General features: G+C 40.1%; 1 protein-coding gene and 2 pseudogenes across 1 annotated transcript; 2 read left to right on the top strand and 1 right to left on the bottom strand.

Moving 5' to 3' along the window:
* The first annotated feature begins 14,275 nt into the window (after positions 1 to 14,275).
* On the top strand, positions 14,276 to 60,138 carry LOC142449062 (large ribosomal subunit protein eL28 pseudogene; annotated as a pseudogene).
* A 346-nt stretch (positions 60,139 to 60,484) lies between these two features.
* On the top strand, positions 60,485 to 64,814 carry LOC142449061 (large ribosomal subunit protein uL23-like). Its single transcript, XM_075550819.1, has 3 exons — positions 60,485 to 60,493; positions 64,161 to 64,439; positions 64,611 to 64,814. Exons 1-3 carry the CDS (start codon positions 60,485 to 60,487, stop codon positions 64,812 to 64,814), a joined length of 492 nt encoding a protein of 163 aa, XP_075406934.1.
* Positions 64,815 to 65,650: 836 nt separating this feature from the next.
* Positions 65,651 to 66,162, bottom strand: LOC142449060 (large ribosomal subunit protein uL23-like; annotated as a pseudogene).
* Positions 66,163 to 72,089: the final 5,927 nt, after the last annotated feature.

Here is a 72,089-nt window from a genome sequence, read left to right as displayed (position 1 = left end):
AGCTGCTCTTGCTGGGTTATAATTTCCTATCCTTCACTGACAGGCAGTTTGAAGCAGGAGACAGGAGTCAGAGCAACAAACTCATTTGACATTTATCATATAGAAATATAAGAAATTATAAACACTTCAATAAAAGAGGGAAAATAAACAAAACTTGGCAATTGAATTAGAAGGGATTGCAGAGATTCATTTGATAGCTAGCACTTCTATTTTTCGTTTGTAAAATAGTGATTGGAAATTCAACTTTGACATAACGCCGGAGAGACATTAAAAATATTTTCTTCAAGCTTATGGTGCCTGCTTAGTAAAAGAAACAACATCGGGGACCTTAAAGACTTGAAGCTAAACAAGTGGCTATCTAACAGGGAAGCAGGAAAGCCCACATGGAAGAAGCACACCAGCCAGTGTACGTTCAGGTATCAGGCATCAAAAGACCCCAAACAAACAAACATATTGATGCAAATGATGGGGGTCAGAGTCGAGACCCAAAGCCCATCTGTAGACAATTGGTCATTCCCTCAGCAGAAGGGTCGCAAGGAAAGAAAGAGACAGCCAGGGTGTAGCACAGCACCGTCAGAACACAACATTCCTCTAGTTCTTGAATGCTTCCTCCCCTCACCACTATCATGACCCCAGTTCTACCTTACAAATCCGGCTAAATCGGAGCGTGCACACAGGTACAGATAAAAGCTCCAGACACACAGAATCCAGGACAGATAAACCCCTCAGAAACAGCAATGCAGTAGCGATAAGATGAGAGTAGGGGGAAGGTGGGGGGCGGGCAGAAAGGGGAGAAATGGGGAAACAACTATAATGATTGAGGTATAATACCCTTCCCCCAGGGGGAAGAACAACAGAAACGTGGGCAAAGGGAGCCAGCGGATGGTGTAAGATACAAAAAAAACAATAATTCATAATTGATCAGGGGTCCTTGAGGGTGGGGGAGGGAGGGGGAAAAAGAGGAGCGGAAACCAAGGACTCCAGCAGAAAGAAAATGTCCTGAAAATGATGGTGTCAGCATATGTACCAATGTGCTGATACAACAGATGTATGGATTGTTGCAAGAGCTGTAAGATCCCCCCGTAAAATGATTTATTAATAAACAAAACTATTTTCTTTCCAAGTGTGCTCCCCATCTTTTGAAATCTCACACTATTATGTTTCATTTTCATGAGATATTTACATATTCGAATTAGCTTAATGAGTCCTGGTGGTACAGAGGCAAAACACTTAGCTACTAACCAAAAGACCAGTGCTTCAAACGCACCAGCTGCTTGTGTCGGAAAATATGGCAGTCTGCTTCTGTAGAAACGAAGAGCATTGGAAACCTGACGGGGTTATGCTGTTCTATAGACTCACTCCAGCACAGAAAAGTGAGGCTTCCTACTCCCATAAAGGGTTAAAGGCTCAGAAACCCACAGGGTCGCTTTACCTTGTGCTGTAGGAGCCCTCTTGGTGTAGTGGTTACGTATTAGGCTGTCATTAAAAAGGTCAGCAGTTACAGGCTCAGAAATGCATGGGGACAGTTCCCCCCTGTCCTACAGGTCCCCTCCCTATGAGTCCACAACGACTCGATGGCAGTGGGGGAGTACAGGGTCCCTGTAGGGTTGCTATGAGATGCAATGGGCTCGATGGCAATAGGGTTTGTGTTTGTGTTTGATGAACTAGTTTAATGCCCTTTTGAGATTTCTTTCATATTTTGTTTCCAGGAACACAGCACATGTGAAGGCTTTCCTCGTGTAGCTTATACATGGTTGAAACTGATTTTTGAACATGGACATAAAAAAGTCTTCTAAAAATAAAGAACTGAAATTTGTAAGAAAGCTGCTTAAATTTGGCAACCCATATTTTTACAGTCATAGAAAAAGATCACCCTTGTATTTCCCCTTCTAATAATGTTGACTGAGCAGGGCCCAACAGTAAGATATACCAAAGAATGTATGCCTCCAATTTTTGAAGTTAAAAGACTCTCAATTCTTCAGGAGCAGACCCACCTGACAAGAACATCAAATATTGGTGGTCTTGAAGGTATCAGACTCATAAAGGCACATTGCTACCTCATTATTCAGCCGTGAAGCTGCCTCCTTTGTTCTCCATTCAAGAAATATGTTACTCTGCAGCAGATGCCGGAAGTGAATGTTCTGATCGCCCCATTTGTCTCCAAACATCTATTGTGCCAATAAAGAAAAAAGCAAGATATAGAGAGTATTCAGTAACAAATATTCTTATTCAGGGCTTCCATGTTTTCTCCCAGCCTATCCATTTCATTCCAAATAAGCTTCCCCATTCTTTGAAAGAGCACAGAACAATAGGGTCGCTCTGAGTTGAAATTGACTTGATGGCAGTGAACGGATCACGTTGAGGGCATTTTTCACATTCTAACTAGGTCGCTTCTTTGCATCTCTCATTAGTACACTGCAGAGGGCTCTAGCACCATTGTCTAACTATTGCTGTCTATTAAGGCAGAGACAGCTTTATTTGGAAAAGTGGTCCAAAGCTGCTTCCTGGGATCTGTATAGACGTCTTTAAGTGCCAGATGGTTTCATTTCTACATTGTTGTTGATTTTCCTGTGACACTTGCCAAGAGAAAGTTTGGGACACCTCTTCACATGTTTCTTAAAGTAGCCTCTTGATACCAAGGAAGCATCTCCAGATGTAACTCAGTAAAGATAATAGCTTGCAAACCATAAATAAAATGGCCCTAAGTTCAAATCAGGTGTCCGTCAGGTTGTAGGAAGAATTCTCTCCACCCCCAGCCCCCACCCAAAGAAGTAAGACAGCAGAGACTGGAATAGGTGTAGTACGTCCTTTGCCTACATATAAAAATGATCTCAGATGAACGAAAAATGAATTTCAAATAAAAAGTATTCCAGACATGGCCATATTTTCAAAAAGCTAGTTTAATGAGTCTCGTTCAGACAAGTTGTGAGTCAGTGATAAGGCCTTACGAGCGGAAGGATCATACCTCCTCTTTAAACTGAAAAAATGACACATGATTATTGTTTTCAAAAAGATGGTTATAGAGAAGAAGAATGAGGAGGAAAGTCCATATATCATTCCAATATCTAGAGATAAAAATTATTCAAACCTTGGTATACTTTCTTTCAGATCCCGCACCTTTCACGACTACAGGAAAACACGTGTATCTGCAAACCCTGGTTAGTTTCCTGTACTTTTTCACTTTATATATCATAAAATATTTAGGATCATAATTCCACTGAGAAAATAGTTGATCATCCATTTTTTAAAAAATTGGTCAATATCTCAGTCCAAGAAGTGGAATGACATCACCAGAATGACCCAATCAATCATCAGGAAAATATCAAACTCACTTATTAAAAGGCCAGCTTTCTTTCCTCTCGTCCGCATGTCCCTTTCTGCCTCCTTTTAATCTTTTTTCCCTACAAATAAAGCATATTTATAATTTTTTAAAAGATTGAATATGCGGTGATTGGAAACCTTATAAACTGTTGGTGGGCGTAGAAGAATTGCAGGGCCCTCGTCAGACTTCCCGCAGGTCCTGAGATTATTTGCCACAAGGCAGTGGTCAGACGCCTCCACACTCCTACCATCCTTCTAATTAACTCTCTGCTGCTCAGCTGGGGTGTCTATTTCATCGAATGGCTACTCAGAGTTCACAAACAATACTCCTAATAATAGTGTTTCTAAGGATTTGTAAAGGCTTCCAATATGGGTGAGAAATGCTCAGGATAGAGTTGCTCAGTCAGGACAGTTTCTTCTTTGCCTTACCTACAGGCAGGCCTCTCTCTAGCCATTAGCCACTTGGTCTGGTCTCTGCCCTGCAGAGGCAATACTACAAAGCTACTTTGGCTACCAATAAACACCGTGAGGGCAAACTACTCTGCTATAAATCTCGGCCTGAAGACACCCAGCTCTAGGGGCCAGCAAACTCAGCTCCATCAGTTTAATGCCCATAGGCCTCCTGCCACAAAAAGCACTAACCTTTACTTGTTCTGTGAACTTGGAAGTCAACCCTGTCTCATGCTCTGGCTCCTGTTTCTACTGTTGCTGCTCCTCTGCCGCTTCTCTGGTGTCGAAGCAGTCTCCTGGATCAAGAATATTAAATGCATAGGGATCTCAGGGTGTAAAGGCTCTCTGTTGTTGGTAGTGAACCCCCTTCCTGCTTCTGAGATGCTTATTTTATACCAGCAGGATGGAAATTGTTTATAGACTGGGGATCATAGTTAACCCTATTTAGAATCATTCATAGATCAATTACATAATCCAATAAACATCTTCCTCCTGCCTCGACATTTTAATCCAGACTCATCATTTGATGAGAGTAACAAAGACTACGTCAGAAGAAAAAAAAAATCCCAAACCAAACTCACCATCAAATCATAGTCAATGTCAATTCATAGCCACTATATAGGACAGGGTAGAACTGACTGTGAGTTTTCACAGGAATAGAAAGTCCCATCTTTCTCCTGAGCAGAGGCTAGTGGATCTTAACTGCTGACCTTGTGAATCTCAGCTCAACATATAACCACTATTCCAAAACGGTTCCTTGAATGGCCAGAAGAGCCATTACTAATAAGGTATATTCACATTTATATGACATACCCAGAAGAGAGAAGTTTATAAACCAGTGGTTTCTTAGGATTGGGTTGGAAAGAGAAGTTTGCATTGAGTGCACGGTCCTATGACATGACAGAACTAAAAGTACTGACTTGTATGGTTGGTGAATTTCAATAGGGCTCTTTTTAAAATATCGAAACTGAGATTCCTTATTTCACATCTTAAATACAAATGTTATTCATTCATTCCTTCAAATGATGCCTATTAGCTACTTTTCCTTTCCCTCCTTCTCTATTCTAAGAACGGATACTTGTAAGTATGAGATTTCAAGGAGCTCTGGTGGCATACTTGGGCTGCTAACTGCAAGGTCAGCAGTTTGAAACCACTGGGAAAAAGATGAGGCTTTCTACTCCTTAAAAAAGTTACAGTTTTGGAAACCCACAGGGGCAGCTCTACTCTTGCCTATAGGGTTTCTATCAGCCAGAGTTGACTCAATGGCAGTGCTTTTGGTATAAAGTCATACAATTACAAATATCAATGCCGCTGTAACTTATAACTTCAAATCCATTGCAAACATTGGATTTAGGTAAAGTCTTTGCCTGTCACTAAAAGGTACTCACTTCTAATATTCCTTTGATATTAATACAAATCAAAGAACTTGAACTCATGGAACACCTCCCTCAGTTAGCTAAATTCCTTGCTTGCTCCCTCTATTATCTGCGAAATTCACACAGTAAAAACAAACTCAATGGTATTATGGGGAGAAAAAAAGTTCTCATTGAAAAATTCCATTTTCATAATTTACCACTAAAAACTAAGGAAAAGTTGCTGTTGTGTCCATTCTGACTCATGTCAACCCCATATATGCAGGGTCAAGCTCATGGCAACCCCATGTATGTAGAGTCATACATCCTGAGATGTTGGAAAATTCAAAACAATTATATTCTCAAAGTCGTCATTTGGCTTTCTTGAACTTGTTCTAATTTTCTTCAACTTCAACCTGAACTTACATGGGAGCAATTGATGTCACTTTGTCATGCTGTGTGTGCGGCGGTGAGGCTGGAAACGATATCACTGTTACCTCAAATACCGGCAGGGTCGCCTGAAGTGAACAGGTTTCAGCAGAGTCCCAGATTAAGAACAGACTGCGAAGAAGGACTCAGTTGTCCATCCACTTTGGAGGAATGAACCACTGTAAACCACATACACGACATCCAAACACTCCCAGAAGAATAATGTCAGAGAGAGTGCCAGGTTTCTATGAGTGATACAGTAAACACCTTTTCTCACAGAAGTGATCACTGAAACTATTTCATTGTCTCATATAAATGGTATCCACCAACCAAAGTGAACCCCAGCCGTAATGCTAGAGCAAGGGCCTAGCAGCCTTGCAGGAGGCAGGCACGAATCCGTTGGTTGCTGTGTCATAGAGAGGCCCACTGGAGAGGGCTAGGGAGCGGGCATCATTGACTTACAAACTCTAGGAACTCAGTGCCAGAGCCATGTATCGCTTTATAGAAAAGCATTTCTCCGTGCTAACCACCTCTGTGGTTATAGCTTAGCCTACGGGCTGGATACAATTACAAATCCTGCTTGTAGAATGCATATACCGTTGAACATTATGTATGTGTATCTGTTACTTAAATTGCTACTGTGCCTTTTCTGGATGAAAGAAAATGTATATTTTGTGTTTAGACAAATGTTGCCAAATAGCTCTTCCCAAAAAGTGAACTAATTTAGTGTCTGTGAACAATATATTGTTCACCTTTGTTTATGTGGATGCATGGAAATATTAATACATAGTATTATCAAAGCTTCTGTTTTGCTTATTATATGTTTTATAGAAAATGATTTTGTTCTCTTATTTTTCAATTTAAAAAATTATGAGTGAGGTCGAGTATTTTCTCATAGAATTACATGATTTGTTTTTCTGTTCTGGAGTCAGCCACTTTGAGAATTTTGCCTATGCGGCCACTGGATTTTCATTGCTTTTGTGATTTTTAAGAGTTAATATATTTATGTACATGTATATGTCATATACATATACATATATATACCATTTGCTCTTTGTCTATTCTTGTATCCATTTTTCCCAATTTGTATTTTTTGGCTTTCAAGTTGTTTTCAAATGTGCAGAAAACTTTAATTTCTATAAAGTCAAAATTATCAATCCTTTCCTTTTAAATTCTGGGTCTTGTGTCACTTTCAAAGGCCTTCTTATTTCTTGATCAGTAGAAACATTCACCTAGGCTTTCTTGTGAATGACTTTTATGGTTTCATTTTAATTTTTGATCCATCTGGAGTTTATTTCAGTATAAAGAACGAGGCAGGAATCCAGCTTATTTTCCAAATGACTAGCCAGTTGCTCCACCGCTGTCCATCCGCCACAGACTATACTAACCTCTCCCATGTCCGTTTTTAGATTTCCTGATGTATTTATCTTTACTGTTGTTCCAGTGTCACACTGGTTTAATGACTATAACCTTATATTTCTCTTAATATTTATCAGGACTATCACTTTATAGCTCTTTCATATGTTCCTCAATATTATATACTTCATGGGCCACATAAAAGTTTAGATTATTTTTCCATGTTTTATACAAAATATTTTTCTAATTAGGACCAGAGTGAATTGCTAGATTATATTACAGGTAGTTGATCTCAATAATATTGAATCTTTTAAAGGAAAAAAAAACACTTCTTACATGATCATATCTTTAGTAAAATTTTAATATTTAATTTTTAATTTCACTTTGAGTTTTAAGAAAGGTGTTTCCCCAGGTGTTTTTTTTACTACTTATTTCTGTGGTGAATTGAATCCTTCATTAATATGTAATTTCCAAAATATCTGGTGCATTTTTAACAAATATTGGGGGTTAAAACCCACCAATGTCTCCATGAGACAAAAATGAAACATCTGCTCCTGGAAAGATTTAAGCCTTGGAAGAACCAGCGCTATCCTGTCCTATGGAGGAGCTGCGGTACACTGGGATCAGCTCAAGAGCAGGGACTTTGTTTTGGTTGATAGCAAACTGCTTTGTTTCATTTGTAAACTCGTGGGCTTACTGCCCCCTACTTGTTTCCCATTGTTTTATGGACTTCTCTTGGGCCTTCTAGATGAACAATTACCTCAGCTCCAAATATTGCGTCCTCTATTGCAGTTTTTCTATCTATAGTCATTCTTTTGTCTAACTGCACTTTCCACTATATGAGAAACTTCAAAGTAATGAGAGAGAAATAGAGGCTTTCTCCAGAAACAATAGCTTATCAAGGGAATTGGCTGAAATAAAGTGATAAAAAATTAACACTCTGTGCCCAAGGAAGACGTTATGGTCTTCATTTTCTCTGTGTTAATCATTTTGATCCAATTTTCAATTCGAGAATTGCTCTACTACTTTCAAAACAAAAGCACTGATAGCTGTGGACAGCTCAAAATAAGCGAAATGGAAAGCATTCACACCAAGCTTTCAAAAGACACTTGTTTAACTTTATTTCGCCAATAATGGAAGCCACGTGGAGAGGACAAATTATTTTGCACAAACACATTCTACAAGAGGCATGTACAGTAAATGATAGAATTTGACAAGTTTTCACCACTTGATTTCTTTTCAGAGATGGAGAAGCCAGTTATTATAATCAGTACAAAGTGAAAAAACATGTACCTTTCCAATCCAAGGAGTTCTTTTGTGAATTTTTTTCTGCCCTGAGTTAAATTGTGTTTATACAACAGAGCTTGGTAGGCATGTTGCCACGTATCCACGCCTGTTCCCTTCATCCTTGTTCCTGGAGCTGAAGGTCAGTGACACAATTGTGCCCCCAAAACACCACTTGATGGTGAGACAGATAACTTACAGGAAAGTGAAGTTGAAGCTAATCAACAATGTCAGGAAGTTTGACTTCTTCATAGATCAACTTGAGAAGCTGATGTCTGAGCTTCAGGTACCTGAAAGCACCTACTCAGAGAGTTCAGCTGGGATGATACAGAGATAGAACCCAAATAGGAATAACGCACAGAAAAATAACGCTAGTCTTTGAACCGCTTCTTCAGTGAGGTGAGTTGAAATGAAAATGACCAAAAGAAATTGAAATTTGAACTGTGAAGCCTCATTTACAAGAAATAAACAGAAATCCCTCCACTCTGGTGTCTTTTTATGAAGCCCCTTTCCTGTGCATTGACACCTGGCCTGGAGTATGAGCTCAGAAAGGCAACAGGGCAACAAAGTCATAGGTTTAAGGTTAAATGAAGGCGTGGTTGTAAGAGCTCCTCTCATGGTCAGTTGGGCCCTATGGTGCTCACGACAGTTAACAGAAAGTTGGTAGTTCAAACTCATGAGCAGCTCTGGGGGAGAAAGGTGAGGCAGCCCGGGGGTCCTACGGAGCAGTTCTTCTCTGTACTGTGGGCTGACAGCGGGATAGAATCGACAAAGGGACAGTTTTTACATTTTATTTCTGTTAGGTGGCATCTAGTTGGTTGTGGCTCTTGGCGACAGTCAATCATAAAGAGAATGCTTTTCTGTAGGATCAGCACCATAAGAGAAAGGAGACATGAAAAGGGGAGTGGAAAAGTAAAGATAAAGTGGTTGAGCAACGATGTAAGCTGTGATGGTAGTCATGTATGATGTGGAGATTGAGCTACCAGTGTGGAGTGTCAAGCTCTAAAATCGTGAAAACAGAAAGAGCCTTTAAGACCTTGACTTTTAATTTTTTTCTATTTACCAAACAATGACCCAGTACCCCCAAAACAGTTAAGCATTTATGCCACTAGGAACAATTTATTATTAGGAAGTAGGACTGTATAATCAGTTGGAGGGTTTTTGAACTTCAGAGTATTGGTGCTTACAAGTTATTCTAAAATAACGTTTTAGTATAACAAGTATTACTGTCACAAATTGAGGTACCCAATCTAATAAGATAAATGAACTTTACTAACTTATACTTCTGAAGTAATAATTTTTGTCAACTTATTTTCTGGTCAGGTTATTTGGACATGAAGATAAATAAAAGCAGGAATAAATTTAAAGAAGAACTAACCAAATTTAAAATGTGAAAAATTCCATGCACTAAATGACTAATCATTCATTAGATTTGGTATAAGAAAAGAGATAAGATTTTCATATGATTTTCATGTTCTTTAGATAGGACCAATAATTATTCTTCATATTTAGAGTAAACTTCTTTTCTAGGAGGAAAATATTGAGGTATAAATAAAATGCCTCTATAGTATTTAGGAAACTTAAAAAATTTTAATGCTAATTATATTGATAAAAGTTATCCCCATGCTTTTAGCCAGAAAAAATATCTACTGAATATCAGTGAATTCATCAGGACCTTACAGTAGCAAGATGCATACACCCAATTCAAAAGATTTGGAGAAAATAATATAATGACACATGGTACCCATCGCTAGGAAAGATGGTAAGGTTATTCATAATATAAAGGAAGAACTGAACTAGAGTTGAAACTTGCTGTCCCCAGGGCTCTGTTCTCTCTGCCTTATTGTCTGTGCTAAACCATATTTTTTGTTTTTGTTCTCTACAAAGAGAGGGTTCATTTTTCCATTTGTTTTGTATCAAAACAAATAGGCTATGCGAAACAAGGGGTCTGGGCTTCTGCAGCTCCAAGAGCTTGAACATTGATGAGCCCAGAGTCCTTCAAAGTTTTCAACCAGATTATCTTTTTATTCTTGAAAACTTAATTCATTTCAAAATCTTTTATCATAGACACAAAAGAACACATAGACTCTGTTCTTTTATCAGGGGTTGACCTCAAGCCTCTGCAGTGGCTCCCCCTTCCTCAGCCAGGGCAGACTGCACCTCTTCCCCTACAGAAGCCTGGAGGCCAAGGCCAGATTGGGGATCTGGGGGGAGTTCTCCCAGTGATTTTGGTAAATGGCACCACCGAGTAAGGGTATAATCTCTAGTCATCTTCTAATTTCCATGAATATTATCTGAGAAGTTGAAGAAACATCCCGTCAGTAATAAAAGACCCCTGATAATTTGCTTTGCAATATCTACATAGAACGGGCTGATTAAATATCACATTTAATTTACTTTCACCCTCAAATCCCACAAAGTAGATCAAATAAGCATTTTTTACAATCAAAATATTTTTCCTTTACAAAAAAAAATTGGACCTGCTTTAAGTATTTCACATCATCTCCTCAGAAACACCCCAACACAAAAATAACATGCGGATTCTTTACAACTGTACAGTCTTTGGGGGGAAAAAGACAGAAAATTATGTAGGTAATGAAAGAAGAGTCAGAGCTCAAGTCTGAACTTCGCCCATAAAGGCAGATGATCAGAAGAGTCGTTTTTATTTGGAAGTCAGGAACAGTCCACAAGTCTTGTTCTGTAAGAAGTGACAGTCCAGCTAGCAGTTTCAAGCCACCAACCAAAGCAACTTCAGCTCCAGTGAGTCCAAACTTGCCCTGATCTCTGCTCCATAATGGTCTTCTTGAACTTGTCGCAAACAAAGTACATCTGCATCAAAATGTTTAATTTCTCTCAGAATCTTGGGAAACCTAAAACTCTAGTGTAATAATGGCTGTCGGCAGTGTCTGGAGAGGTAGGAATTGTTTTCCAATAAGCCTTGTGACAGTATATTACAGGAGATCACTAAAAAGTCAAACTTGGGCACCATTTGTGTCTCCTAGGATCTTTGTGTTTTCTTTATTATGAATGGATATATATATATATATATTCCCAGTGCTGTTCGATTGTGCCTTGGTGTTTTCTTCATTTGGATGACAGCTCATCTCCCTCAGAAGTCATGGATCACAGAAGTCTGGCTCAGGTGGTCAGGTCACCAGTGTAAGTACTGAAACTGAGTTCTAGACGCAAACAAACAAGCTGGTCTCCAATTGAGCGAGAAATGCCCACTGCTGAAGTATGGCTAAGGAGTGCGAGAAAACTGTCCAGGCCACCTCATACCACTGGAAATAGATCTGTTCCAGCAACACCTCTGCAGATTCACCCACAGTGTCGTCCAGCCTCCTCGGGGGATGGGGTAACATGGGGTAGCCTTTAAAAAGTCCACAGTTCCCCTGGGGGATGGATCAAACATCAAACTGGTATTCACAGCCGCTTTCTAGCCCTGGCCTCGTCCCACCACACAGCGGCTGTAGCCCCTCCTCACACAGTGCCACACTTCCACCTTCCACTCCGCTGGCTGCTTCCAATGCTCAAGCCCCAGGCTCACCTTCCATCTCTAGCTCAGACTCGGCATCTGAAAGCACCAGAGAGCTTTCATTACTTCACATCAGACTCTCGGCCAAGCTGCCCAAATAAGCATTTTTAAAATCAAAGAATGAGCCCATAAAAACAAGGAAAGCAGAAACAAAAAGTAACACAAATTTTGGGAGCTGGACAGCATATGGAAAAAACTGGTGCTGATTTAGCTAACCCAAGAAGGCTAAGTCTCGAACCTGCAGTAGGAACAGTAAGGGACAGATTGTATTTACTCTGTAAAATCCCCATAAATCTTAGGGACTGGAAATAGGGATAGAGGGAGCAACTAAAATAAAGTGGAGTGGCTGAAAGATGCTTGAAAAGCATTTTGATCTCTGTATCTACCTCCCTCTGTAACTGGCCCACTGCCTGTTTGCACTCCAATCAGACTGAGGTTGATGGCTTGCACAGGAGGGTTCTACACTGCCAGACACCAGGCACTGTTAGAATGAGGAGAATTTTGCAGAAAACAGAATGTCTGGGATATCTATCTTTTCTGTCCACTTGGTTCCCAGGAAACTAGAGGCCTGACCTATATCCTCTTAAGAATGACTCTGGGGGTGGGGGTGGGGGAACCAGACTTCAACCCAGTGCTCCAAGATGTGAATGCAACAAACTAGCATGAAGCAGAGAACCAGTAGAGAGGTCTTCAGGGACAGCCCCAATCCCAACTACGTGAACAGCCCCCCTTCCCCCAGAAGAATTTACTTCAGAGGACAGCACTGAAGTTACAGCTCAGGGAGAGGGACATGTGTGATCAGGGCACACATGAGCAAATGAAGGGGGAGGAACAGAGAGTGGAGCACATCCTGGCCCATCAAGCCTTGAGGACAATATCCCTATTCGGAGCAGCATATGGCCGGCCCCACTATGAGACATGACATCCCTAACTGACCCAAGGCCCTGCAGGGGATAACAATGGACACACAGTGTGGGAATGGCGCCTGATCTGACCCCATAACATGAAGGAAAGACACAAAGGGCGTGCAAAAAAACAGCAAGGGGAGCAGAGCAAGGAAGTCCTGAGGGACTACCAAAAATAGTCTTTGGGGCCAGGACATGGTACCCTATCAGTCCTGACTAGAACACATTCCTGAAGTCAACAGACTTTGAACTATTTACAGGCTTTTCTTTTTATTGTCATTGGCTTTTGTTGTTGTTTTGCTTTCTTTTGTTGCTTTGTTTTTCTGTCTTGTTTTTGTGTATATTATTATCTCTGCAGGTCTATCTAATTAAGATAGGTGGGATAAACAATCTGGAGGAGAAAACAATAGGACTGACTGTTCCAGAGGGGGCATGACAGAGGGTGAAGTGGGGGGGGGGAAGGAAGTGGGTGTTAATAAGCCAAGGGACAAGGGAACAACAAGTGATCCAAAATCGATGGTGAGGAGGGTATAGGAGGCTTGGTAGGGTTTGATCAAGGGCAATGTAACCTAGAGGAATTACTGAAACCCAAATAAAGGCTAATCATGATAGTGGGACAAGAGGAAAGTATAAGGAAATAGAGGGAAGAACTAGGAAGCAAAGGACATTTATAGAGGTCTAAATACAGACATGTACATATGAAAATATAGTTATATATGATGATGGCAAAATAGATTTATATGCATATATTTATAGGTTTAATATTAAGGAAGCAGATGGACATTGAGCCTCTACTCGAGGACTCCCTCAATGCAAGAACACTTTGTTCTATGAAACTGGCATGCCATGATGCTCACCTTCCCGACACAATCACTGAAAACAAAGCGGGTGCATAAGCAAATGTGGTGAAGAAAGCTGATAGTGCCCGGCTATCAAAAGATATAGTGTCTGGTGTCTTAAATGCTTGAAGATAAACAAGCGGCCATCTAGCTCAGAAGCAACAAAGCCCACATGGAAGAAGCATGGGATCAGGTATCAGCATCAAAGAACAAAAAATCATATCATTGTGAATGGGGGGAGTGTGGAGTGGGGATCCAAAGCCCATCTGTAGGCAACTGGCCATCCTCTGGGAGAGGAGATGAGCCAGTCAGGGTGCAGTGTAGCAATGATGAAACATACAATTTTCCTCTAGTTCTTTAATGTTTCCTCCCTGCCACTATCATGATCCCAATTCTACCTTACACATCCGGCTAGACCAGAGGATGTACACTGGAACAGACAGGAACTGGAAACACGGGGAATCCAGGACAGAGACCCCTTCAGGACCAGTGGTGTGAGTGGTGATACCAGGAGAATAGAGGGAAAGTGAGGTAGAAAGGGGGAATCAATTATAAGGATCTACATAGTACCTCCTCCCTGGGGGTGGACAACAGAAAAGTGGGTGAAAGTAGACGTCGGAAGACATGACAAAGTAATAATAAATTTTAAATTATCAAGGGTTCATGAAGGAGGGAGGGGCTGGGGGAAGGTAATAAAATAAGGTGCTGATACCAAGGGCTCAAGTAGAAAAAAAATGTTTTGAGAACATTTGATGATGGCTCTTTCTGTCTTCGGTCGTGGTAGGGAGAGGAGTCACGGCTGCCATGTCTGTGCATCTGCAATGGATGGTGTTCGGAACTGCTCCAGGTTTCTGATCTAGAGGAACAAGCAGACGCACAGCATGGAGCCCAATAACCTGAAAGCCCGCAACTCCTTCCGCTGCAACGTGCTGATTCACTGCAAGACGTGGATGTGAAGCCTGCTGCCAAAGGCAAGGGGGACGAGGTGGTCCTGAAGCGGAGGTCAGGCTAGCGGAAGCCGGCCACCTCCTACGTGGGACCACATGAACAAGAACACCCGGGCCACGCTCAGCAGCATCCAACACATGATCTGCAAGAACAAGCACTGCCCGACTTCCCCGTGGCTGCCAATCTGCAGAGCCAGCGCTGTCCTACACAGCCAGAAGCCTGTGATGGTGAAGAGGAAGCGGACTCGCCCCACCAAGAGCCTGGAAGTACCCCTCGCCCAGAGCAACAAAGAGAACTGCCCTCCCCATCCCCCCAAAGAGAGAATGATGATGGCAACAAATGTACAAATGTGCTTGACACAATGGATGGATGTAAGGGTGTGATAAGAGTTGTACGAGCCCCCCAAAAAGGATTAAAAAATAATAATTAAAAAAAGGAAATAATTAAGTAAGTAAGTAAATAAATAAAAAGAATGATTCTGGGAAATTTCTTCAAGAAAATGGCTCTCTCCAAAGGAAATATGTACATGTGCTGAAGTTGGAACCTCATCAATAAAATATCCCAGCCAATCATTCCCTTTTGGTTTGAAATGAACTTGTATGTCACTGAAGACTCTAAGTCCACTTGAGTTTTACTTTTCTTCCTATTTAAACCATTCAGACCAATAGTGAGATCTGAGGGTAAGAAATCTGGAGGTTTTTTGAGCATTTTTAAATTAATTAATTAAGTTTTGGGTTTGTCTTTTTACTTTTAAAACCTCCATTTTTTTGTTTCTTCTAATTTTCCCTTCCCCCATTTATTCCAAATTATTCTACCTTGAAGCCCACAGTGGGTAATTACCCATCATGCTCATTTCTTCCAAATCAATATTACGGTTCTTTATCCTTAAAAATGTGTAGACAAACTGATTCCAGGAACCCAAGTGGAAAGCGAACTTTGAGAATGATGAGGGCAACGAATGTATAAGTGTTATTTACACAATTGATGTATGTGTGGAATGTGATAAGAGTTTATGAGCCCCAATAAAATGATTTTAAAAAAAGGATGGGGGAAAAAATAAAATAAAATAAAATGTGTAGACAAATAAGATTACTGGGCATTTGAGGAAATACTTTGACCTTCAATATAAAGAGCAACTAAATATCATCATAAAAAAACAGAAACTGTGCAATGAGGGGGGAAGATAATCAATATTTTCAGAGGGTGAGAAGATATTACAAAAATGAATCAACAAATGTAATTTGGAATTAAAGCATAAAAAACAGATTTTGAATAATAATAAGTTGAAAGGTCCACATTTGAAAGCATCCCAGAAAGTGGGGAAAAGTCACAATGAGTTGGCTGGTGGGAGAAGAAAAGTATAAAAATTAGATGACAGTTCCAGGTGATCAAAGTTCAACAGATTAAAAAATAATAATATAACCTTTATGATTTAATAAGAAGCCCTGGCGGCAAAGTGGGTTACTCACTGGACTGCAAACTACAAGGTCAGCAATTCAAACCTACCAGTTACTCCACAAGAGAAAAATGAGACCATATACATCCGTAAAAATATACAGACTCAGCGATGAACACATGAAGCACATTGTGCCGCATGGGAAGAACTGGAGGAAATCATGCTAAGTGAAGTAAGCCAAGCACTAAAGGACAAGTACAACATGAGTCCACTGAGGTAAGCTTAAAAAATGGGGCACAGGGGAAAAGCTACTATGTACATACATTCCTGGGGTGAGGTCCAGGTAAAATGGCAGGGGCCAAACCCAATCCAGGGATACATATGACAGTCACCTAAATAGGAGGGGGAAAGACAGAGAATAACAATAATAAAGAAAACATGGGTAGGGGGTAGCAGGGCATCAGTCCACCCAAGGGGAGGGTATTTTTATATCTCCACAGGAGAGGGAGAGAGAGAGACCAGGCTTCAACCCAGCGCACCAAGACATAAATACAACATCCTGGCCTGTGCCAGGGAACTAATAGGTCTATGGTGCTGGCCCCAATCCCAACTAGGTGCACATCAGAAGACAACACTGAAATTACAGCTTGGAGAAAGGGGCATGTCTGATGAGAGCACACAGGAGAAACGAAGAGGGATGGAGAGTGAGGGGAACACATCCTGGCCCACCAAGTCTTGTGGATGATATTCCTGCTCAGAGCAGACAATGCAGAGAGGACCATAGGGCTGATCCCACCACAAAACATGACGCCTCTCACTGAACCATAGTGCTACGGGGGACAACACTGGAGACAGTGTGGAGATTGTGCCTGATCTGACCTCATCACACTGGGGTGAAACAATAAGGATGTGCAACAGAGCAGCAAGGAGAGCAAAGAGATGAAGTCCCCAGGGAATACCAAAAATAGACTTTGGAGATAGAGTGTGGCATGCCACCAGACTTGACTGGAAAACACTCCTAAAGGTCCAAAACCAGACTTGGAACTATTTATTGGCTTTTCCTTTTTTCTCATTGGCTTCCTTTTTGTTGTTATTTTGGTTTTTTGTTGTTATTTTGTTGATTTTGTCTTCTTTTGTTGTTTTGTTTGGCTTTGCCTAGTTTTTGCACTTATTAATGTCTCTGAATGTCTACCTAGATAAGCTAGGTGGGATAAACAATTTGGAAACTAAATCAATGGGGCTGATGGTTCCGAGGAGACACAGGAGAAGGGGAAGTGGGAGAACGGGGAAGAGGGTGGTGGTCAACCATCGCAAGGACAAGGGAACAGGTGAACTAAAATCAATGGAGAGAAGGGCCTAGGATGCCTAGTGGGGCTTAATCAAGGGCAAGGTAACAGGAATTACTAAACCTGAATGAAGACCGAAAATGATAACGAGACAGGAAGAAAGTCAAAGGAAATAGAGGAAAGAACTAGGAGGTAAAGGGCAGTTATAGAGGTCTAAATACAGGTGTGTACATATGTAAATATATTTATATATAGCGATAGTGAAACAGATCTATGTACTTACATCTATATGTTAAGAATTAAGGTAGCAGATGGACATTGGGCCTCGACTTAAGTACTCTTTCAATACAAGAGGACATTCTTTGTTGTTTTAATAATCCAGCATTCTGTGATGCTCACCTTCCCGACACAATCACTGAACACAAAGCGGTGCATAAAGAAGCTGATGGTGCCCAGCTATCAAAAGCTATAGCATCTGAGATCTTAAAGGCTTCAAGACAAACAAGAGGCCATCTAGCTGAGAAGCAACAAAGCCCACATGGAAGAAACACACCAGTCTGTGTGATCATGAGGTGTCTATGGGATCAGGTATCAGGCATCTAAGACCCAGAAAAAAATCATACCAATGTGAATCGGTTGGGGTTGGAGGGTCATGGAGTGGAGACTCAAAAGCCCATCTGTAGACAATTGGACAACCTCATCGAAAGGTTACAAGGAAGAGATGAGCCAGTCAGGGTGCGGTATAGCACTAATGAAACATACAACTTTCCTCTAGTTCAGTGGTTCTCAACCTTCCTGATGCAGCGACCCTTTAATACAGCTCCTCATGTTGTGGTGACCCCACAACCATAAAATTATCTTCATTGCTACTTCATAACTGTAATTTTGCTACTGTTATGAATTAGGTGACCCCTGTGAAAGGGTCATTTAACCCCCAAACAGGTCGCAAGCCACAGGTTGAGAAGTGCTGCTCTAGTTCTTGAATGCTTCACACACCCCAACCCGCTATCATGACCTCACTTCTACCTTGCAAATCGGAGTACGCCAGAACATGGACACTGCTACAGATAAGAGCCAGCAACACAGGGACTCCAGGATAGATAAACCCCTCAGAACCAACAATGAGAACTGAGATACCAAGAGGATAAGGTGAATGTGGTGGGGGGGAACAGGGGAATCAATCACAAGGATCAACATATAACTCCCTCCCAAGGGGACGAACAACAAGAAAGTGGGTGAAGGGTGACAGAGGATGATGCAACATGAAAATAATAATCTATAGTTTATCAAGGGTTCATCAAGGAGGGAGGGTGAGAGAGGGAGGGGGAAATGAGGAGCTGATATCAATGACTCAAGTAGAAAGAAAATGCTTTGAAAATGATAATGGCAACATATGTACAAATATGCTTGATACAATGGATGAATATATGGATTGTGATTAAAGTATATTTTTTTAAAAAGACAGACTCAGAAATCCAATATGGAGTCACTATAGTCAGATGACTAGACCTCATCTCATACTTTGGACACGTTTTGGGGAGAGACTAATCTCTGAAAAAGGACATCCTGCTTGAAAGTAGAGGGGCAGCCAAAAAGGGGAAGACCCTTGACAAGATGGATTGGCATGGTGGCTTCAACAATGAGCTCAAACTTAAAGAACAATTGTAAGGATGGCAGTGTTTCCTTCCGTTGTGCATAGGGTCACTGAGTTGGGACTGACGATGTCTAAGAAAAACAACGACGAGTCCGAATCAGATGTTTAGATGGCTTTTCCTATATGACAGCCAGACGTTACACCTTTGAAATCATTCAAGACTATGGCTTTGTTGCAGTAAATGGCATGGCAGGGGGTCATATATGACCCCCCCCTCCGGCTTCTATACGGCCATGAGGGAGGCATCAGACATACCTTCACACTTCATCCTTTGCTATCTACGTGGACAACAACCATTTCTCCCACAATGCTTTACTTCTATGTCGGGTTCAATTATTCATTGCAATGGCCGCAGAGAACTCACAGACAAAACTCACACTTTGGGGGGCTTATTAGAAAAGTGGGCATGTTTCCACAAGTCAGGATCAGTAAATAGCAAGGATACAATCACTGGTTCGCAACAATACATCTCTTCAAGCAGCAGTAAAGTATCTCTCTGGTCCTCAGTCTCTCAGCCCCGTGGTCCCTTGGCCCCTGCCTCTGTGCACCCGGAAGCCTGCCCGTCTCTCGGCTGCTAGTTCCCTAGTCTCCGCGCTGCTCCTCTTACTGTGTTGCATCGTTTCCTCCCCGCAGTTCGTTTGCCTCTGGTCTCAGACGGTCAGTTCAGACAGAGATCTTGAACATGCTCTTCTCATGGTCCCAGACTTTCTCTCTGTGTCCAAAGTGGCTCTTAAGCACAGACGAGTGTTTCGGTGGAGGGGTGGTTTTTCTTGTTTAACAGGCCACAGCTCCCAAGGAAACAAAAGATGTGCCTTTTTCACAAACTCTACTAAGGTCAGGGCTTCATCCCACCCGTTTTAATCCTCCCAAATGGGATTAGAGTCACCGGCATAGAAGCCACAACTATATCACATAAAGAATTATGACTAGAAGGGCCATCTTAATTGATTACAACTCATAGTACCTTTGTGACTTCTGTCCATGTGGTGGGAAAATGAAAACATAAAAATTTAAGTCATTAAACTTTTAAGTAGAAAATCTAGGATTTAAACTCCAGGCATCTGACTCCAGAACTTGAAGATTTGATTGCTTCCTCTCTTCAGAGGTAAAGGAAGAGAGACAAGGGAAAACAGAGCGAGCCTAAAACAGTCTCTTCATCTTGCTGTTCTCATTCGGTGCCATGAAGTCAGTTGGTTCTGACCCATAGCAGCCCTGTAGACAGCAGACAAAATCCTGCCAGGTATGCGCTGTCCTCACAATTCTTATCTTGGAGCCTGTTGCTGCACCTACTGTGTCCGTCTGCTTTACGAGGTCTTTCTCATCACTGACCCTCCACTTTCTCAAGCATGGTAGGCTTTCCCAGGCACTGGTCTCTCCAGATAACATGTCCAGAGGATGTGAGATGCAGTGTCACCAGTCTCATTTCTAAGGAGTCTTCAGGCTGTACATTTTTCAAGACAGGTTTGTTTGTCCATCTGGTCATAGATCATACTTTCAATATTCTTTGACAACACCATAATTCAAAGACATCCATTCGTTTCCATCTTCCTTATTCCTTGCATCACTTTCACAAGCGCCTGAGGTACTTATAAAGCCTTCTTAACATTAAATGGAAATTGACCCTCTCCCAAGCCCAGCTCGGTGAAATTTTAGAAAATTAAAAGCAAAGGAAAGATCTAATAACCTTTGAGAGACGAAAGAACAAGTGATGAACAAAAGACCACAAATCAGAAGGCGTGAGACTTCTCGGTGGGCCGCACAGCGGTTACAACAATGGTTCAGACATAAGCACCAGCACGAGGTGGGGCCGGATTGGGCAGGGTTTCCTTCGGTTGCACACAGGGCTGCTTTGAGGGAGAATCAACTCCTCACATAAAACAACACTTGGAGGAAATATCATTGGAACACATGCTATGGTGCGTGTATTTAAGTGTGGGGTATTTCTATAATCACCTCTTACTTAATTTATTCTCTATCCTTATTAGCTAAATGGTACCCCCCAATTAAAATACATTTTCAGAGAATGAGAGAATTTTTAAAAATTTCCCCAAATCCCTTAGGATTTCTGAGAGGGTAAAAAGATCAACACATAATATTCCCATTCCCCTACCATTATCCCACCAAATCATGATGAAAACAGTAGCTCAGCCTGAGATTATTTGAGCATGCACACAGATAAAAGGAGGTGGCAATGTTGGCACGATGATAAACTAATTTTGCATATTTGACAAGGACCGAGGACTAGTGAAATCCTGTTAGGGATTAAAGTACAAACACAATTTTCCCTCAAAACTGGCCATTGGAATTGGATAAACATGCGTGGGAATAAGTGTAAGTAGCAGCGTGAGGGCTGAAATCAGAGATATCATCGAAGGGTAAATATGGTAGCTACAAAGACAAAAAACAAGGGAAAAAAACCTTTGTTCACAATTATTTTCCACCAAAAGGACTGATTATTTTTGGACTGGATTGAATAGAATCTTAGTTCACCTATTTACATTGTAATAGTATGTCTAATTTTTGTTTCTCAAACTATGTTCAGTCACTTAACTTTTTAATCTGTATAATCAAATGTTCCATGTATTTTAAGACATTAATCTTTCCCATCTATATAATTATTTTCTTTTTAGGTAACATTTTAAATGTCATGCCATTGACTACATTACTGATACTATTATTAGAAATATCAAAAATCCCTAAGCCCATGCAGTAGATCTATATTTTTCTCAAGGAGTTGATAATGCTGCCTCTAAAGTAGACCACAAACAAACAAACACACACACAAACCCAATGCCATCATAGTGAGCTCCGTGAGTTTCTGAGACTGTAATTGTTTGTGGGAATAGAAAGCCCAGTCCTTCTTCCATGAAGCTGCTGGTGGTTCCCACCTGCCTACCATGCTGAAACCACAATCTGAAACATCACCACTGCACCACCAGGGAACCTAACGTGGACCATGAGAGGTATAGTAACCTTAGACATATGAGTGGATTCTGAGCTCTCAATCACAAACCCTAAGTTAAGACCATTTAGTTCTTATGATTAAGCTCTGCTCAGTACGTTCCCTCAAGAAGTGATCAAAAGTTAAGCGACTCAACATAGCTTAAGAAAACAAAGAGGGTTAGACACGGGCAAAATTTTTTGTAACTGAAGTCTTGTTTTATAGAGAGAGAAACTTTAAGCCAAAAATGAAGTAAAAGCCAGTTTGTAAACATGTCATCTTATTATCAAACTGCTGATTAAAGGATGGCATCTACACACGGAGTCAGCAGTTAAATCACTGCAATTTAAAAGCAAGCAATTTGGGGGAGGCAACAAACATGGGACTTAGGAAGTGCACCGCGACGGAGAAGAGACGTTGAAGTCTGTAAGCTTTGTGTTCATGAGCAATAATGAAGAAGAACAAAGTAGGGGGCCTCACACTCCCTGCTCAAAAGCAACAGTACAAGTCCAGCCACATTATCCAAACAGCCGGTACTAGTTCAGTGGCAGGCACAGAAAAAAATGGAGAACCCGAAGTTAATGCATCCATATAGGGGGCAGCTGATCTTTGCCACAAATTTGAAGCCCACTCAATAGAGAAGAAATAGTCTCCTCAAGGAATGGTACTCACAAACTGGTTTCCCATTTACAGAAAAATGAGATAGAATCATAGCACATAAGACACATAAATTAGTGGAAAATGGATTCAAGATCTAAATTCTTGGGGAGCAACATTGAAGCAAAACCCAAATTCACTGCCATTGAATTGACGTTGACTCATAGAAATAACATGAGCCAGGCTAGAGCTGCCCCTGTTGGTTTCTGAGTGTAACTTTTAATCAGAGCAGAAAGCCTTTCTCCTGTGGAGTTGCTGCTGGTTTCCAACTGCTGACCTGAAGGTTAGCGAGCAGCTCCATTTGTAATCACTCCGCCACCAGCTCAGCAGAGGGAAACCACCAGCCACTAGGGTGGCTATGGATCTGAACCTACTCAAGGACAATAAGTTCAGGTTGAGGAACAAAACTAAAACACCTGATTTTTGGCAAAAATACATGATTCACACATTAGATAACTAGGATCTCTTAAAAATGAACCATTTTATACTCATCAAAACATTTTTCACAAAGAGTAAAAAGAGAACCTGCATCATGGAGGGTGGGGGGAGTGTTAATCTTTGGCTGTGACAGATATCACAAAAGGTAGAATCTTAAAATATATAGAAAACTAATGAAATATTAGACCTACTTTATGAACATGTCATTCGTTGCCAAAGAAATTCAGGCAGCGAGCAATACATGAAAAGATGCTCATGTGCCTTACCCATTAGAAAGGTGGAAATCTAAACTCTAATAAGATAACATCTCACCCTACAAACAATGGCACAATTCAAACCACCAGAAAACAACAAAGGATAGTGAGGTTGTGGCAAGATTGGAATTCTTATACACTACAAGTAGGATTGTGAACTGGTGTATCCGTAAAAGAAAATGGGATGGCATTTGCTAATAAACTAGAATGAAAACACCTGATGATCCAGAAAATCCACTCCTAGGTATATATTTAAGCAATATAATCAAACTCCAAAATGATATGAGGGGACTTATGAAGCCCACTCATAAAATAGAAATGGCACAAATAATTATGCACACCTATGTTCATTGCAGCATCACTCACAACAGCAAAAAGAAGGAAACAAATCAAGTGTCCATCAACAGAAGAACAGATAAGCAATAGTACATATACAATAGGGTCCTTGCAACTATAAATATTAATGAGAAGTCGACAAAAATTCTTACAACTGGATTAATCTGTAGGGCATTATGCTGACTAAAATAAGCTAATAACGCATGGGCAAATATTGCATGGTTATACTATTATAAAATGTCAGGAATACATAGACACACCAAAAGAAAACTTCTTTGAATGGTAACAGAGTGTGTTGGGTGTGGGAGGAAGGCGGGTTACCTTCTAGATAGTAGACACTTGTTATTTTTGCTGCTGGGACAGCAACACCAAAGATGGGTGAAGTCTGAACAGTTTGATCCAGGTAGATGAAGACATGAAGATGCAAACAAGAAAAAGGGATAACTTTTGTATATTCAGTGACCTAAAAAAATTGCAACACTAGTGATAACAACCAAAAATTGTGTATAGTTACACAGGAAGCTATTTATGCATATGCATAAGAAGGCAAAAGTTGGTCGATGCCTAAAGAGTGGTCTAATGACACTGTAGGCATGTATACATAATGTGTTTGTGTATACTGGTCTTGGATGTCCATGTAAACTGTAAAGCATATAAAAGGCACAGTTATGCAAACTTCCTAGACATATCCAAATGACTTGTGGGATTTGTTGACTTGGTTAGAAGGCTTAGACTCAGTATCATGGGACAACTTAGTCAATTGGCATAAAATATTTCATAAAGATAATGTTCTAGTTTGGTATTATATGGGGTTGTATGTTTTTGAGTGCCCATGTAAGATACCAGTAAAAAGTCCCTACTTATTTGGAGCATAAGAAAATGAAGTAACTCAACATCTCTAAGAAACTAGTCAACAGAACAAATAATCTGAAACCAGATAGATAGATGGTGCTCAACTATCACTTCCATCTGTTCTAACCAGGGGCACAAATGAAAGGTCCCAGGATAAAATCGGAGAAAAATATAGAACAGTATAAAAACAACCAGACCTACTGGATGATAGAGACCTGAGAGACTCTCAAGACTATTGATCTAAGATAGGCTTTGAACTTAGCCCTGAAGCTACTAGAAGGTCATCATTCAGCCAAGTAACAGACTGGCTTATAAAATATTCAAGGTCACCCACAAATAATGTGCTCCCTTACACAATCAACTTCATGAGGCCTGATGGTTAACATTTATTCAAAAGCAAAGACAAGAAGGCAAGGAAGGGTTGAAGCTAGATCACTGGAAACAGAACAAACGAAATGGAAATAATGAGAATGTTGACACATTGTGGAAATGGTAACCAATGTCACACAAAGATTTGTATAAAAATTGTAAATGGAAACCTAATTTTTCTTTACTTTTGACACAATACATCATGCACATATATTTAAAATTTATGCACGAATGAGTGTCTAAAATGTTGCTTTGTGCCGTGTCTTTAAAAGTTTGTTTTCTTACAATGACTCATTGGGAAATCCGGTTTGATACTAAATGCCTATTTCACAATGAGGCAATCTTTTCTTTTATAGGGTTAATAGTCACTGTTTTATGCTTGCTGCTGAAAAGCTGACATGTCTTTGCTTCTTTATATCCACTTCTACTCAGACAAAAATGATAATCTGCTGATGGGGTTCTGGTCTGGTTGCCTGTTTGGTCCACCTCATTAAATTATACCTGAGATCATTTAGTATTATATTAAATTCATAGCTAACTTGCTTACATGTTAGATGGGGGAAAGAGTTCCCATAATTTTGTTTATTAAAATACAGTGCTATTGTATACAAAATGAATCATACAAAAAAATTATAAAACAATACAGCCACAGACCTGCACAGCAATGATGCAGAACAAAATCAGTTTGGATACAGGAGAATGCACTACACTTCTTCCAATGAAAGTCCATTCAATGTCATTACTGAGGAAATACTTCTTGGACATTTTTATCTGTGGCCATTTCATTTATTTCAGTTCCAATAAGAATGGTTTTTTTTTGAGGTTATAGATGCAAAAACTTCAACCTGTGGCTTCCTGAACTAAAGAGCTACTGGATGGTGGTAAAGTACCAAGCTCTACTATATAGGTACTAACTATGGTAACTATATATACTACTATATAGGTACTAACTATGGTAACTATATATACTACTATATAGGTACTAACTATGGAATAACTCAAGATCCATGTTGATGACGGAGGACAAGGACAGTCTCTGTCTAATGCACAGGATTGTTGGGAGGCCTATGTGAGAATGCGGGTGCTTCAAAATAGGGCCGGTGCACTCATCGCTTGTTGTTTGATTTCTTTTTTATTCAAATATGAAACTATTTACAGAGTAAAATTAGTCGGATTTGTCCTAAGATTTTATGTTTATTTTTACCCCCACAAGGCAGGATTTCAGCATCTGAATCAACAGCAACTAATACGCAACAACAGCCTTTTATTTATTCTCCCCTGACCCTCCCCCTCCATTGCCCGCCTCATGGCTTTGGGTATAATGCACACCAGAAGTCTCTCAAGTATCCCTTTATAGCAATTGTTTCTAAGATACCATAGCAGCTGGCCGTTACATAAATATACATGAGAACACCATATTCATTAGTTTGTTTTAGCCCTTTAAAGCTATTGAAACCCCCTGTTGCTAATAGTACAAGTCTTTAAAAATATATTACATGGATCTGGTCTAAAGATCAGAATACTATGGCAGAGAATTTAAAAAGACTTGATCATACAGTAATGGAATCAAGTACCTTTAGGAGGGATTACTTTTCTGGTGTGAAAGCGTGTAAATAAACTGAGGCACGATCTAGAGATCTAGTCCCATAGAATGATTTCCATCACCAAAGTTATTTTTAAAATACCTTTGTGCAGGTTTAAATTTTTTTTTTCTTTTAAAAGTAGTTTTATTGATATAAAAGTCACATGTCATATATTTCCATAGTTAATTCGCTTTTTACCAAGAGTTGTATTTACATCATTGCCATTAGCTCTAGTGACCCCTCCCAGGGCTGTAATCTTTATGGATGCAGTCTACCACATCTTTCTCTAGAGGAGTAACTGGGGGGCTTGAAATGCCAACTTTTGATTTTTAGCTGAACACTTGCCCACTGCATCTCCTGGGCTCCTTAATCTATGGGATACAAAGATAGACTTACTGTCATAAAGCTGATTTGACTCATATCAACTCTGTAGGATTTTCGAGGCTATAAATCTTGAGGGGAGCAGTCAGCTTCATCTTCCATTTGAGGAGTGGCTTGTGTGTTTGAACCACCAACTCTGGGGAACCACCAACTCTGGGGTACATAGTCCAGTGCCTAACCCACTGAGCCAACAGGACCCTACATACTACACTTTTTTGTCACTTCCTATTTCTTTTTTTTACATTTTATTAGGGACTCATACAACTCTTATCACAATCCATACATATACATACATCAATTGTATAAAGCACATCCATACATTCCCCACCCCAATCGTTCTCAAAGCATTCGCTCTCCACTTAAGCCCTTTGCATCAGGTCCTCTTTTTTATCCCCTCCCTCCCCGCTCCCCCCTCCCAATGTGCCCTTGGTAATTTATACATCATTATTTTGTCATATCTTGCCCTATCCAGAGCCTCCCTTCTCTGCCGTCCCTATCCCAGTGAGGAGGTCACTCGTGGACCCCTGTAATCAGTTCCCCCATTCCAACCCACTAGCCCTCCACTCTCCCAGCATCACCCCTCACACCCCTGGTCCTGAAGGTATCATCCACCCTGGATTCCCTGTGCCTCCAGCCCCCATATGCACCAGTGTACATCCTCTACCCTATGCAGCCCTGCAAGGTAGAATTCGGATCATGGTAGTTGGGGGGAGGAAGCATCCAGGACTCGGGGGAAAGCTGTGTTCTTCATCAGTACTACCTCGCACCCTCATTGACCCATCTCCTCTCCTGAACCCCTCTGTGAGGGGATCTCCGTTGGCCGACACTTGGGCCTTGTGTCTCCACTCTGCACTTCCCCCTTCATTCAATATGGTATATATATATATATACACACACACACACACACACACACACACACACACACATATATACATATACACACATATATCTTTTTTTGCATGATGCCTTTATAGCAGGTTTTAATTTTTATAAACCCTGTCCTATAAATATATTGACTCAATTCTTCAATGGCCTGCATAACCTATAGGAAGGAGTGATATAAAGAAGTCACTTCCATTAGATTGCATTGATTAGAAAAACTTGGCATTTACATGATGTTTTCTTTAAAGGAGATGTTTAATTTGGTTCCAAAGAACCTCTGTGAAAAATTAAGACAAAACTCATGAATAAATAACCTTCAATCCAAGGCTTGATAAGGAGAGACTAGAGGGTAACACGCATGCACACACGCACACACGCACATGCACACTCAGGGAACAAACGCGGTCATCAACTCAGAGTGATGACTATACTAAGAGACCTGAGGCTTCCTAGCTTTAATTGGCCTTCTGGGATACGGAGAGCACTGTGTGTTTGTCACACTTTTAGAGATCTTGGTACCAACACTTTTCCAGCTGTTGGGAGTTAGCACACAACAGAAAGGGCCTGCTGGGTCGGGCCTTTGCTGACACAGCCTTGGAGTCAATGGAAAGGTCTGGCTTCTCTTTTGAGAGCTTTTCAGTGAAGGGTTGCAGACAGTAAAGTACACAAGAAGCTAAGAGTCATCCTCAACACAGTCAAGCTTCTTCTCTGAGGGGACTCCAGGGAATCTAGTTACTACACTTTTTTTTCCTGCTGAGCCCTGGAATATATTGACCTACCCTACCTGGACAACATATTCCACAATAAAATATTTCACTGTGCTTTGTCGAGATTTGACATCCAAAGGAATGCTACAGAGAGGTGGCAAACTAGCCATCCCGTAGCCTTTTTTTCCCACATCCTCATACTGTTTCATTTTGTTGATTTGAATTAGTTGCCAGCTTTTAAAACTCAGAGCATTTCACATTTTAATTTTTTTTAAAAAGAAAAGAAAATCCAGATTATTGGTTCCTCTGGAAAATCAGATCTGGCAACATTCAGCCTGAGTTCCTTTTTTGGCATCAACTAGCTTGGTCTGGGGTGCAGCTGCCTGCCCTCTGTGGAGGGGAGAGGGGGCTTCAAGCGTACAGAGCCCCACTTGAAAGCGTTCTGCATTTACATCCCCTGCCTGGCTCTCATGGACATTCGTATTCACAATCGCTATAAATAGAACATGGTTTTACTTGGGCGCTATCAAAGTCATCTGCATTAGTATGCACATATTACTAAATCAGCAGGTCCACCTAGACAAGATAGGCTGGACAAATAATGAGAGAAGAAAATAACAGGACCAACGGTCCTGGAGGGACAGGAGAGCGTGGGAGGTAGGGGAAGGGAGGAGGTGTCGCCCAACACAGGGACAAGGGAACAGCGAGTGGTTCAAAACCAGAGGAGGGAGGGGTGGGGAGGACTGGTAGGGAGTGACCAAGAGCAAGGTAACTGAGAGGAATTACTGAAACCAGAATGAAAGCTAAACATGGTAATGGGACGGGAGGAAAGCGAAAGGAAATAGAGGAAAGGAGTAGGAGACAAAGTGCATATAGAGAAGCCTAAATACAGACATGTACATATGTAAATATATTTATGATTATGGGGGCAATAGTCTTATGTGCATATATTTATAGGTTCAGTAGTAGAGTAGCAGATGGACATTGGGCCTCCTCATGCATAATCCCCCAATACAATAGCACCTCGCCCTGCTAAACGGTCATTGCAGGATACCCACCTTCCCGACATGATCACTGAAGACAGACGTGTGCGTAAGCAAACGTGGTGAGGAAAGTTGATGGTGCCCGGCTATCAAAAAGATATAGCATCTGGGGACTTAAAGCCTTGAAGGCAAATAAGCGGCCATCTAGCTCAGAAGCAACAAAGCCCACAGAGAAGAAGCACATGGCCTAAGCGATTACAAGGTGTTGAATAGACCATGTAGCAGACACCAAGGAACAAAAACAATCATTGTGTGATCACCTTCCTCACATAATCGCTGAAGACGAAAGTGTGCATAAGCAAGTGTGGTGAAGAAGGCTGATGGTGCCCGGCTACTGAGAGATATAGCATCTGGGGACTTAAAGGCTTGAAAGCAAACAAGCGGCCATCTAGCCCAGAAGCAACCAAGCCCACACGGAAGCAGCACACCAACATAGGTGATCGTGAAGGTCAGAGGAGACCAGGTCTCAAACAACAAAGGTGGGGTGGTGGTGAGAATCACATCACCGTGAAAGAGGGGGAGTACATGATGGGGACCCAATGCCCATCTGTAGACAGCTGGACATCCCTTCCAGAGGGGTAGTGGGGAGGAGATGAGTCACTCAGGGTTCAGTGTAGCAACAATGAAACTAAAAATCTTCCTCTAGTTCCTGAATGCTTCCTCCCCTCCCAATTATCATGACCCCAATTCTACCTTGCAGGCCTGGTTATACGAGAGGATGTACAGCGGTGCAGTAGGGATCTGGAAACACAGGGAATCGAGGACAGACAAACCCCTCAACACCAGCGGTGGGAGTGGCGACACCAGGAGGGAAGGGGGTGTAGAAAGGGAGAACCAATCTCGGAGATCTATGTGTATGTAACCTCCTCTCTGGGAGATGGGCAATGGGGAGGTGGGTGAAGGGAGATGCCGGGGGAGTGTAAGATAAGATATAATAATTACTTATAAACTATCAAGGAACCAGGGGTGGGATCGGGGAGGGAGGGGGACGGGGGAAAAAATGGGAAACCGAGCTGATTCCAGGAACCCAAGTGGAAGGTGGATTATGAGAATGAGTGCAACGAATGTTTAAGGGTGCTTTGCTCAATTGATGTATGTACAGATTGTGATAAGAGCCATATGAGCCCCAATAAAAATTTTTTTTAAAAAATGTGAAAAACAAACAAAAAATAGAACATGGCTTTAAAATACAGATCTAAAATAAAGAAAATCAAAGAAAAAGTAGTACATGAAACATCTTCTCTTAGTGTGCTTAAATGTCAGCATTCTCTTCTATATACCTTGTACTTTTTTTTTCTTTTTTTAAAATCATTTTATTGTGGGCTCACACAACTCTTATCACAATCCATCCATCCATCAATTGTGTCAAGCACACTTGTATATTTGTTACCCTCATCATTCTCAAAACATTTGCTCTCCACATAATTTTTTAAAGAAGTCAAGCATTATATCTGAATTCAAGCTCCCTGGTTATCCTTCCCAAATTGTATTTCACTTTTGTCCATGAATAGAGATAACCACGACTCTGACTTTGATTCTTATCTTCTCCAGGCAGGCTTTCATACTTTTGATACATAACTATTAATCTATTTACCCCTCGGCAAATTAAATATATGTCCACAATGTTTGACTTTATATTTCAGTGTATATCATCACGATAGAAAAGAACAGAAGATTAAGGATTTCATTTTACTTGGTTCCTCATCAACACTCAAGGAAGCAGCAACCAAGAAATAAAATAATCGATTGCATTGGGTAAATCTGCTGTACAGGATTTTTCAACGTGTTAAACAGCAAGTCATGTTGAGGACTGGGACATGCCTGACTCAAACCATGGTATTTTCTTCTTTTTTTTAAAATCATTTTATTGGTGGCTCATACAACTCTTATAACAATCCATCCATCCATCCATGTGTCAAGCACATTTGTACATATGTTGTCATCATCATTTTCAAAGCATTTTCTTTCTACGTCAGCCCTTAGTATGAGCTCCTAATTTCCCCCCTCCCTTCCTGTCCCTCCTGAACTCTTGATAATTTATAAATTATTATTATTTTTTCAATTCTTGCACTGTCTGATGTCTCCCTTTACCTCCTTGTCTGTTATCCATCCCCCTGGGAGGGGGTTATAGATAAGTCATTGTGATCGGTTTCCCCTTTTCCCCCCATCTTCCCTTTTGATGCCTGGTACCCGATCCAACAACACCTCATGATCACACAGGCGGTGTGCTGCTTCCATGTGGGCTTTGTTAGTTCTCAGCTAAATGGCCACGTGTTTACCTTCAAGCCTTTAAGACCCTAGATGCTATATCTCTTGATAGCCGGGCACTATCAACTTTCTTCACTACATTTGCTTACGCACACATTTTGTCTTTAGCGATCGTGTCAGGAAAGTGAGCATCATGGAATGCCAATTTAATAAAACATGTTCTTGCATTGAGGGAGTACTTGAGTGGAGGCTCAATGTCCATCTGCTTCCTTAATATTAAACCTATAAATATATGCACATAGATCTATTTCCCCATTTTTACATATATATACATTACATATGTATATGCCTTTATTTAGACCTCTATAAATACCCTTTGCCTCCTAGTTTCTTCCTCTATTTCCTTTTACTTTCTTCTTTTCCCACTATCATGTTAAAGCCTTTATTTAATTCCTCTCAGTTACACTGCCCTTGATCAAGCACAATCAGACCTCCTACACCCTCCTTGCCATCGATCTTTAGTCACTTGTTGTTCCCTTGTCTCTAGGTTTATTAACACCCTCTTCCTTTCCTCCACCTCCCCCTCTCCCATGTCCCCCTGGAACTGCCGTCTCTTTGTTCTCTCTTCCAGCTTGTTTATACCACCTATCCCATCCAGATAGACATGCAGAGACAATAATATGCATAGACAAAAGCCAGAGCAAAACAAAGCAACAATAGAGAATAAAACAATAGCTACAACAACAACAACAACACACACACACAAAGAAAAGCCTTTAAAGAGTTCAAGATTAATCATAGTTCAAGATATATTTGTTGTCCTTTATGAGTGATTTCCAGTCAAGTCTGATGGGAAGGCATGCCATGGCCCCACAGTCTAATTTTGGTGTCCCCTGAGGACTTCATTGCTCTGCTCCCCTTGCTGCTCTCTTGCATGCCCTCAGCATATCTTGCCTCGGTGTGGTGGGTTCAGGGTGGGCACAATTCCTTCCATGTGTCTCCAGTGTTGTCCCTTGTGGTGCTATGGGTCAGTGAGGAATGTCGAGTCTTATGGTGGGGCTGGTCCTGTGGTCCTCTCTGTGTATTGGCTTCTCTGAGCAGGAATATTGTCCGCAGGGTTTGGTGGGCCAGGATGTCAAGCCATGGTATTTTCAGTTGCCTCAGATGCACATGACAGCTGGGCAATGAATGCAGAAGACCAGAGAAGAACTAATGTATTTGAATTATGATTAGTTTGAATAATATTGTAAGTATCATGGACTACCAGAAAAACCACTTGTCTTGAAAGAAATACAGCCAAAATGTTCCTTACTTGCAAGGAGGGCATATTGCTTGGGCATATTATCAGTGGAGACCAGACCATGGAAAGGTTATCATTCTTGGTAGATGGGCATAAAAAAAATAGGAAGACCCTCAATGAGATGGCTTAATATAGTGACTACGATGGCAGAGTCGAAGATAACAATTGTGAGGAGGGGGCAGTATCGGTCAAAGTTAACAATTGTGAGGAGGGGACAGTATCGGCAGCAGTTCTTTCTGTTGTACCTAGCGTCCTATGACTCGAAACTGATTTGATGGCACCATATATGAATATATATCAATACAGTCTATATATGTGCATATATACACATATATGTGCATATATACACATATATAGACTGTATTGATATATATTCATTACAGGTTGCCTTATTCACTCAAATTGATACTGATCCCAGCTAACGCATACAGTTAATATAAGCCCTAGTTAATATAAGCCCTAGTTAATATATTTAAACTGATCTATAATATTATTTTTTTGTGTGATAACTACTCCAGCCATTCTCTTACTGATGAAAATTTAGGCTCTTGGCAATTTTTTACTACCTCATTAAAAGTTGCATTAAAAGTCTTCACCTGAATAAGTGACACTGGGGTCTCTGCGAACCTAGCTGGCATGCTTGGAAAAGAAGTCAAGATGTGGGGCATGGGGAAAACCAACTCAGCAGCAAATTCTGAAAGATTCAGTCTGGAGATTAGATTTAGTTCATCGTGGTCCCAGAAGCCATTCTTTCCTATGTTGTTGTTAGTTTCTCTGACTCCTGGCAACCCTATGTTTAACAGAATGAAACTTTGTCCAGTACCGTGTCCTATGTTCCTAACCTAAATCCACACACACATATGTAAATGGGAGGGGGTGATCCAGAGAAGAATCAGTAAAGTCAAGAAAATGTTCATGCTAGAGATGGTGATTTTATTATTGTGTGAGTCAAGTCAATTCTAACTCATAGTGACCCTCTCTGACAGAGTAGAACTGCCCCATAGGGTTGGCTACTCTGAATATTTTCATAGGAGCGTGTGACCAGGTGTCTGCCACGGTGAAGCAGCAGGTGGGTTCTAATGGCCATCATTCTACTGTAGCCAATCAATCATTCCTCCCTATGGTGTCTTTATAGTCACGTTCTCCTTCACTGCCATCAAGTCAGTGCTGATTCACAGCGACCCCCTGTGGGATTCTGAGACTGGATGCAACTCTTTAGCAGAGTAGAAAGCCCAGTCTTTCTCCTGCAGAGCTGCAGGTGATTTCAAGCAGCTTAGGGCGGCTCACAGCCCTATGCGGAACCACTACACTAGCAGAGCTCCACGTCATGTAGAGAATAGTTCAGCAAAGTATTGAGTGACAAAGTAAACAGTTGAAGCATCATCATCTACCCCTCAATTCCCCCCAGTTTAATAAGCAAAACTCAATCCTTTTTTCTCAATCCCTCAACGTCTCATTCAATCAGTCAGTAAGCTGAGTCTTTTATTTCAGTTTTCAAGAAGTCTAGAAGCAAGGGGTTCCCAGGTGAGACAGTCACCCTTAAAGAACCCAAGGGTTTTCTTTCTTTCCTCTCTATCTTCTGCAATATGGTGGAGGTCGCAGCTCTAAGCAGCACCTCCTCTCTAAACCACACTGAGCAGCAGCAAAGAGAGAAATCCCTGCCTGCACTCCACTTTGACATTGAGAAGAAGTCACAGGTGGCTGCCAACTAGCATTCTATTCCATCTTATTGGTCAAGGGTTCATCACGTGTTCATGTTTGCAACATGACACAGAATAATCATGACTGTTCTCTACTGATCACTAGTCATGTCTGGGGCTGGAGAGAAATCGTTGGTTATTCGATCTTCAAATACCCGTGAAACTCAGAATCCTATTAACACGGACTGAAAGTGATGAGACTAGTTGTTGACTAGACAACTCTAGGGAACACTGTAGGTGTCTACTCTGAGAACTTCTATGATTTCATCACATTCCCAAGATGTGCTGCCTTTCTCGCCCTGAGAGTACTACTCTGTGCCTATGCATGCTTGTCCTTTCACAGGTAACAACCCTCAGCCAATGAGGAACGGGCATTCGTGGGTCAATGCCCGCGGCACCTCCCCCATGCGTTAGAACTGACTTGAAAGCAGCAGAGTTTGAGTTTTACTTTTCCCCTTGGGGAAGAATTCTTGACGCACAGTCTACACAGTCTCACACAGGCTCACCAGCAGGTGGAACCCCAGTGTCCCACCGTCGTCACCAGCTCATTGTTCATTCTTCATCGACTTGCCTCCCTTCTCTGTCTCACTTTTCCATTCCTTTTAAGTTCTTCCTGGGATAAACCATCCTCATCTTTATCTTGCAGTCTGCTTTCAGGAGAACGGAACTATTAATAATCAACAGGGATGTCTAATGTGGGGGAAGGGAGGCAACGGACAGTGTAAGACATGAAATAAGAACAATAATATGTAATTGATCAAGGATCCATGAGGGTGGGAAGGTGAGGGAGGGAGGGGAAAAGAGGGGAGCTGATATCAAGGGCTCAAATAGAAAGAAAATGTTTTGGAAATGTGGATGGAAACATATGTACAAGTGGTCTTAATACAATGGAATGATTGATTGTCATAAGATTTGTAAGAATCCCCCCAAAAATTATTTTAAAAAAGAAGAACCAACAGTGTGCCACTTACAGCTCACATGCCCACCCCCTGCCCCAATTAGGTATCCCTGCTCCCTACTCACAAGTTACTCACCCCTTTGTGTGACAACTATATTTAGAATAAACCCCTATTATAGCACAATTGAGTTTTAGTGTGCTTCTGTTCTAAAGATGTAAGTTTCTTAAGGTCAAGCCCCTTACAGTATAGGGCATACCCCATTCATTGCTGCCTTCCCATTCTTCAGTAGAGTGCCTAGTGTGTAGTAGGTACTGACTCAATGTTGAGTTCATCAACAGAGACCATTGTGTGGCTTCTTACCCCAGACCCCTTAAAAGAAAAATTATTGTAATTTCTTGAGCACCCCAGCCCTTCTCCTCTCTGCTCCCTTTTGTTGCCATCACTCCCATTGCCTCAACTGCTGACTCAAAAGTTAAGAATCTTAGTTTCTCTCGCCAAGCATGGTATTCATATGGAATAAAAATGCTGTCTATAAAGTGAGTGTTCCACATGACATTTATTTTCCATACTCATTAGCATTTCCAAACTCTGAGGCCGATCTTTTAACCTAAACATTGTCTTACAGTTGACAGGTCGTCTCCAGACCCGCTGAAGCCCAGTTCACAGGGAAAGCTCATAATAATTCACTGGTCTAAAATATGGGCAGTGGGGCAGAGGGCTGCCCTTCTGCTAGGGCAAGAAATTTTTATTTGAAAAACTCTAATTCTTAGTGACATCTTTAGTATATTTTTCTTTTTCATATCTTTATAGCCTCATCCATAAAATTACGACTGTTGAACTTGAGTAGCCAGGGAGCAGAAGTCAAAAGGGCTCTACATTTGTCTTACCCTCATTCCTTAACAAGTCAAGTCCCAGAATAAATAAGGTGGAAAAAAATAAACAGACAGAAATAGTTACTGTTGTCAATAAAATAGATGCTAATTCCTGATGTCAACTGACAGGTAAAGGAGAAAAAGAAGCAAACCTGGGCAACATTTTGGGAAGCAAAGAGAATGAGATTTTCAGACTAATGTGCTGTCAGCGCAACGCCAGAATAACCGGTGACATCATTGGATTAGTAACCATGTATTAACAGCTGTTGTGCTGAGGCTGGCTTCTCATACTGTTATCTCACTGGTATTGAGTTGAACACAGTAAACAGGAAAGACAGAAGTGGTGGGGATGTATCTAAGGTCACAAAGTGTATCTGTGAGATGAATATGACTCAGATGTCAAACGGTCACCTTAAGTGCAATAAGCAACATGTTGCTATAGAGATTTCACTCTAGTTGATGGAGGAAGATGTCTTTGGAACCAAGAAAGGCTTAGGCTTCTTTAGGCTCTCTGCACTTGTACAGGCCCTTCTAAGAAGCAGAACCCAACTATCACCATGATATTTTGCACCCAAGGGATTCTAAGATTATATAAGCTTGAGTTAAAACCCAGCCAGGTAAGTGTCACCTTAAAGAGGCTCATTTTTATATCCTCTGCTCAAGAGGTTTAAAATGATGTCCATTTTCTTGAAGACATTACAGTATAATTGAAGAATCAGGTTATAGACAATAAAATAAATGTTGAATTAAAATTAAAAAAATAAGCCATTCACCTAATAAATATGTATTAATTTTGAACTTGGTGCCAGTCACTGTGATAGACAGGGGCCAATCAATAGTTAATAAAATAGATATGATCAGCCTTTATGGAGTCCATAGCCCAGTAGAAGAGAAATCAAAACAAATAAATAAGTTAGTAAATAGGGTAATTGTAATAAAATAAGTCGATGATAGGTGGTTAAGAAAGAGGATTAAGAAAGAACTCCTTTGGACTGGGTAGTCAGTGATTTGCTTGAGAAGGTGATGCACCTAGAAGGAGAGTTAGCCATGAGAGAGATGGAAGGAAATAAGTTCTTGGCAGACACGTAAACGCCCAAAGTGGGAAGCAGCTTGGTCCTTTGGAACAACAGAAAGAAAGTCAATGTAGGTCAAATACCACTGTGGGGAAAGAGACATGAGATGACATAAAAGACACTTGCTATATTCTGCTTGAAGACTGAGGCTTTGGGGCAGCTTCCCCTTAACTTGGGAGGTGATAAGATTTTAAAAACTGGCTTGGATCTTAGAAATGTGTGATTAGGAGCAGACATTCCTGGCAAGTAGTATGCCACGAGAAAAGGCTTTGCAGTAGGCTTAGATCAGAGAAGATAGATAATATGCTCACTGTATTATGGTATGTGATAGTTGGGCTTTGTGGTGTAGCAATTGAGAACTAGACATCCCTACGATGTGACCTAACCTAATGTAAACAATTCCATGTTGAGGTCTGCTGAGAGTAGTCAAATAGTTTTAAGATTTAGGTGGAGTAATGTAACTCCCTTACTCAGGTCACAGTCCTAATGCAGTGGAAAGTGAGCTTCCTTGGAGCTGTGTTCTATTTCCTATATAAGTGGATGCTGTGGAAAAACTTGCTTATTTTTGCTAGGTCTGGATCCTGCATCTGGCTAATTGACCTCTGGTTCTTTGACTTGAACCAATGACCTGCCATATTGCTTGCTGATCTCTGGAACCATCAGTAAGTTCATGATAACCTCTGGCCTGCCAACCTTGATTCATTTCCTTTTCCAATTACAAGCCTGACCTGCTGGCCTCAGATTCATCCACCTCTGTAGTTCATGGTGTTCCTGCCAATCCTGGGTTCATCAACTCCTGAAGCTACTCCCGTCAGGTGCAGCCTCCACCTTAAGATCTGCGTCACTGGTTTTGCCTCTCTAGCAAACTCAGACTGATCCAATGATCATTAACTGTGTGCATCAGAAGGAATATTCAAGTAATAAAGTACTCTAATTTTTTTTATACAGGACATAGTAGAAAAGCTCCAGCAACAATGGTTTGTTGAATATGTGAAAGAACAAAAACTGTTAAAAGTAGTAGCAATTGTACAATACTGCTTGAAGTGACTGAATTATGGAATATTATGATATCTGTAAGAGCTCCCAATAAAATGATTAAAAATAAAAGGTGTAAAAGGAAGTATGTAAACTAGTAAAAAATATGAGCAATTGTGATCATAAAGACTGATGTGAACTATACATTTTCATTTTCATATCCAGTTAAAATCCAAGAGATCTTGTCAATGTGTCTATAATCTTTGAATAGCAGGCCAAGGAGAAATGAACAAAACTCAGAATGAATGTCTCTCGGGTCGTTGAACTGTTCCCAAAGAACGGTAACCAGAATCAACATCAAATAGAATATGGTAAGCTGATGAACCTCAGTCTAATTCGAGCTGGTATTCAATGAATCTAATATGAAAGATAAGGTAGGGTGACTAGTGCCATGTAAATGCATTTATATAATCATTAATTAGCACTGTCAGAGCGGGTATAAGGGGTGAGGATGAAGGGAGGCAGGAGGATGAAGGTATTCAGATCGAAACAGGACCGCTGTCAATAGCATACAGGTGGGCTAGGAGGAGATTTTCCAAGAAGAATTTGGCTGGTTAGGTTGTTCTTTAAATTTCCTGACAGACATAAAGGAGTTTAACACTTTCGGTCATAATATAAATATCTAAGGTTGTCCGTTAAGTGGCCAGCTTCACATAGGCAACACTAACTCAAGACCACATCCACTGGGGAAATTGAGCCCCTACTACATTTTAATCCTTGGTTCTGACTACTGAACATAGGGAGGAAATGACGTTCTGAGTAGCACATTGTAAGCTCTCAGAGTATTAATTTCTTTATGTGTATGGTTAATAAAACGTGAATGACGTAGATGTTTTGATGATGTTGGTACAAATATACATGGCATGTATTTGTTTTCTTCTGAATGAGGTCAGCAGCAAAAAACAACCAGAAACCGATATCAATTACTTCCTTGAGGGTGAATTCTACAAGTTAAAATGCCTACTCATTCCCTTATTCCTCTGAGCTACAGAAATCACAAAACAAAAACAGACAGACAAGCGAAATGGCGAGGAATGATGAGAACTAAACGAGGAGGGACACAGGCATAACGCTGCAGAAGTGAGAGCCCGTCCTTGGTCAGCCTGATCTCTATGTGCGTCTCTTAAAATGTCTCACGGCACTTTTGAAGAGGCTGCTCAGGATCTACTGAGGAGCTAACACAAGCATCAGCTCCAGGACGAAGATATTTGACGAGCGACAGAGCAGCTGGTGCAGAAGAACAGTGTTTCCCAGTCATGAATCTGTGCGCAGAAAAGCCAAATAGCCTCATGGAAAAAGAGCCATTAAAAGACTGATAGGCAGAGAAGGGGGGCAAGGGAGACTCCGGATAGGGAAAGATATGACAAAATAACAATCTATAAATTATCAAGGGCACATGAGGGAAGGAGGAGCGGGGAGGGAGGGGAAAAAAAGAGGACCTGATGCAAAGGGCTTAAGTGGAGAGCAAATGCTTTGAAAATGATTAGGACAAAAAATGTATGGATGTGCTTTATACAATTGATGTATGTATATGTATGGATTGTGATAAGAGTTGTATGAGCCCCTAATAAAATGTAAAAAAAGACTGATAGGCTTTTGAGCATGATGAAAAAAGCACTTGAGCATCATCAAGAAAAGACTATGCTCCAAAGCCAACTGACTACAAAAAAGAAATGCTAAGTACAGAACAAGCGATGTTACAGAGTTACTGAAAGTGACCAAAGGATAAAGTAGAATTACAAGAGAGAATTTGCTCCCATAAAGAGAAGAGACTGTCTAGGAGACAAGATCTCAAGGTAGTACCCTAGAAAGATGTGCTACCTCCATTTTAGCACTTAGCCCTCTAAAATATGATTGTCTCTTTGTCCGGTCCCCCCCCCCCACTCCATGAGATTTAAGACTCCATGACAAATAGGAGGCTACGTCAAAAAGCATTACTACTGGAGTGTCCATTCATACATGCACTGATTTATTTATTCCAAACAAAACATATTTAAATATGTCTCTGTGGTCAAAGGTGACTACGCTGATAAGTTAGTTCTGCAATACACTTCTCTTAGTTTCATTCAGGTGCCTTCAGAAAAGAAAAAGGGTCCATCCAAAGGTCCAGTCAAAAGCAAACATTGGCTTCGGAGGGAATCTGTTGGGCCCGTTACATTCAAAGTAGAGAGGTCAAGCTATTGTGTTTTAGGCTTCCCACTGTGAAGCCTTGATATGTAGATATATTTCTGCAAGGAAACTCGGCCATCACAGAAGCTTATTATGAAGATGTTTCTTAAAAATGGAAAGCTGCATTGGTGGGGAAAAGGCCAGGAAAGGTGCCTGGAGGGAATTCTTTCCCATCACAACATCGCACCTTCCCTATGGAGGGGTCCAAGGCCTGTTTGGGGAATTTCAATAGGAACCCTTCCTCCATCCGCCCTCCAGGTCTGACCTGGCCCTTCCTGGCTTCCTTTCATGCACAAAACTCAAAGAGCATCTCCAGGAAGCCCAATTGGAGTCCCCGGAGGATGCCAATAGTCGTGTTTTGATGTGATTTAAATTAAAGACCACAAAATTCTTTAAAGAACTGTTAGAGAAACCACCATTTGAGGTATATAGTACTAGATGTACTATATAGTAAACTGTATAGTATAGTACTATGGTATATAGTACTATATAGAAGTATATAGTACTATACTGAGAAACAATCGTTTCAGATTTTGATATTTTTGTTAAATAAATATTTCTGTGATTTTGTAGTAATTCTTTTTCACCGATTCTCATAAGTCTAACTTGTTTTATAATTCTACTCTCGGGTGCTAACGTAGTGCTTGGCACATAGTGGGTCCTCAACAAACACGTGGTTAGTAGTGAACTGGTAAGTTAGCCTTCTGAGGAATACTGCATCCACCTCTGAGGAAGAGAAGGTAAGCACAGGGCTTTAAGTCGGAAGGAAAGGACTTACTGTGGGAATGTGGCGCATATGCGGAGATGTTACTTAAATGCCCTAATGTTTCCAACATGAAACTGTGGCCCAAATGATTGGAACCAGATGCATTTGTGATGGTAATAGCTGTTATTTTATCTTATCTTAGTTTATGACTTTAAAAGACAAATGCCATCATGTGCTTTATACTTAGGATCAAGTTTCGGCAACTTCTATAATAAAGAGGTGAAAGACTCTTTGAATATAAAATTAAAATACAGTCAGGAAGAGCAAATGATATGGTTGCTAATTAGATAAGAAAGAAGACAACTCTATGTCCAAAAAGCCCACACACTATTTTGACAAATGTAGCCCATGGGAGAGGAAGGGTGAAAGAATTAGACATTCATATCAATTGCTACATGCTATACCTGGCTGATTTAAAGGGACCCCAATGCTAAGAAATATCAGAGGGAATAAGAAACTCCCCTGACAGTCACGTATACATGTGTAAAATAACAGAGAATTTGAGTGAAAATATCTGTACGTCATCGCTCCATCTGAAATACTAGCCAACCTATTCAAAGCCAGAGAAACGTGCAACTGTAGCAAAAATAAAAAACAAAACCCACCCAAACAGTTCCTCTTTTGAAACAAACTATTCCTATTACCATCGATGCACCCACTTTTCTTCATTTCAGATGTTCTTAATAGAATTCTGATGTTGCATCTAATCAATGCATGTTAAAGGGCCAGCAACAGGACTTGACATTTCTCCTGGAAAATTACACGTGTTAGCACGAAATCTGAGCATTTGCTATGGAGTAATTTTGTATTAAATGAAAACTGCTGCTTCAGATGGAAAAAAATTCGCCTGAAGAAAAATTGGGAACTTTCTTATCCAGCTTAACGTGATATAATTTTTTTAATGACAGGATAAATATATTGCTTTATCTAAGCTGGTATTTATCCACCAAAAGGAAACTACTTTTGATATTTGTGCTCTGGTGTTTTCTATGATACAGTTTATCCCATGGTAGGCCTCACTCTAAAATAATAAACATTCTGAAAGAGGAGTAAAATTTAGTCTGGAGAGAACATTTGTTCATTCAGGTTTGGTGGACTGGGAATAAGTGGACAAGCAAATGTGGTATCTTTCTGCAAAAGTGATTACCCTCTGGGTAGTTTACTTATTCTCCTGCCTAATAAGATGTTTTTATGCAATACCAAGAATAATTGCAACTCTTATTCACTTCTACTTGATATAGTTGATGCATTTAATAAAAAATCATGCTTCTAAAGATATAAGGCATTGTGTGTTTCAGGGGACTGAGCTTCTTTTAAGGATGGAAAGTTGGGGAACAGTTCATGGTGATTGTTAAATAGCATGAGAAACATATTGTACATGTGGATATTTTTTTAATGGAACACATTTTGTTGTCTATATCTTTACCACAAAATTTTAAAAGTTATTGGTCTGTACCTTTTCAATAATCACACTCCTTATTCTATAAATGGTCACTGAATTGCAAAGATGGCTTGATCTTGACTACTTACCAAAAGGAGGTGCTGAGGGAGAAAGGCCTGCTGATCTACTTCTGTAAGGATTACTGCCAAGAAAATCCTATGGAGCAATTCTAATGCACACACACATACACACACACATGCCTAAAGTTGATCACTAATACTATTAATTTAATCCAATCTGTATTTGTTAAGTATTTTTTTGCTATAAAGCAGATTATAAAATCTAAACTAAGATCTCATATTGGCAGTGTCACATTTAATGATAGGAGATTAGATAATCATGAAAACTCAAAAGCCAGAGGCGTTGGCATTTCTTGCTTCATGATGACTAAGTCTTAAAATGGCCAGATCATACACACTAACCTCAGTCTACCACACAACCAACAACCCCTTTCTACCCAAGTTATTAACTTTGGATAAACCAAAATACCTAGGCTGTGGAGTGACTGACCACTTTTATAAGGTCCACAGTGACCTTGTAAAACAGAGTAAAACTACCCCTAAAGTTCCCCAAACTGGTTTTTTTATGGCTCTAGTCTTGGTTCTTCATCAGTGTGTGCTTAAGTCTTCTTCGCTTTCAGCAAGCCAGGTTGTGTCATCTGCCCATCGCGGGTTGTCAATGAAGATCCAAGTACGGCTGACACCTCTCCACAAGGAAAACAAAAATCCTCGTGAGTAGACCAATAAGCAACATCCTACTAAATGGAGAGGATACTGAATTTGTCAAGGGTTTCATTATGCACAACCAATGCCCATGGAAGCAGCAGTCAAGAATTAAAGATGGATTGCATTGTGTACATCTGCAGCAAAGAAACACCTTCTGAAAGAGTGAAAATCAGAGCTGTCACTTTGAAGATTAAAGCCGGCATGACACAAATCATGATATTTTCAGTCACCCCCAGATCATGCAAAGACTGGATAAAGAAGGACAAAAACGATCGAAGCCTGTGAATTATGGTGTTGGAGAAGAATATTGAAATTGCCAGCAAAACAGAACACACATCTGTCTTGGAGGAAGTGTAAGCAAGGATGCTCCTTAAAAGCAACAGTGGCAAAACCTTATCTCACAAACCTTTGAAAGAACTATCAGGAGGGACCATTCCGGGTGAAGTAGAGGGTGAATGAAAAAGAGGAAGGGGGATTCACCCAGTCGCTGAAACAATGGGCTCAGACATAGGCACGAGTGTGAGAATGGAGCAGGACTGGGCAGAATTGGGGACAAGGCCCCAAGAATGCAACATTTTCTGGTTTTCAGTACTATCACATGGCAATCTCCCATTCAAGTATGGTTAGGCCTCACTTTCTTTTTGAAGACTTTGAATGTGATTTTGTACCCCACCAAATCAAAAGTATTCACATATCTGTTCTGTCTGTTTACTTGAATTACTCAATAGCATGAAGAAATTTACCATGGATTCAAAACTGATAAAGGACACAAGAATAGGTACATCTTTCTCAACTATAATTTGTTTTAAAGAAATAAATTTTTCTGTAATGACAGTTTCTACAGCAAGGTAGTTAAGTCAAACCGAAGCTATAGAATTTTACTTCCAGGTCAATCCCCCCCGCCAAGAGGAACTTTATCAGGCACACTGCTATTTTTTTTAAAAAGCTCAAGAAAATTTATTTAACACACACCAATGCTAAACTTTTACAAAAGAAAACATTCTTTAAATGAATTTGTGAATGGGAAGCCCAGTTTGCCTTTTATACACTGTGAGTCCAAGGTTAACAAGCGCATTTTCATATTTATGGCATCATTAGTAAAAGAATACAAGTTCATATTCCAATTATTTTCAATTTCTTGCTGTCAAGCCATTTTTCCTTGGAAAGATTTATTTAATAGTGCACCAAATTCAATGGAGGGAAGTTCTGAAAATCGTACTAATTAACCACACCTGGGGATATTAGCATTCTCTGGCTGCCTCACAGGCTATCCTTAGATAATAGATTAGTGCAAATGCAGCAAGAACGATCAAATAAACCATAAGGCAAATCAATGATAGGTTTTACATGGGTGACTTGAAAACTAAGGCATAGCTTTTACCTTACATGACTGCTATGAATCACTATTGTATAGAAACTTTTAAAAAACACATGTTGGGCCAACAGCTGCTATTTCTGGAATCCTTTATCATTTGTTTCTAATAAATTGCATTGATATATAGCATCGAAAGATGATTCTGGAGACTAAATGTCTAGTCATCCATGATAGTATTTCAAGTGTGGTGCAAATCCAACCAATAGTTCTATTTTGGTAAAGTGATTCCAAAAATTCCATCTTTGTTCCAAGGAGTTAACAAACCAACAATCTACATTGTTTCATTCATAGAGTAGGATCCTCATTTTCCTTTCCTTATGAAAACTTCTTTCTCCTATCTTTTTTCAGAGATTGTCCAAATACATATTATTTTTCCTTGTGACAATGTTTCAATTCCAAGTGACCTGAGCATACATGCCCATATGTCATCCTTAAAAATCCTCCCTCTTTCTACCTGCCAGATATATATTCCTTCCAGGTTCAAAGTTATTACAAATTTCATCTGCTACATGGAATTTCTCAAACTGAATGTGATCAAAATTAAAATGGCTTAATCCTTCCCACCTTCATTGCACAAAGTGGAACAAGTTAAAGTGAACATATTCTTCTTATTTTTTAAATCCAGTCCTCTCTTCTCCCGTCACCCCTGCCCTATTATAGAGCCCTGCCTTTTAATGACCCTGAGCCCAGATTTTCTCATCAAACTTTACCTGGTATTCCATTCCCAAAGGACTTTCGGGCAATGATTAGAGCCTCTGAGGATGTAATCTGAGTCACGTGGTGTATGGAAGTAGCACACACTGACTCTGAGAATGTGTGAACTCACAGGCGCCAATGATGACCTGTCACCAGCTGAAGAAACTGGAACCCACTCAGCAGCTTCTACCACAACCAGTAAAAGGCCGGCTTTCTAGTTTGTTTGACTTTTAGCTTAACATATATTTTCAAGTGATTGGTGCTGCATTTCAAGAAAACAAATTTAGTGGTCTCGTGAAGACTTTAGGGAATACACCATGTAAAAGTGCCACGGAATAAACAGGTGTTGTTGGAACTAAATTTTGAGGAATTAAGTAGCCATTGTGTCCTGATTAAATGTTATTTCTCTTGAGCATGCTCCGACTCACCAAATCCCGGGCCAAGTGACTTCATTTTTCCCAGAATGGCAATTTCTCAGCATAACACACCCTGGAATGTATTCTTGTGGTTTAAAATATGGACTAACTGGTAGCAAATTTGTCATAATCAAGATGTTTTCCACTAAATAAAGTGCTTAGTAAAGTATTAAGTGAAAGTTATCCTAATTATCACCATTGATGTATGTGGCAATTCATGGATATAAATAAATAAATATATAATTTAATATACTCTTAGATTTATAGCTACATAATTACCTACAAATTTTATGTGTCTTTGCATAAATATATGCAACTCATATAGGTTTATCTCATATAATTGTATGTCGTGTGCTGTTTGACTCTAACTCATAGTAACCCTGGCTTATGAGACGCAGATGGTCATAGATGGTCATATATTTCTCTCCCAGAGCACCTGGTGGGTTCCAACTGCTGATCTTCAGTTATCAGCCAAGAACTTAAACCGCTGTACCACCGGGATTCTCATATCATATATGGATAAATATATGTACAAAAAAGTTATATTCAACCTAAAATTACACACATGCACACACGAGAGGGTACAACCCCCCTCCCCCAAATAAACCGGAAGAAAGCTTTGCTGGGTGGACCTTTCTTAGTACGCATTTTTCCTGCTAAGCAAGCATCTGGCAACTCACTCTGAGTTAGCGCACTCAGTGGCATCACCTGGGAAGGGTCTCTTTGGTCACAGGTAATTTTTTTATGAAAGCAGTTTCACTTGAAACTCATTTTATGTGATGGCCAATTGAAGTAAACATCACGTGGCTATGGAATTTTATATCCTGCTATGGGAAAATGCCACAAAAACTGCTGTGATGTTGGACACAGCTTACAAGGACAGGGCTGCGGGGGGAAACTCAAGAGTATGCGTGGTTTCCTTGTTTTAAAAAAAGGGTGAAATGTTGATTGATGACAAACTCATTCTGGACTTCTGTCAACTTCTTGAATAGATTAAATGTCTACTTGTAGTGCATGCGGAGTTTGTTCCACCAGGTCAGACTGTTACTCAAGCTTTCTATTTAGAGGTCTGAAAAGATGGCATAACAGTGAGCAACAGTAAAGGCCTTATATGTGGCAGGCAGAGAACTGGTGTTGCCACCATGGCAGTGCACCTGCTCACACAGCCATCTCAGTGCACCAGTTTTTGGCAAAAAACAACATGCCTCTCTTGCCCCATGCACCTGACTCATAAGACCTTGCTCCGTGAAACTTCTTTGTGTTCCCATGAATAAAGAAGGGCATAAAAGACAGTGATTTAATGACACAGAAGAGGTGAAGAAAAAAACAAGGGAGGTGCTGTCACCATCTAAATGGATGAGTTTGAAAAATGTTTCCAAGAATGGAATTGCAGATTTGACAAATGTATTAAGTGTATTAAGAGCACTTTGAAGGTGATGATAAAGTTGTTGTGTAAAAAAATTTAAATATATAGCTTTTAAAAAATTCCAGTTTTTTGGTGTTCCCTCATACATGTGTATCTATCTGTATGTAAATATACATATATGTATGTATATCTATAGATAAAGTATATTTTATACACACGCATATACTCTATATGTGCAATACATTGTGGCTACTGAGAACTGGACATGTGGCTGGGAACTGAGAACTTGAACTTTTTATTTAGTTTTAATTCAAATGGCCACCGAGAGCTAGTGGCTATCATATTGGACAAAACCACTGAAAGAGCTGACAGCGATTAACACCGAGTATTGCCCATTTTCTTCTTCTACACAATTTTAGTTCTGAAGTTAGTAAACGAACATATATTGCATCTCTGATAGAAGAGATTAGGATTCTTTTGTGAGAGGTTTGGGAGGGAATTTTAGCATAGGACTGGGAGTGTAAAGGCCATATTTGCATACTAGATCTGCCTTTTATGGGCTATATTCATATTTACTTAAAATCAAAATTGGAAAAGCCTGTATGATACCAACAAAACCTCTCAGGATATCCCTTCATGGTACATTTGTATTAAGCTCATGTCGGTGAATAATGTCTTCTTTTAGGTAAAATGCAGAGCAAAGCAGGTTTTCCTTATCATGGGATCTCTATGAAGAAAGTGAAAGAGTGAGCAGGAACACGTAAGAACCTAGAATCCACTCAACCACGGTGATGGTTATGAACTAAGAAATGAAAACTAAAAGCTTCCATAGAGTTGCTACATTTACTCAAAGAAAATGATTAATGTGCATGGAACTTTTGGCCTGTGTCTCGCAGCTAGTCATTCACTGTTTTAATAAGACACACTACAAATAAAAGCATTCACCTGAGAATATCTCACTGATTAGATGAGTGGCCTACAACATTAATAGAAGCCATGCACTCTTATTTAATTAAACATCACTAATTAACATTTAAAAACCACATGAATGCAATAGAATATGGTGCTGTGTATGTTCAATATGTAATAGCAGGGGGGCTGAAAATCCATCTTCTGAGGATCTTCCCAAGATGATATTGGTACAGTTTTAAAAATCCAAAGAACTCACTCCAAATGAGCCCTTCATTCAATGATAGGGGCGTTGACAGTCAACAGAAATGCCCTCAGAACACATAACAGTACTTTTAAAGAATTTACTGAAAAGTGAGAGGCAAATGAACACAGACTCTTATATTCACAAATGAAATCAGGCACAGAGGAAGAGGGCGCTTAAAGCTAACATTTAAAAAAAACTCAAAAAGTTCTATTATTTTCCTGTAAGATGTACATAGGGAATAATGTGTTTAAGAAATGATGACTGCATCTTAGGGCTTCTCTGTACGGTTCAAATAAAAAGTAGAAACAAATCATTTAAAATCATACAGAAAAAGAAAGCGATGTTTATTAGGTATAATGGGAATAAAACAAAGACTATCCTCAACCAGACTAAAGATGGGATTGGAATGTTATTTACTTGTAATCTGCCTTCTTAGAAAAACTCATTTGTGATCTGATTAATCTAATTCAATGCTTTTGAATAAATTTCATTTCATGGAAATCCTACAGGACAAAGTAGAAGTGCCTCCTAATGATTCCAAAGCTGTAAAATTGAATGGAAGCTAACAACCACAGCTGCTGTGAAGACGCATGGTGGAGTCAACCTGAGCGGTGAAGCCACGGAGCTTCCATGGCCCCTTTTTATGCATCAAGATGGCTAAAAGGGAATGCAAGATCTAGGATTGCACGGAAATATCTGAGAAAGATAATTTTCTAAACGGAAAGGCTTTCCATAAATTCCTGCCTCTTAGGTTTCGTAAAGAATTGGCTGAAGTCATCACAAGCCAGTAGCAATTATTTTCAAGACCTGGGGAGGCTTGACAGACGCAGTGAGCTACATTATAAGTGTCCGTAACCACAAGGAGGGGAAATAAGCTATAGCTTCCTAGCATCAGCTACATCACTTAGAACCTATCAGCGCACATTGCAGAGAAAGAAACCTGACACGTTTCCTTTCATTGAATGCTATTGAAAATGGCCGTAGCAATTATGTCTAAGTTTTATATTTGAGCATGAGATAGCAATATTACACTGATCCGTCGTGGAAAGCATGTCAGGTAGCTTTCTCAGTTCTACCACAAAACTTTGAGCTAAGGAGAACTAAAATGAGACGAGACTTGTGAGAGAAATTAGCCAGTTTATCTAAGGTAAGAAGTTGAGCCTAGGTTTCCCGATTTGAAGAGAGTCCTGGAGACATAGTTGTTACCCGTTGGATCGCTAACTGCAAGGTCTGCAGTTCAAAACCACAAGCCGCTCCTCAGGAAATGGTTGGGGCTTCCTTCCTTCCTTCCTTCCTTCCTTCCTTCCTTCCTTCCTTCCTTCCTTCCTTCCTTCCTTCCTTCCTTTCTTTCTTTCTTTCTTTCGTTCTCTTTCCGTAGAATTACAGCCTCGGAAACTCACAGGAGCCACCGGTCCTGTCCTGCAGGGTCACAGACTCGATGCCCGCGAGTTATGTTTTGGTGGTTCCTGATATGAAGACTGCAGTTTTGTTCTGAATGATCATTCCAGGTGGGAGAGGAGTAAGTATATGGCTATTTATCTCCCCTGACACCTTTCCTTTGGGAAAGTCCGGAAGCACAAAGGAGAGCCTGAAGGGCAGCCCCAGGCTTTCTGGTGCCCGCAGTGTGGCTACTTCTCCTTTGACTAGGCACTCAATCACGTGCCCCTCTATTTGGAATAAGGCAGCTCATTGCCATATACTTAAAAAATAAACTCCAGTCTAGACCTGCTGATTCTTTTAACAACATGCAATATCAAACCCATATGCAGGCATGATTATAAACTGCTGTTCTGAAATGTCAGGAAACTGTCGTCCCAGAGACAGCAAATCATCAGAGCCACATAATTACCTCGCTTTAAAGTGAAATGTGTAACAGGAAAGGGATATTTGGAATGTCAGTTGCAATTGTCTGGTTCTTCTCCTTTCCTGAGAATTTTTACACTAAAGAGAATAAACCAACTGTAGTAGCAAATGAAACCTCAGTCTGTAATTGATCAATAAAGTTATTATCTGTGGTTGTATAACACTAGGGCAGGCAGTAAGTTTGTGACAATCTGAGTCAAAAATAAAATGTAAGGTAAACTGCATTTACTTTTTAGTGTTTTCTTGTTTTGTTTTGTTTTGTTTTTGTGGTTATCAAATTATATCCTTGCTTTCCACGGAGTCCACAAGAATGTTTTCATTTCCTCTGGAACAAGTGATGGTTAAACCCCAGATCATTATGTCCAAGATTTCCCACATAGTGAAAGACTTCCTACATGCATAATAAGGCACAAAGAAAGACAAACTATCAATTGCCTCCTTATCCTCTTGAATAAGACTAGGGCACAAAGCAGGCATGATGTCTGTTTGTGTTTTTTAAAAAAACAAACAGGTAGAAGCAAGAAGTTTCACAAAAAATTATTTCTGACCTGTGAAAAAGGTAAAATAATAGTACTCATATTGGGGCTTATAAACATTAAATTTGGCCAGACCTCTTTACAGAGCAAGGCTGAAATCTGGTGACTCTAAACTGTGAGGCAGCTGTCCTTTCTGGCTTTAACTGAATGTACATCTATTTTCCTCATACGAGGTTAAAAAACAACACACTCCTACAAGTAATGTAATCACATCTTATACAAGTCATTTTAATTTTTGTACTAATAATTTTCATAATGTTTCTAATACTACTTACCAGATCTCATTTAAGGATCAAGTATACAATAAATGTAAAATTTCTGCTCAAAATATTTGTATTAGTTTTAAATTGATTATATGCTCAACATGAAACTAAATCCTTTATCTGAATTATCTCAGTTAACCATCATTAATAACTCTATAAGGTAAAAGAGGATTCTGTGCATTTTATTAATTTATTTTCTCTATTAGAATTTCTCAGTATATTCCATAAATCACTAGTTCTAAAATATGTCTAAAGAAAAGAGAGTTCTATGATCGATATTTATAACACCATTCCTCTTGGATATTTAAAATGTACTATGTAAGACATACAAAATCCGGAGCAAAAGAGAAAGAAGGAAAATAAAGCCAAAGAAGAAATTAGTCCAGCATACTTATGTTCTATTCAAATCTTGACCATAAGTGCTCAGAGACCAGAAGAAGTAGGAGGTGCACGGCCGTCTTCATATCACAGATCCTTAATGAGTCTGCCCGCAATCCTAGTGCCTTGTTCTCCTTCACATAGCCCAGCAGCTTGGATTATTTGCTCACCATACAGATGGAGTAAGTGCGGTGAAAGCATGTAACGCCGATGCACACCTTTCCTGAATTTAAACTACGTAGTCTCTCTGTTGTGTCAAATGCCTGCCTCTTAGTCTGCGTACAGGTTTCTCGTAAATGCAACTAATTAACTTCCCTGGAATTCCCATATTTTTTCCAGCGTCATCTGAAATTACTACAATCCACAGTTTAAGACGTTTGCATGGTCAATAGAAAAAGACAGACAGTTTATGGTATTTCTTGCTTTTATTCAAGATATGTTGTACTTTGGAAGCAGGTATTCTAGATTTCACACATTCAGAGGGAAAAAAAAGAATTTTTCTCTAGGATGGAATTTGGACTTGGGGTCGATTGGGGCGGCAGGGATGATATCCTAGTGTAACCTTTGGAATGCTAGGACAGGGTGAATGTGGTATGCATGCGGCAAGGCCATGAATTTTGAGACTCAAAGGATTGACCATCATGGATCTATTTGTGTCTTCCTAAAACATATATCAACTTGGTGAGGTCATAATTCACAGTATTATGGGATTGTCCTCCATTCCTTTTGTTAAACGATATAATGCAGCTGAATCTTGTGATGTGCTATCAGTCCTAACTTTCTCTGTGATGAATGAGGCAGGGCTAGGTTATTTTTTTATATTCATGAGGCAGTGTTAGAGTGGGATGTATCACCCATTCCAAAACCAGCACATTTACTCTAGTGGCAGCCCATACTGGATGTAAGGGAAGTTTCCTTGGGGTCTGGCCTGCCACACTTGGTCTTACCAAAGGTGAAATGAGAGAGAGAGAGAGAACTCAGAATCAACCACCAAGAAAAAAGAACCAGGAGAGGAGCATCTCCTTTCACTCTGGTGTCCTTGTGATGAAAATGGCCTAGATACCGAAGAAATTGATGCAAGACACATGGGAATCCCCAAGAGACTCCAAACCCACATATTTTGAAAGGAGACCAGGTCCTTTCCTCAGATTGAGGGCCCTGAGTGTAGACTTCTAGTCTCCTACACTGTGAGGGAATAGAGTTGTTTCATGGAAGTCGTATCCTTGTGGTGTTTATGTTACAGCAGCACTAATAAGGCAGAGGTCACTAAGTGATACAAATGAGCATTACAAGAAATCAATAATTACAAATAAAATGACAGTTTCTCAAAGTTCACTTGGAGAACTACAGATATTATAGAGACATGACATTCCACATATTTTATGACTACCCACAGAAAAGCGTCACAGCACAGCTCCCAAGGGAAGGGTACTTGGCATCCAAGGAATGTCCCATTTTTATTAGTTAGTGCAAGAATTGTGGGAAATAAAATGAAAAGGCACATTTCCTGACTTCAAGTTATTAAGAAGTAAATGTGGGAGACAGGCGAGTCAATGATTAATGCCAGTTCAGCATGATAAATAGAACGCTAGACATGTTTACATAGTATTATGGAAGTACTCAAGAGAAACACATTTCTAACTAAGAGGAACAGGCAAGGATTGACTAGGATTTCTTTGAGGCGATGCCTAAACTAAATATTAAACTCCCAAATCCAAACCAAGCCCACTAGCCTTGAGTTGATTCCATCTCATAAGTATTAAAGGTTAAATTTGTCTACCATAATCTACCAAACTTATTCTGTTTACTGCTCATTTTTAAATAATAATAAAATACTGCAAGATCAGTAGTTCAAATATACCAGCCACTCTGAACAACAACAATGAGAATCTTCTCAGGATCTAGAAGACTCTCAGAAGGACCCCGGTCCAAAGAGTGTTCTTCTTTCTTGGTAGTTCTGAATTCCTTCCCTCTCTGCTTTACTCTTATAAACCGGTCTTTGAAACCCCAGGAGGAATAATACTCTGACTTTGGATAGGGAGTGTGAAAGATAAAGAGAACTCAAAGTTAATTGATGTTTTCAGCTGAGTATACTCATTCACTGCCATTGAGTAGATACTGATTCATAAAGACCTTACAGGGGTAGAGAACATCTGGCAGTGAGTTTGGATTGGTATTGTTCATGAATAAGGTATAAATAAGGGGAAAAAAGAGGTCAAAATAAATGAACTACTAACTGTAAAATGAAAAGTGGGCTATGGCCATTTAAAAGCTAGTTGTGCATAGGTTAATGAGCCTTGGTGGTGCAATTGTGAAGCACCCAGCTTCTACATAAGAGGTGGGTGGTTCAAAGGTACCCAACAACTCCACATGAGAAAGACTGGGCAATGAGCTCCCATCACGATTACAGTTCTACTATGTCACATGAAGTTGCTATGAGGAAAACCCGACTAGCGAGAACCTACAAAAGCAACAATAAAGTCTGTATCATACTATAGCAATGTATTAAAAATAGTTCATGAAAGTTGACCATGTGCCAGGAGCTGTTGTAGGCTGTGAGGATACAACAGTGAGCAAAACAGACTACCATCTTGATAACATATATTTATGTTCTAATGGGGAATGGGAGTGAATATAAAAATAAATCAGCAAGATAGTGGGACAGGAGGAAAGTCAAGGGAAATGGAGGAAAGAGCTAGGAGGCAAGGGCATTTATAGAGGCCTAGACAAAGACATGTACATGTGCAAATAAATATATGAGGATGGGGCAATAGATCTATGTGCCTATATCTATAGGTTTAGTATTAAGGTGGCGGAAGGACCTTGGGCCTCTACTCAAGCACTCCCTCAATGCATGAATACTTTCTTCTATTAAATTGGCAATCTATGATGCTCACCCTACCGACACAACCGCTGAAGACAAAGCAGGTGAACAAGCAAATGTGGTGAAGAAAGCTAATGGTGCCCAGCTATCAAAAGAGATAGCATCTGGGGTCTTAAAGGCTTGAAGATAAACAAGCGGCCATCTAGCTCAGAAGCAACAAAGCCCACATGGAAGAACACACCAGTCTGTGTGACCACGTGGTTCCAAAGGGATTAGTTATCAGGCATCAAAGAACAAAAAATCATATCATTGGCTGCACACCTCCATGATACGATCGCTGAGGACAAACGGGCGCATAAGCAAATGTGGCGAAGAAAGCTAATGGTGCTGTCTAATCAAAAGAGATAGTGTCTGGGGTCTTAAAGGCTTGAAGGTGAACAAGTGACCATCTAGCTCAGAAGCAACAAAGCCCACTTGGAAGAAGCACACTAGCCTGTGCGATCACGAAGTGTCGAAGGGATCAGGTATAAGGCATCATCAGAAGAAAAAAAATCTTACCATAGTGAATGAAGAGGGAAATGCAGAGTGGAGACCCAAAGCCCATTTGTTGGCCACTGGAGATCCCCTCACAGAGGGGTATAGAGGAAGAGATGAGTCAGTCAGGGTGCGATGTAGCATCGATGAAGAATACAGCATTCCTCCAGTTCCTAAATGCTTCCCCCCCCCCTCCTTCCACTATCATGATCCGAATTCTACCTTGCAAGTCTGTATAGAACAGAGGATGTACACTGGTGCAGATAGGCGCTGGAGGCACAGGGAATCCAGGGCGGATGATACCTTCAGGACTAGGGGTGTGAGGAGTGATACTGGGTGGGTAGAGGGTGAGTGGGTTGGAAAGAGGATCTATATGTGACTTCTTCTCTGGGGTACGGACAACAGAAAAGGGGGTGAAGGGAGATGTTGGACAGGGCAAGATATGACAAAATAGTAATTTATAAATTATCAAGGGTTCATGAGGGAGCGGGGTGCAGGGAGGGAGGGGAAAAAAAGAGGACCTGATGCCAAGTGGAGAGCAAATGCTTTGAGAATGATGAGGACAAAGAATGTGCAGATGTGCTTTATACAATTGATGTATGTATATGTATGGACTGTGATAAGAGTTGTATGAGCCCAATAAAATGTTTTTAAAAAAAGAAAAACAAATGTAAAGAAATTAAAAAGTGGAATAAAAAATTTACAACATTCATGAGCTACAAATGGTGAACTAATATCTTCACTAAAACTACTGATTTTTTATGAACAACAACAACAAAAATAAATCAGCAAACTACACATTTGGTCAGACGATGAGAAGTGCTGTGGAATAACAGACCCGAACGGGATGTGCTGAGGAGGGAAATTGCAGCATTTTCTAACTAAGGTCATCAGAGGTGCTTTGACTAAGAACCTGAACAGATCTGCGAAATAAGAAGTATATGAAGAAATAACTGCAAAGGAAGAATGAAATCAGTAGGGGTGGTGAACTAGGGAGATGAATGAGTGGGTAAGTTTGAGGTGGAAGCATTGCTACCACATTTCAGGAAAAGAATGCTAGAACAGGGATGCCAGTGGACTGGAGTGGAGGGAAAGGGGAAAATGGGAAAGTGTTAAGTACCAGATGGAAGCTGTTGGAGGAATTTTGAGTAAGAAAAAACCCCAAAACTGATACAATTTCTCTTATCTTTCGATGAGCTTCCTTTGGCTTTTACATTGACTTGAAGAAGACAAGAGGTTCAGTAGGCACCTGTAAGAAGGTGGCTGCAATCATCTAGGTGAGAGTTCGATGTGGTGAGACGTGGTTAAATTCTGGATACAGTTTGAAGGTGGAGTCAATAGGATCTCGTTGACAGGTTGAATGCAGTGTGTGAGAGAAAGGCTATAAGGTTTTTGGCCTTAGCACCTGGAAGATGGAGATTCTATTTCTGAAGCAGAGATTAGAAAAGCAGCAGGTTTGGATGGAGATATGGAAATGGAATAGTAGGTGTTCAATGCTTGTTAGACATAAAACTGATGATGTCAAATGAGTAGCTCGATTTATGTGTCTAGACATGCAAATTTTGAATGAACCATTATACACTTGTAGACAGCAAAATAAATTTAAAATTGTGAAACTTGAATCAGGATATTGCGCGAGAGGATAGAGAGATTCCAAGAGCTCGTCATTAAGACACTCTGACAGGTGACATCTAGACAACCCAATAAAATTTGAGTTTGAGAAGTGACCAGTAGGACAAGAGAAAAATCAAGAGATGGATGTCTTGGAGACTACTTTAAAAATGTTGCTAACAGGTCAAGTAATATGAAGACTAAAAATTCATCATTTTATTTAGAAGGATGAAGGCTCTTTGTGTCATTGACAAGATATATCTAGCAAATAATATCCTTAATAGCACATTCGTGTAAAATCTTGCTAAAGATCATTCCACAATGCTTGCAGCAGTGCATTGACAGCGAGTTGCCAAAGGTTCAGGCTGGATTCAGAAGAGGGAGTGGAACAAGGCTGATGTCAGATGGATCTTTGGTGAAAGCAGAGAACACCAGAAAGATGTTTGCTTGCATATCATTGCTATGCAAAAGCATTCAACTGTGTGGATCACAAACTATTGATTGTCTTGAGAAGAATGGGAATCCCAGAAGACTTCATTGTGCTCACGCAGAACTTGTACGTGCATCAAGAGGCAGTTGTGTAAGAGGCACAAGTGAACACTATGTGGTTTAAAATAAGGAAAGGTGTGTGTCAGGGTTGTATCGTCTCTCCATACTTATTCAGTCTGTATGAGGCTCTATGCTGAGCACATCATTAGGGAATCAGCATTGGAGGGGAAGGCCGATTTTCAACATATGATAGGCAGATGACACAACCTTATTTGCTGAAAGTGAGGAAAACTTGAAGTACTTGCTGATGAAATCAAGGCTTGAGCCTTACAGCTCAGTATAAAGAAGAGCAAAATCCTCCCAAATGGATCAATATATAACAACATGATAAATGGAGAAAAGACTGAAGTTGTCCAGAATTTCATCTTGTTTGGATCCACAATCGATGCTCATGTAAGCAGCAGTCAAGAGATGAAAATATAGCTTGCAATGAGTAAGCCTGTTGCACAAAACCTCCTTAAAGTGTTGAAAAACCCATGTAGCACAGAAGCAACAAAGCCCACATGGAAGAACACACCAGCCTGTGTGATCACGAGGTGCCAAAGTTATCAGGCATCAAAGAACAAAAAATCATATCCTTAGGTGCACACTTCCATGATATGATCACTGAGGATAAACGGGTGCATAAGCAAATGTAGCGAAGAAAGCTGATGGTGCCCAGCTATAAAAAGAGATAGTGTCTGGGGTCTTGAAGGCTTGAAGGTAAACAAGTGGCCATCTATCTCAGAAGCAACAAAGCCCACATGGAGGAAGCACACAAGCCTGTGCAATCATGAGATGTTGAAGGGATCATGTATAAGGTATCATCAGAACCAAAAAAAATCTTACCATAGTGAATGAAGGGGTGTGGGTGTGTGCAGAATGGAGACCCAAAGCCTATTTGTCAGCCACTGGAGATCCCCTTGCAGAGGGGTCAAGGGGAGGGGATGAGCCAGTCAAGGTGCGATGTAGCACCAATGAAAAATACAACTTTCCTTTAGTTACTAAATGCTTCCTCCTCACCCCCACCTCCCCCCCACACACTATCATGATCCGAATTCTACCTTGCAAGTCTGGCTAGACCAGAGGATGTACACTGGTACAGATAGGAACTGGAAATAGGGAATCCAGGGTGGATGATACCTTCAGGACTAGCAGTGTGAGTGGCGATACTGGGAGGGTAGAGGGAGAGTGGGTTGGAAAGAGGGAACCAATTACAAGGATCTACATAGGACCTCCTCCCTGGGGGACGGACAACAGAAAAGTGGGTGAAGGGAGACATTGGACATGGCAAGATATGACAAAATAATAATTTATAAAAATTATCAAGGGCTCATGAGGGAGGGGGGAGCGGGGAAGGAGGGGAAAAAATGAGGACCTGATGCCAAAGGCTCAAGTGGAGAGCAAATGCTTTGAAAATGATGAGGGCAATGAATGTACAGATGTGCTTTATACAATTAATGTATGTATGGATTGTGTTAAGAGTTGTATGAATAAAAACAAATTTTAAAAGTGTTGAAAAACAAGTATGTTATTTTGAAGACTTAGGTATTCCTGACCTAAGCCATGCCATTTCAATGATGTCATATGCATGGGAAAGTTGGATATTGAACAGGGAGGACCACAGATGAATCAATGCATTTGAATTATGATACTGGCATAGAATAATGAAAGAATGTACCATAAATTGCCAAAGAACATACATCTGTCTTGGAAGTACCACCATGATGCTCCTTAGAGGCAACCATGGCAAGACTTTGTCTCATGCACGTAGGGCATGTCTACAGGAGACTCAGATCCTGGAGAAGGACATCATGTTGGGTAAAGTAGAGAGCCAGAGCAAAACAAGGCCCCAGACAAAATGAATTGGCACAGTGGCTGCAACGATGGGCTCAAATTTAAGAACAAGTGTGAGGATGGTGCAAGACCAGGCAGGGTTTGGCTCTGCGGCACACAGGGATGCTGTGCGTCAGAAAGGACTGGGTGGTGCCTAACAACCCCAATCCCAAGAGCAGTGGAGGGAGAACCCACACTATACTTGTATCTATAACCCAGAAGACAGGAGAGTGGTGACGAAGCAAGAGAGGGAAAAACTGTTGGTTCATGAAAAGGGACAGAAGAGAGCCGACTAGGGCGGGGGTTACCCTTAGATAAGAGCACAAAGAATTGAGAGCTAGGAATAAGAGAATAAGTTCTCTTTTGACAAAGCCGCTTTTGCTCATTTACTATTGCTCTTCTTTTCTGAGATTTATATTTGATATCTAACTTGTTGCATTATTTCAAACCTTCATCAATCCCTTTATATTTTATAATTGTACTCCTTTGAGTATTATGCTTAATAAGGCAGTGATGTGGGGCTTTCTACATTCTAGAGCAGTGGTTCTCAGCCTTCCTAATGCTGTGACCCTTTAATACAGGTCCTCGTGTTGTGGTGACCCCCAAGCATAACATTATTTTCACTGCTATTGCATAACTGTAACTTTGCTACTGTTATGAGTCATAAAGTAATATCTGGTATGCAGGATCTATTTTCATTGTTACAAATAGAACACAATTAAACATAATTGAAGCATAGTGATTAATCACAAAACAATAGGTAATTCCATATTGTGAAATATGTGTTTTCAATGATGGTCTTAGGTGACCCCTGTGAAAGGGTCTTTCCATGCTCAAAGGGGTCATATCCACAGGCTGAGGACCTTTGCTCTAGAGTATCATTCCTTGGGTTCAAAGGAATTGCTATTAGGAATTCCATTGTGCTGCAAAGCGTTTCCATTCAGATTCATAGAGGACATTCCAAGTCTCTGTATTCTTCTTACCATGAAAAAAGCTACCAGCATGTCACATAAGGCCACCTCATTAACAGAGATATGCCCAGGATAAGATAATATGCTTTTTAGTATATATCTGCAGTGAATAATTTACAATAAATTGTTACAACAATTTAAAACAACAAGTGCCAAATACTATCTGCTTGCATATTTATTTATCACAGGTAATTATATAGCACAATGATACATCATATATGAGGTACACAATGTGCAGGGAGATAATATTTTTATGTAGGCATATAATGGTTGGTATTCCCTATGTTTGTTCCACATAGAATACATTTGTCCTCTCCCTTCTGATTCATAAATCAGATTGAACTGTTTTTCTATCAATAGTGTGAACTTTTTAGTATTCAGGAAAACATCAGTAAGTAATGAGCTTTTAAAATGTCATTATTATTGGTTAATTTTATTAGACTATTATGAGTAATCTAAAGAGCCAAATATGTTCGGAATCACCATTAAGCATCATCAATTCAAGTTGTGCCTTAAACACCATTAATAAAATGTATTATTTTTAAAAAAAACTTACCACACAGTTTCAGTTTATACAATCCTTGTTTCAGGCTTACTACTTACATAAATGAGTCTATATAGTCTACATCTATATGCATATGTACTCAAATTGCCAAGGTAATCACTTACATAATAACTGAATTTAAGTCTTAATTGAACAAGATTTTTGCTAAGAAGCCTTGACGTAGTTACGAATTAGGCCGCAATGCACAAGGTGAGCAGTTTCAAACACCAGCCTCTCCATGGACCATGGCTTTCAACTCCAGTACAGCATTCCTCTCTGGAACCCAGAAGGCAGTTCAACCCTGTACTTTAAGGCCACTGTGAGTTCATGGCAAAGAGTCGGTGTTTGTTTGTTTTGGCTTGGTAATCAGTTAAAATAAAGCAGCTCTCAAGTGAGCTACTGCTGGTGCTACTTGTAGGGGGAAATAACTTCTCATTTTTTAATGAAGTTTTCCTATGATATTTATCATGAAAGTCTAAAAAATATTATGAAAGTATAAAACATTACTACTTTATTTCTTAGTACATTTTAAATTCTATTCAATGAGAGATAATTTGAAATAAAACTTAAACCAAGAAAATTTTTGACCTTCCTTTCTATTTCTGCAAGAGCAAGGTGAAGCCTTCGACTCCCAAGAGTGAGTCTCAGAAACCCACAGGGAGAGCTCTACTCCGTCCTACAGGGAGGCTAGGATTCGGGATCAACTAGATGGCAGTGAGCGAGTTTCTATTTCGGGAAAATAATCTTTTTGATATTGGTGTCTTAAAAAATGCACTTTGTCATGGGAACAATATGTACCATTAATAATGATACTCTTATTATTTTTATCCCCCCTTTTTTTACTTTATTATTTTTAAATCATTATATTGGGGGCTCATACAACTCTTTTTATTCATACAATTCTTATCTTTTTCCCTTTCTTAAGTAGCACAGTGAATTTAGTTACAGAGAAAAGCATGATTTAGTATTTAAAGCATTTTTTACATGTTCCTGGTATCTTCAGAAATTAAAAAGTAGCTATTCAATCAAGTTATCCCACAAAAATTATTTTTATTACAATAACAGTTCATTCTTTTTCATATAGGCAGACTTATTACTCAGTGTTCTTTGAAAAGCTAAAAGTGGTAGAATGTATAATCAGACTGAATCATTGACAAGACACTTTCAAACATTAATTATGAGTTGAGTCTCAGAATCCAAATATTCTGACATTCATAGATATTTAAAAATTGAGTAGGTCTGAAACTCAGTTTCTTGTTCTTTGTTGAATGATTAGTTAGTTACACTGTGCTATGCATAGTAAAGACTACGGTGGATGAAAATTCATGCTCATTAGAACTTGGGGGACTCCAACAGCACTAACGGTAGACTGTTTTCTAGAAGACTGATGTAGGCCTAAGCCACTGTTGACAATGCTTTGAGGACCATAAGATGGTGACCCATTTCATTTATGTGGTACTGAAACAGGGTGCATTTAAGGGGGGAAAGCATAGATTTATTTCATAAAAATTGAGCCATCTCCCTACCTTATCTGAATACTTGTATCCACTTCTAGTTACAAATCGACTTTCTCAGCATTGGATAATTGCTTTGGCCAATATTTGAAGGTCCAGGTGACTCCCAGAAGACTACAGTGACCATGGTAAATGCACACAGAATGTTGTATTTGAAGGTTGTGGTTACTGGGCAGAGCCACGATGCACAGGGCCAGGGGAAAGGACAGGGCACACTTCTTTTGGGATGTCCTCAGAGTGCCATCACTCAGCTTGATCAAATTAACTGAATCATCGTTCCACTCATTGTGCCCATGTGTTCATTGCCTAAAAATTTACAGCTCGGCCAAAAGTGGCTACCACGATTATGGTGCGGTTTTTTTCCTATTGGCTATTACTATGGGCTTTTTTTTTTTTTTTTTTTTTGGTGAGTAGAACCTTAGCTATTATCATGTGACTCTCTGTGACTTTAGAAAACTCTTCATGTTGCTGTAATATGAAGTATATGCTAAGATAAACTCAGGACCTGGCAAGCAATGTGAAGAAGTGTCTTTAAGGCAGGAATCTACATTTACATTTCATGTAATGAGGAGAAAATTTCTGTTTAATTATGTCTCTATTTCATCATATCCCTGAAGCTCATTTTCATTAAAGGATTTAAAAAGAGGGAAAGAGAGAGCAAGGAAGAGGGAAGAGTGAGGGGGAGAGAGAGGAAAAGAGGTACAAAGGGACAGAGAAAGGGGGAAAATGTAACAAAGGGAAAGAAATATCAAGGTGATGAGAGATTTCAACAAAATTCTTTGAAGGGAATTTGATAAACATTTTGCCCCCGGTGATTCAGCACCATCTGAGTTCTTCATTTCTCATGTCTTGTTGGACCATAATTTCTGGGCTTTTATTTTTCAAGTGTATGCACTAGGACTGCAAACCTGGGAAGTCATAACACATTTCTCAGTTCTATATTTTCCAATCAGAATTTGTAGGTCGATGTTGTTCTTTGATGATGTGAACTCTTACTTGACTATATTCATTGTGGCTTCTCGTGACCTGAGACTAGACATTATGTCACAGGTTTGTTTCCATATCGTATTACTGTGCTATTTATGCTTTTTACTTTAAAGGCTTAAAATATATTTACATAAATGTATGTGAACCCACAAATTCTTACATGTCCATTTATATTTTATACAAGTAAAGCTGCAAGGAGCAGAGATAGAATGAGAAATGATGGCTAGGAAATAAACTTATTTGAGTCTTAAACACAAGATATTTAAACTATTATTATTTTAGCTCCTATAAAAATATTCCATATGCTAACATGGGGGAAACAGGGCAATAATCCACCCAGGGGGAGAGTATTGGTTGTGTCCCCTACAGAACTAGAATGTGCATACAGACCCCACCATGACATGCCAAACCAGGGGGGCAACGTAATGCACAAAGGAATCCACAAAAAGATTGGACTATATGCCCGGCCCCAACCAGAATCAGCCTGACCCCCCACCATGGAAGGGAGTACCACAGAAAATGAAAATAGATCGTCTCAAGGAACTGAGCTACCATAACCAGAAGGAAGCTGAAACAAATGAAGGGGGAGGAAGGGAGTAGAACACATCAGGGCCCACCAAGCGTAGAGGACAATAGCCCTGCTCGGAGCGGCCAATGCACAGAGAGAACCATATGGCCGGCCCCACTGAGAGATGTGACATCCTGCACTGACCCATGGCCCTACACAGGAAAGCACTGGGGACACAGTGTGGGATGTGTGACCGAGCTGACCCCACCACATTGAGGCAAAAACACTGGGGGTGCGCAATAGAGCGGTGGGAGAAGCAGAACAAGGAGGTTCTGAGGGAGTATCAAGGATGGACTTTGGGGCCAGGGCATGGCACCCCATCAGACTCATCCAGGAAACAACCTTAAAGGTCAACAAACAGACCATGAACTATTAACAGACTTTTGATTTTTTAAATTTGTATGTCAGTGGCTTTTTTGTTTGCTAGTTTGTTGGTGTTGCTGTCATGATTGCCTTGTTTTTATATGTCAATTTGTTTGAGGCCATCACAATTTTATGTGCATATTATTATTTCTGCAGGTCTATCCAGAGAAGATAGGCTGGATAAACAACGTGGAGGAGAAAACAATGGGACCAATGGTCCTAGGGGGACATGGGAGAGTGGGAGGTGTGGGAAGGGAAGAGGTGTTGGCCAACCCAGGGACAGGGAACAACAAGTGGTTTAAAACCAGTGGCAGGGAGAGTGTGGGAGGATTGGAAGGGAGTGATCAAGGGCAATGTTTTTGTTGTTGTTTTGTTTTCTCTAGTTGTTTTATATCTCTGTCTTAAAAAAAAATTTCCCTTAATGTCCTTAGGAAAAAAAAAATAGTCTTTTTACAACGATGTGCCGAAGTCCAAGCAGGAAGCTCCTGCCCTTTCCAAAACGGAAGCCAAAGCAAAGGCTTTAAAAGCCAAGAAGGCCGTGCTGAAAGGCGTCCACAGCCACACAAAAAAGAAGATCCGCATGTCACCCACCTCCCGGCTGCCCAAGACCCTGAGACTAAGCAGGCAGCCCAAATACCCTCGGAAGAGCGCCCCCAGGAGAAATAAGCTGGACCATTATGCCCTCATCAAGTTCCCCTTGACCACAGAACCTGCCAAGAAGAGCGTCCACAGCCACACAAAAAAGAAGATCCGCATGTCACCCACCTCCCGGCTGCCCAAGACCCTGAGACTAAGCAGGCAGCCCAAATACCCTCGGAAGAGCGCCCCCAGAAGAAATAAGCTGGACCATTATGCCCTCATCAAGTTCCCCTTGACCACAGAATCTGCCAAGAAGATCGAAGATAATAACACACTTGTGTTCACTGTGGATGTCAAAGCCAACAAACACCAGAGCAAACAGGCTGTGAAAAAGCTCTATGACATTGACGTAGCCAAGGTCAACACCTTGATCAGGCCTGACGGTGAGAAGAAGGCATATGTTCGACTAACACCTGACTATGACGTTTTAGATGTTGCCAACAAAATTGGAATCATCTAAAGTGAGCCCAGCTGGCTAATGCTAAATATAAACGTTTTCAATATAAAAACGAGCCAAGGGAGTGGCTTTGCTGAGTATCTATTAACATAGGTTTGAGTTTGGTTTATCTTACTTTGGCTCTAAAAGAACATGAAAAAAATTGTCAAGAAATAAGCATATGTAATATTTTAATCATTTTATTGGGGCTCATAAAACTCATCACAATCCACGCATACAACAATTGTGTAAAGCAAATTTATACATTCGTTGACTTTATCATTGTCAAAACACGTACTTTCCGCTTGGGCTCCTGGAATCAGCTCCTCATTTATCTTTTTCCCTCACCCCTTCCCTCACTGTTCCCCCTCCCTCATAACCCTTGATAATTTATTAATTATTATTTTATCATATCTTACACTGCCTGATGTCTCCGTTCACCCACTTTTCTGTTATCCATCCACCAGGGAGGAGATTATATGTAGATCCTTGTAATCTGTTCCCCCTTCCTACCCCCCTTTCCCTCTTCCCTCCCAGTAACACCACTCTCACCACTGATCCTGAGGGTTCATCTGTCCTGGATTCCCTGTGTTTACAGTTCCTATCTGCACCACTGTGCATCTCTGATGTTGAAATGATTGGTGAAGACTCTGTTTAAGGGTAGTAGAATGACCTTACAAATCCAGCTAGACCAGAGGATGGACACTGGTGCAGATAGGAACTGTTTTCATGTTCTTTTAGAGCCAAAGTAAGATAAACCAAACTCAAACCTATGTTAATAGATACTCAGCAAAGCCACTCCCTTGGCTTGTTTTTATATTGAAAACGTTTATATTTAGCATTAGCCAGCTGGGCTCACTTTAGATGATTCCAATTTTGTTGGCAACATCTAAAACGTCATAGTCAGGAGCCAGTCGAACATATGCCTTCTTCTCACCGTCAGCCATGATCAAGGGTTGACCTTGGCTACGTCAATGTCATAGAGCTTTTTCACAGCCTGTTTGCTCTGGTGCTTGTTGGCTTTGACATCCACAGTGAACACAAGTGTGTTGTTATCTTCGATCTTCTTCATGGCAGACTCTGTGGTCAAGGGGAACTTGATGAGGGCATAATGGTCCAGCTTATTTCTCCTGGGGGCGCTCTTCCGAGGGTATTTGGGCTGCCTGCTTAGTCTCAGGGTCTTGGGCAGCCAGGAGGTAGGTGACATGCGGATCTTCTTTTTTGTGTGGCTGTGAACGCCTTTCAGCACGGCCTTCTTGGCTTTTAAAGCCTTTGCTTTGGCTTCCGTTTTGGAAAGGGCAGAAGCTTCCTGCTTAGCCTTCGGCACATCGTTGTAAAAAGACTTGGTTTTTGGTTTTTTTCCTAAGGACATTAAGGGAAATTTTTTTAAAGACAGAGATATAAAACAACTAGAGAAAATAAAACAAAACAACAACAACAAAAACAACTAGAAGCGCTTATCAGCAGTGTTTCCACAGGTAAAGGAAACTCAGCTATAGGTTATGTGTGAGAAGAGACGTGAGAGAGACGAGTGTAACGTCAGTGCATTCCCCATCTTCTTCAGCTGTTAACTCACTGAAATTGCAAGAGAATTGTTTTTGGATTTCACGGGTTTAAAGCACTCATAGATAGTCTAGTCAGGTGTGAATAAATGTGTAGCAAATGGAAACTACCTTTGCTCTTTGGCAATATTAATATTTCCAGATCTACATCAGGATTCTGTTTAACTGTCACCAAGTAAATATTACACAGTTGGCTGGCTCATCCTGTACGAGAGCTGAATGATGAATGGAAAAGGAAATAGAAATTGTCCGTGGAATGTTGACTTCATTACAGTGATTGTTTTTAATCACTTACATTTGGCTTTCGCTTGTCAGGCATTGTGGGAAGCTTTCACACTCATCTGCACCATTAATCTCCCCAGAAGTGATGAGGTAGGTATTGTTACCTTCTTTAATCAAGTGAAATAGTCATGGGCTACTGACGAGCACATTATGAATAACTGGAAAATCAGAAATCATGTCAAAATTTTAGATTCTGAGACAAACAGTTGTTTTAGCATATTAGTTTCAGTTAAAAAAATAGTTCCATTGAGTTTCTTTTTGAATGTGCTGTGAGAAAATGCATGTGCTGATAAAAGTGTCATGCCTTTGTTGAGATCATTATTTGTATGCCAGACAATTTCTTTTTGATGTCTTGTTCCTTAGTGATAAATTCTTTAGAAACAAGTAGGGCTCTAGGGAATTCTGAATACAATTCAGCTGCCTGAAGTTTCAGCAAAAGCATTTTAATATTTTATTGAACAAACCTAAGTTTTCGTCCTTAAATTAGAAGAATTCTTTATCCTTTCCAATTTTTCCAAAATTATCTATTAAGTCAGGTTTCAGTAACTATGCTTAACTAACTGTATTATGAAACTTCCTCTAACTCTGGAAACAGACCTATAACTCAGTTCAGTTTTTGTTCTGTAGTTAACTGTGCTCAGCATGCAGCTCTGGCTGGTAATCTTGTCTGTGTTAACAGTTAATTCTACTCACGGATATGGTGCTGCCAGTTTAAACTAGTTTTGTAAGTTGTCAACCTTACTGACTTTCTGATTGCTCAAAAATATTTAACTACCGGTATTCTCATGAACATTTCTTAACATTTTCAAAATGAGAAAACTTGGGTTCATATTAACAGTCCTAGGAGTTATTAAACTCTTTATAAACTACATGATAGCCTATAAGATCATTGTTTTTGATTCTGTGTAGTGTATTCTAAAACACAAGGTATTTAAACTAGTATTATTTTAGGTGCTGTAAAAGTACTCCATACGCTCATTAAAGATATAGTGTGACTCTGACCCCTTAGTCCCTGTACTACAGAGCCCTGTGGTGCAATGGGTAAGTACTTGATGGTACCTAGGCGGTCAGTGGTTTGACCCCACCAGTTGCTCTACAGGAGAAAAGACTTGTCAATCTGTTCTGGTAAAGATTTTCCTAAAGTTCAGTGCTGCGGAGGCCATTCCTAGTTACAGTGACCCATAGGGCAAGGTAGAACGGGTTTCTCCAGCTGTGTTTTTCATAAAGGCAGGCCATCCCATCTTTCTATTGTTGAGAGGCTAGGGCAGTGGGTCTCAACCTTCCTAATGCTGACCCTTTCATACGTTTCTCATGTTGTGGTGAACCCCAGACATAACATTATTTTCATTGCTACTTCATGTCATTTTGCTACTGCTATGAATTGGGCGACCCCTGTAAAAGGGTCGTTTGACCCCAAGGGTCGTGACCCATAGGTTGAGAACCACTGGGCTAGTGGCTTCAAACCTTCAGTCTTTCTGTTAGTCACCAAGCCCGTCCACAGCCAGGGATCCTTCCAAGAAGGATTATAATGTAGAACATGCCAAGAGGCAGTGGTCTTCCCTGGGCTACCGTGAGTTGAAATTCAGCTCCATGACACATAACATATGTTCTGCATTCAGATGGCATTGAGATTAATGAAATAATTATAAATATCACATCTGGCTATCAAATTAACTATTCCTTAACTTAATAAATTAAATACTATCTTAATTGGGCAATCAGCACACCAATATAGATTACTTTGTAGAATCTTGATTTTACATCTCAAGCCCAAATTAAATTTACTAGCTTTTCCTCTTTGCAAATAATTCTGAAAAGACAAGATGCACTAGATAGATAGATAGATAGATAGATAGATAGATAGATAGATAGATAGAAACCAAGTAAGATATGTTCCTGTGAAAGTTAATGGTGTAGTCATTATAAGTCATGAGATTTCTTATTTCTATTCCTGCATGTGGATATTAAGGCACCCTGGTGGTAAGTATAGTGATTAAGTGCTTGGCTGCTAACCAAAAGGCTAACACTTCCCACCCACCAGTCACTCTGCTTCCATAAGAATTACAGTCTCAGAAACCAAGTAGCAGTTACGTGTTGGGCTGTGACCCATGTGTTCCACAGTTCGAAACCATCAGCAGCTCCATGGAGAAAAAAACTAGGCTTTCTACTTCGTGGAAATAGTTACAGTCTCAGAAACCCACAGGTGTGTGTGTGTGTGTGTGTGTGTGTGTGTGTGTGGGTGTGAGACTATAGTCAGCATTGACCCAATGACAGTGAGTTTGGTATTGTTATAGAATCACTATGAGCTGGGACCAACCAGGTGAAAACTGTTTTGTGCTGTTGTTCATTTTATATGGCTGCTGTTTGATCTACTATTTTCTTGGGAAGCCGGACTTGAGCTGTGAGATGTACCAGAAATAGACATCATTTTCTTCTCCTAGTAAGTAGTATAGTGCCAAAAATAAACTTAACAATTATGAGTATGGTGCCAGACTTGTTAGTTTTTAAGTTGTTGTACATTGTGAATACATTATGTTGTACATTGTGAGTGCATTATGTTGTACATTGTGAGTACATTATGTTGTACATAAGTCAAACTGACTCTGGGGCCCCTAACAACAAGAAGCAAGATACATGGTCAAGGGAATACCCAGGGTTGCATTATTAATAATTGATAAAGATAGAAATTAATCAAATGACATATTATTTGATAGCAGAAATAATATGCTTTCACTTTCAATACTACCATTGAAAGAAAACTTCACAAAAACAAACACATTACACTCTCCTTTCTCTTTCTTCCTCTGGACAGCAAGGAAGTAACAGAAAGTGTAAAGAAAAAAAAGGACAAATGTAAATTTGTGAAGCTTCTCTTGCCTGCAACATTACCACCGACACTGCAGGCGAGGTTTTCTGGGGAGTGTCTTGTATCACCAAGGGTCTAGAGTATGTCATCATTGATTCAGTCTTTTCCATCTCCTCATGTTAATGGTTCCGCTTTCCCACAGGCTGTTGTAATATATCCCGTGGGTACTCGAACTAACTGAAACTTAAAATAGGAACACTGCTTCTGTGTTTTCTTTATTTTCATTTGTTACCATCACGCTGGATTGAAGAGACTATACTTATTGATCCATCTCCAGTGGAACTTCACTATTTTGTCACTGGAGCCAAGAATTATAATGTTTTTCCTTATTTATGAAATGAGAAACGAATAATATATTTAGTCTGCTTTAGTGTAAAATTCAATCAAATTGAATTTTCTGGATGTATGACACAAGAACTATATCCCAAATAAATTGGCCAGAAATGTTTTGCGTCATTAGATACTTCAACTATAATTTTATTTTCCTTCTTAGATCAAGCTGGAGCAATGCTTCCTCAAAAATGTTTTTAAAATAAACAAATTCACAGCAGTTCTGAATTCTAATTTGTGCAGAAATTTACTGGGAAAGAGAGTTAAAAAAATCTTGAAGATGATAATGAGTCCCAGCTGAGTGTCATGTACCAAGATTCTCGGAGGGTTTTTATAATATATATATATATATATATATATATATATATATATATATATATATATATATATATATATATATATATCTTTCTTGAAGACACAGATAATAGGAATAAAGAAACAACCTTTGGTTATTTGGGGAATGTTTTTTTTTCTTTTAAAAATATAAATAAATAAATAAAAATAGGCAAGGGTCTATTTCTAAATTTAATGTTTTGGAAATGATGATGGCAACATATGTACAAATATGCTACATACAATTGATATATGGAATGTTATAAGCGCTGTAAGAGCCCCCAATAAAATGATTTTTTAAAATGTGCACACACCTGGGAGCTATTATGACCCACAGGCATTGCTAACCTCTTAATGTGGATTTGAGCATTGGATTCTCATTCTGCATTAGAAGAAATCCAGCAAGTGGGGGAGAAATGGACCCTATGGAGAAGAGAACCCATGAAAAGTCTAAAGAAAATGTTCAATAAAAGGATGGGTGGGGTGCAGGTGCAGTATAAAATAAACATAAAATCTAGATGTTGCTACCTTGAAAATAGTTGAACTGCCATTTCAAATTTCCCTTCTTCCTTTATCTGAAAGTTGAACAGAAATTCAGAAGTTATCAGTGGTGCTCAAAGCTCTCTGCCACGTGACGACATCGAAATGGAAGTTGTCACTAGTGTTTTGCTAAAGAAGTAAATTTTCCATTTCAGGGACTGTTCTTTAGTAAACCCCTACAACTCCTTTGGGGTTAAAATAGAGATTTTAAGATGAAATCAAGCATAGCTAAAATATAGTTGTTATTTTTTAATGTCCTCAATTAGCAAAGTAAAACGTTGGCAGTCTTTTTTTTATTTTTGGAACCTAGAAACCCCCAACTTAGAAAGTTTTAAAGCAACTTAAATGATCCATACTTTAGGAATGATCTCTGTAACCCATCTAGAGAATGTTTCATTTTGAGTAGTTTATCTTTCTAGTAAACTGATAAAAGTAGTGTAAAAAAGTAACTTCATGGGTTTTATATCTAGAATTGTTTGCTATGTCCAGCTCAGCATTGGCTTTGGTGTTGGAACAGAAACCAAACCAATGTCATTGCCATCGAGTCATTGCTGACTCAGAGTGACACGATAAGACAGGGTGGAACGGGCTCAGTGAGCTTCTGAGACTCTATCTCTTGATGGAAGGAGGAAGCCTGTTGGCATTGAGGGTTAGGTGTTGGGCTGTATCTCTTATGCCCCAACACGCACAGAAGGTTTGCTTGCTATGCAAAGGAGAGCAAAGTATCCAGTTCTTCAGGTCAAAGTAGTACCATACTATTAAAGTATAAAATAAAGATGAAAAAATCACCAGATAATACGTTAAGTTTCTGGGGTGGTTTATCTCGGTTCTTGCTTCGCCAACACTGAAAGGATTCATGCGGCAGACGCAGTTTTGTAAATGCAAATGACTTTTATGAGGGAAAGGAAAGTTTCAGGTATGACAGTGTCAGAGAGTACACGCTGTCTCTGGAAAGCCTTCAAGGTCAAGTGGCGACCGAGTGAGGGCGGGGGGCAGGGGTTGTGGGAAATTCACAACTTTAGATAGTTGTTTCAGGGGAGCATGGAAAAACACGTAGAAGGAATAGCGCAACAGGAGCCTGGAACCAGCTTGTGAAGCCAAGAGCAGGAAATCCCCAGAGGCCAAGAGAAGGTGGGTTCCCAAGAGGGCCCACAAGTACTTACCCTCTGCACCCTGAGGAGAGATTTCCAGCCTCTGCCCGCAGCACTGGGAGAGAGAAGAGAGGAAAGGGGGCGTTGGCAATCTTATCTTGGTCTCCCCCCTCACAATTACTTCTTTCCCTAGAAATTATGCTCATTCACAACATTCTAGAATTTAGCAGCGCTGGTCTAATGGAGTGCCTGTCTTTCCACAACTAATTGAGTCTCTGGGGAGAAGCTGTGCACC

This window comes from Tenrec ecaudatus, chromosome 5, assembly GCF_050624435.1.
Source record: "Tenrec ecaudatus isolate mTenEca1 chromosome 5, mTenEca1.hap1, whole genome shotgun sequence".
In the NCBI taxonomy this organism is placed as follows: Eukaryota; Metazoa; Chordata; class Mammalia; order Afrosoricida; family Tenrecidae; genus Tenrec; species Tenrec ecaudatus.
Note: the sequence above shows the minus strand (reverse complement) of the source record. Positions and strands in the feature narration are given on the sequence as shown.

Coding starts and splice junctions, on each gene's coding strand:
- LOC142449061 (XM_075550819.1), top strand. Junction 64,440..64,610: donor CAGAACCTGCCAAGAAGAGC/GTCCACAGCCAC, acceptor TCTGCCAAGAAG/ATCGAAGATAATAACACACT.